The 72,089-nt window shown below is 40.4% G+C and overlaps 2 protein-coding genes across 2 annotated transcripts; both read right to left on the bottom strand.

Annotated features, from left to right (window-relative positions):
* Positions 1–13,866: 13,866 nt before the first annotated feature.
* Positions 13,867–50,080, bottom strand: EIF4E3 (eukaryotic translation initiation factor 4E family member 3; the record flags this gene model as incomplete). The annotated part of the gene is made up of 7 exons (XM_084247672.1): positions 13,867–14,054; positions 18,277–18,432; positions 21,598–21,664; positions 24,302–24,362; positions 26,141–26,235; positions 34,760–34,832; positions 49,911–50,080. 7 exons carry the CDS (start codon positions 50,078–50,080, stop codon positions 14,008–14,010), a joined length of 669 nt encoding a protein of 222 aa, XP_084103798.1. The 3' UTR covers positions 13,867–14,007.
* Positions 50,081–65,118: 15,038 nt separating this feature from the next.
* Positions 65,119–66,727, bottom strand: LOC311179614 (E3 ubiquitin-protein ligase makorin-1-like; the record flags this gene model as incomplete). Its single annotated transcript, XM_084246940.1, is given in 3 exon segments — positions 65,119–65,807; positions 65,810–65,962; positions 65,965–66,727. Coding segments are annotated over 3 exon segments (1,314 nt in total). The 5' UTR covers positions 66,437–66,727.
* Between the last annotated feature and the right edge of the window lie 5,362 nt (positions 66,728–72,089).

Genomic DNA, 72,089 nt, shown 5'->3' with positions numbered 1-72,089 from the left:
CACATGGCGCAGCAGACCTCTCTTGTCTCACCCGCCGCTCCCCTCAGCAGTGTATTTCAGTAAATCTGCCTATTTTGCTTCTCACTCTGTCTCTGGTGAATCCTCTCCCCATCCCCCACACCTCTGGCCTACGCCCCAGTTTGTCTACACAATAAATAAATAAATAAATAATAGAAAGTCAGGGTTTCTTGTGGGTTCTGCCTGCCTCAAATCTCATGCCCAGGTGCAGCGTTAAGAATGCCTGCAGGTGCTGAAACCACATACATGAGGCATAATGACTGTCCCTTTAAAGAAGTTCCTAAACCTGAGGAGGAGACAGATGTTGCTAGTAGGCACTTTCTTCAGTACCACCTGGGTAAGGCTGGTAGGTGCCTCTTCCAAGGTTTACCATATGTCTGTGATATCGCCTTTCTCCTATTTATGTTCCTTCCTTCCTCCTCTGCCATGCTTCCCTCACGCTGACCCTGTGTGATCCACCTGCCCAGCCCATCTACAGACATTTACAACCACTGCTACTTCCCACCACTGTCCTTTAGGAATTAAAAGAAGGTGTGGGGCAGGGGCAGCTAGCACTATTAATTGTTTGCATTTGTTAAAATGAGCATGTATTATTACTTTTATCCTAAAAGAGAATTTTCATCAAAATCAAAGGTTTCTGGATTTTACTTTAGAATGGGATTTTAAAGAGGCCTACTGTGACCAGAACAGTGTAGCAGCATGAAGCATTAACACCAAGATGTGCACAGGAATAGCACTTTGTACTCTGCAAAGGGACTTCACATGTACTTTCTCATTTACTCTTTTCACCGAGTAAAGGGGCTTCATTCTTCCGTTTGCCCGACGAGCAAACTGAGGCTCAGAAATTTCAGATTACTCCTGTCAGTCATAAAACCTCAGGGTGGGGCCTCAGGGGTCTCTTCCTCAAAGCAAAGACCTCTTTAGAACCACAAAACAACTTCCGAAGTAGAGGATGGGTTCCTTAAGATGCCACCTCTGATAGACCAGGGGCTACGCTGTCCTCGCTCAGCACCCACAGCACCCACCCCTTCTGTGGGAAGGGCACTGTGGAGGGCGTGTGAGAGGCCAGTGATTCTCAAGACAGTGCCCACCTTACAAAGGAACCACCAGAATGAGCCAGTAGTCACAGGCGGAAGCAGTTAAGAAAATTCCAGTGCCTCCTGGATGGCAAGAAAAGACTCCTCTCAATGAAGGCTCAGAATTCATGGAAGAGGGAGACTTCGCTCACCCTAAACACTCACTAGATAAGGAGGGGGCAGGAGGTTCAGCTGGTCTTTGCACAAGTCTCAGAGAGCTGGGGGGCATGCTGAAGCCAGTTCACAAGCAGAGGGGGGTAGAACCCTGGGTCTATTTTGCTCTTTGCAGAACCTAAACCACAGCTTTAAATTATTAAAGGCCCCAGAACACCACAAACATTTTGAAAACTGCCTGTCAGGATCAGAAAGATCCTTGGAGCAAGGATCTTCAAACCAAGTGTCAGAACTGAGAGATGGGTCCGCATGACCCCATTTCGCTCTGCACATGTTTATCAGCCATCAGCGCCAGTGGCAGCGGTGCAGCTGCGTGGAGGTAGACCCTATGAACTTATCAAATAGGAGCCCACGCTATGTAGATTTGCACATTTTGCCTACATATTAGAGGAAAAATACCATCTGGGACCTCTTTCCAATATTGTGCTATTAGAGCACGAACCCTTCGCTTTTTGAAGTCTTTTTGGGCAGGGCGGAAAGCATGCCCAGGAGAGCCAGGGGACCATATTTTGTGCTACAGCAATTCTTCTAAATATAGAACGCAGAGCAATCACAAGAAGGATGCGAGCGGTGTCCTTGGATGCTCCACAGAACAGGCGGATGACAAAGCTGCTAAGAGGGTTTTGCATCGAAATCCTGCGATCCCCGATTTAGCAGGAGACTGATTTCACTCTCTCATATGAGTGGGTTGCCGAGCAGAACCACAGGGTTGCATTTGGAAGCCCATTATTTCACCTTGTCCTAGGCCTGCCTTAACAGGTACATAAATCCCCCTGACTGGGGGAATTTCCTTTTTAACCAGGTAGAAGTAAATTTCCTGATTCAAGCTCAGGCTATCTCTAACGTTTGCCAGATATCATAGGCCAATTTCTTTTCTGTTCCTGAACCTCATCTTCACAGCAGAAACATAAAAGGGGGGATCTATAAACATTTCAGATCCATAATATACTACTTCCTCTAGGTTCTTCGAAACGGAAACTTTGCTCTGGAGAAAAGGTGAGCATCTACGAAAAAGTCATTTTCCCTGTCAGGGGGGCCTGCCCGCACTGGGTCGCAGCTGAAATGTGTTTTCCTAAGGCCTCTCTCCTTTATAAGCCAGGCTGGCTTTCAGCGCCATCCCACAGCAGAGCGGGTGGGGAGGAAGATGGCTCTCAGGTATCCTTTTGTTACCCTAATCAGAGCCAGAAGGGCCATATTGACTTTTGGGCCTCGGGGAGTTGTAGTTCTTTTGCATCCATCTCATCCAAGAAATCAAGTTTGATTAATTTGTCATCCAGGAAAATGTGTGATCCCCTCAGAGCCAAGCCTTTGAAGTGGAAGGCTCAACTTGGGATGCGAAAGCCCAGGTCAGCAGGCGAAACAGCAGTGGTGCCGAATTGAACAAGGTCCTCCCCACACAGCTGCCTGTTCTCATTTAAAACTTTTTTTTTTTTTTTAAACCTTCTCCACATCAGAGTTCAGAGTTGGGTTGCTCCCTGTCCAGGATCTCCTTTTGTTTAATTTTTAACAGAGTTATCAGGGCTACAAAGCATGTGAGCCCCAGAAACCATTTAGCCAGGCCACAAAGCTTGGGGGAGGAAGGCTCTGACCTCCTGCCAATCTTAAAAGACCACGGTGAGTGGGAGAGCGCAGGGGCTGAACCCAGTGTCAGCACGTGCTTCTGGAATGAATAATCGTGAGGGGTCTCCAGCTGGGTCATGGGACAGATGCTCATTTATGATGCTCTGGTCTTGTTAACCTGCACTTAGTGGAGTTCCCAAACTGCTGAAAATGCATAAGGTAGTGGCCCCAAGATAATATTTAATCCTAGACTTAGTGTCATATTTCTTGTTCAGATGCTATATATGCTTTATAAGGAATTACAGGGCTTTTAAAAATTACAGAGTAAGCAATCTTTAGACATTCCACAGTATAACAATCCCCATATTTAACATGTTGGTGCACAGGCCTTTTTATGATTGTTACCCCTCAGGTATATACATAAATACACTGAATTACTGGGCAAAAGTCAAGGGCTCGCTTGGCTTTTAAAGATGTTTGAAAAGCACCAACAAATTATAAATAGCCTTTGTGGTTACTGAATTCAATGTCAAAACTATTATTAAATAATTTTAAAACAATAATGAGATTAGTGAAAACACTCAGCTTTAGAAATCTAAGGATATTTTGACTTAAAAACTCTCTCCTTACAACATTCAAGCGTTGATTCATTGAAACCTGGCTTGGGTTTGTACTGTGTGCAGGTATGTGGAACTCAAATAGGCTTGAGATGTACTTCCTGCCTTTCTTACCATCTAGTAGTTCAAATGCAACAAAAGTTACCAATCCACTGAACTGTAAGCGCCATGAAGGCAGCACTTATTTTGTATCCCCACCTCCCAGCACATGGTGAATTAACATACCATGTGATCGACACCTCCGCCATATTAATGCCTATCAATTTCCCCTTAAAGCACCCAGGATTAAATTAATCGGCATGTCACCCAGGGGACTCGGGAGACTGGCAATCCTCCTCCAATGACAAGTCTGAGTGCCACAGTACACAGGAGACAATGCGGGACTGAGGATTCACAGGAATTTCTTCAGTCTGGAAAACACTGTCATCAACTGAACGTCTCATATTCCTGAGTAATGATGACAACTACATACGTGTTTAGAAAATACTGGGAAGATTCATTCGGTTTTAAATTGCTTTACTGCAAATGGACTCAAAGTCAGGTAGTGGATCTCAGGTGAAGAAGACAGATTTCTTTCCCCAAACATGGTGTGAAGAGGCAGAAAGGTCAATAAGCAAAGAAAGAGTTAGGAAACTGGTGGGTTGGCCAGTGTTGCCACCAAAAATTGCAAGACCTCAGACAATTTGAGCTGGACCAACCTCTCAAAGGAAAGTGTGCATTTCATTAGATCAGTTCATAGAAAAATGGAGTCAGTTAACTAATGGAAATGCCTTTGACAGCTGCACCTGCTCAAAGCACTGAGCTGGGTTAAGGATGTCACTTGCTTCAAGGAAGCTCTGCATTCCTCCCTTCGAAGGCGAGGAGACTGAGTCTCACAGAACATGAGTAACTTGCTGCAGGCACAAGCCAACAGGATTTCTACCCAATAAAGCAAATTGTGAACTAAGCTATTTGCATTATGCCAGTTTGCTTCACCTCTAATTGTTGACATCCTGGGTTAAATCAGGCATCCCTGAGGGATTCAACCCAGAAAGAATCCCAGTCTCCCACCAAAACCACCAAACCTTTTACCAGGACACCTAGTGTTCTGTCAGGAAGCTAAATTTCACCCTCTGTTCTTCTTTCCAATCTCTGGTAGAGAAGCATTTGCAAACACAAATAGTTGAAGGTCACCGGTAAGAAGTAGAAGAGGGATTTTGCATGATCCATCTGTGCTGGGATAATCCAGAATTGGCGGTGAATATGTTGAAGGGCCTACACTACATCAGTAATTCTTTTTCACCTGCCATCCACACCAGTCAAATGTGTTATTCTTGTACATACTTTGGAGAAGAGTGTCAGGCATGTGCATCCACAGATTGGGCACTCAATAAGTGAGATGGAAAAGCAAGCCTCAAATAAGACATTTTTAATCCCAGTTAGTTAAAACCTTGAGAAAATAAGCAAAAGTGAATAGCATGTCCTAAACTGGTGTAAACTGGTTTCAAGTCGAATTGATATAAAGATGTATATTGGAAAACCTGTAATTTTTTTCTACATAAGATACCGAATGAAGAAGATTGTTGATTTTTAAGTGACAGATTTGGGAATCTGGCTGTAACTTTGCCACGAACTACTTATAAGACCTCAAACTAATTCTTCATACCGTTTAGGTCATTTTTTCATCTGCAAACCTGCAATTTCTCAATCTTTTTAAAAAAGCTGTAGATCCTTTTCTTTAGAAACAAACTCATAAGGAATCTCAAAATTCTTATATATTAGAATCTTCAAATACCATACAGGCATTATTAGAAAAATAGGTTGTGCAGCGACAGCTTTGTATGTACCTCAGCTCTGCAACTGTGTGATCTTGGGCAGGTTATTTCACCTCTCTGAAACTTAGTTGCTACAAATAGAAAATAGGGACAAATAGACCCCTAGGGTCTTCATGAGAAGTAAATTAACTCACCTAGGTGTCTGATCGCATGTATGTTAGCTATTATTGACATTATAGCTATGAGTAGACAGGCTACAACAAAAGCATGTTACACTTTATAGGAGTAGCAATCACTATGGTGTCTTTGCAATTCAATAACTTTTGTGAACCCAACTTTCATAAGAAGAGGAATTTCTATGTATAAAATGATAAAAGTGATTCTTAGCATGCTAAAACCAGGAAGAAATTCAGGGACGTTCTTACCATACTTCTGAATAATGGTTATCTGAGAGAGGGAGAATGGGAGGGGATTTGAGAAGGGGGCTCCTGGAGTGGGGGGCTGCCAAAGTTCTACTGCTTGACCTGGGAGCTATTAGAAGTACTACCTTTATAAGTAACTTTATATAATGTTTTACAATTAACTAAGCTACACATTTGTTTTAGGGGTTTTCTGTATCTTTTATATTATTTTTAATTTTCTATATTTTTACATCATTTTTCATTTTTGCCCAATGTATGCATTTTCATCTTGGTTATAATCCCCATGCAATTCCCACCCCCACCCCTTTTTTTGATCCTACTCCCCCTTAGCCCCCCTGTAGTGTGTCTCTGGTTTACAGTTGCTTGTTGATTTTGATTTTTACTCTATTATGATTAGTCTTTTCCCTGGTTCCTTATTTATTTTACAAAAAGTTTTTAAAAACTGATGATGCTTCATGAAACAAAATTAATGAGTGCATATAGACTTATGCTTATTGGCTTCCACATGCTAACATTTTGCCATGTAATGTAAATCAGTACAGATGTGTTATTGTTTTATTATACCTTTAAAAATACTTCTAGAAACATATTTTGCAATAGAAACTTTGTGACATCCAAAAGAGTTCTGTAGAATCAACCACCTGGGCAATGTTCTTTGAAAGCCAGCGGACTGTCATTTTATTTATGATTTCATGATATTTCATTTTTTTAAAGCTACATTCTGAAAGTCAAAATCTTGCCCTTCATAATTTGATTATCTTCATGAAACAGCAATTGTTTTTACCTTAAATGGGGAACTTTACTATAATGTTTAACCTTCACTTCCATTCCCTAGTAAGAATCAAAAGTCCAAAACTTTCCTAAGAGGTGAAACTGTCTTCTGGGTCCATGCTTTCTATAGAATTCTCCATGTGCAAAAGGCAAATGATTTAGGTTTCCTGAGTGGGAGAGGAAATTGAGGAGAAAGAGCTTGTCCACATCTTTGAGCCTGGGAGGAGCACACACATTTAGCCATACCATCTGTATAAATGGTACCAGAGTTCAAGATGCTTATGATTAGGAGGGTTTATGATTTATGCTTGCTAGTTAAATATGCTTATGATTTAAACTTATTTTCTCTGGCAAGAAATAAGCCAGTCAGCACCACAGCCTGCCAGATGATGGGAAATAGATACATATTTCAATTATATACATTTTAACTTGCCAAGTCTTGTAAATGCTACTGTTTTCTTTTCTTCCTATAACAAAAGACCTAGCTTCCTATAGGATTCCAGAGATTTTTAATACATTCACTAGTGAAAAGCAGTTAAGAGTTCTTTAACAGCAGTTACAGAACGAAAACAATCAGTGGCGTAGATCTCTAAAAAACAGTATCTTGGAAGGGAGGGCAAAGCCTATATTAATAAAACAACCAATAACATGCTCTAAAAAGTACACAGATAACCATGTAAGTACACATGGAATACAGTGCAGCAGTAATCAAACTCAAATAGAAGGCAGAGTTATCAGGAAATTCTAAAGCTTTTAGAGTATTATTCCCTGCTCCTCAAAGATGTCATTAAATTTGCTGTGTTCAAAGTGACTGGTCATCACATACATCATCCTGACTTGCTTGCTTCTACAATTAAAGTACAGGCAAGTCTGCAGATGAATGGAAGAAGTGAAAGTTTGCTGGCATTTTGTTGTTGTTGATGTAATAGTCAGAGAGGAAGAGCCAATTCACTTTACTTGGCTAAATGAGGGCTAACTGAATTGTACGGGCAAACTGGAGGACAAAGAGAAACACAGAGTAATTGACTTATGGTAAAATGCAACTATATTTAGAAAAGGCTAAAAAAAGAATTAAAACAAGTGAAATGTGTTTTCTAAGAGGCCAAATGAGCCCGGTCACTGTGTTCAACAGGAGGGCGTTAGAGCGCCTGGACACCTACTAAGTGCTGGGCTCTGTATAGGAGCTTCACACACAGAAGAGCAGTTGGCCACCAAGTTTCATTATATGCTAGAGTAAGCAGGGTTATGACAATCACCACACGTATACTTGGAACTTACTAAGATAAGACAATGTGGTCAATAAAATTGCATGAAATTTAAATCTGAGGGCGGAGAAAGACATTTCTTTACTAATGAAAGCAAACACAGAGTGAGAATTAATGGCAGCAGATTAGAAAAGGATCTTACATAAAGTTCTATAACTAATGAATTTAAACAAACCCCTGAAATTAGATCTTGAAAAGGAAGGAGCACAAGTTCAAAGCCATTCAGACTCAAATCAGAAAAGTGCAAGAACTTTTGTAAAAATCGTCCAAACATTTGCACTAAACACGCAAATCACTACATTTTCAAGTAAGAAAAGTAGTCTAGTCTTACCTTATTGTTGCAAAAGGCTGAAATAAAAATTACTGACTTATAGAAGCAACTTTCACATGTATCTGAACATCAAACACAACACACAATATAAAATCAAAAATAACTAGAACAGAAAAGTTTTCAGTCTGACCTTAAAAATACTGAGCAAATCACTAGATGAAGCCAGATCAAAAGGAAGGGCATTACACCAGCTTGTAGCCATATGTGAAAGGGCCCCAACTGCACAGGGCACAGATGGTATACAAAGGAGAGGAGGGGTACACGCAGATCCAAAGCATAAGGCAAATAAACCTGGTTTAACTTATACAGGTAACAAAAAGAATGACTAATTTTGAATGCAACTGATAAGATTTAAAATTTGGGACAAATGGTGCTAGATTCTCCAAGCCAAAGAAGGCTCACTAGAATAAGCTCTGAAATCCTTTTGTGTAATCATTTAAATGCAACTAAAACCTCAGTGAGGATACATGCAATGGGATTGTGACTTGGTATTAAACAATAATTGAGAAGACAGTTAAAAACCTTTAAAAAATTATACAGTGATTGTAAGTCCTATTGGAAGAAGGTCTGAGAAATTTGGGGGAAATTTAATGTATGCTCACAAAATTAATAGCTCTAGTGACAATAAAAACTCAGTTTAAATGCTCAGTCTTTTAATATACTCCATTTGTTATAAAATGTAAAATGCTCTGATTAAAATTTTCACCCTCAAACCTTCATTCAAAGTTGTTTCTTTGTATGTAAAAAGATGAGAGATACAATTAATTTCCTGTCAAAAACTCAGTAATGCTCATATTTCATGCTCATTTCTCTAATGCAAAGTTAGTTTAATAAATCCCAAATAGACATCTGTTCCAAAATAAAATTTTAAGAAAAAAATCTGACTTTAACAATAGAAATTGAAATTTTCCTAAAGAAATCTTGCTTTTCATTCAATGAGCAGGTAATTTTTTTCAGGCAGCAACCGAAACAAAAACATTTAACACAGAATTCCTTCAACCTCATGATTTCGAAAGGACACAAGAGCATAGAATATCCAAAAGGTTATTTTATTGGATATTCTAATAAAGTACATTCAACACACACATAAACAATGGGATTCTAAATTTTAGCAGCAACGATGAACAAAAATATTGACTTCATGATGACTTGCTTACCATTTACATGGTTTAGGGAAAACTCATTTGTTTTGATACTGCTGTGTATTAAAGAATCCCTCCAGTTTAGTAACAACTTTTCTATGTTACACCTAGGAGTGACAATTAATTTTAGTGCATATTCATTCCAAGGCTACTTTGATAGTTATTTAAACACCTTTGCATTATTTTACATGCAATTTTATAGCTCTATAACACTCATTTAATCTTGTTCAATGATGCTGAAACCCAGGTGCCATGAGACAATACAGAAAAGTAGTTACTGCACATACAGAGTAACTACTTTTTCTGAACATTAATTTCTTTTGTCTTAACAGGTTGAAATAGTATTTAGAAGAGAAAAACCACCACTCTGTGTTAAAGGTTTTATCTTATGGACTTCCAGAGATGGGCTACTGCTGACTTTATGATGCTAGCCATAGAGTGCTCATATACCAGTATCATCTTTTCAAGTCTTAGCAACAGTGGTTTTCTCCAGCCTTCACAAGGCTGTTGGTATTATACATTCTCAGATCAGGTCACCTTCAAGAGCTTGGGGGATTCGAGGCTGTCCTCATTTGTTATGTGCATGTATTGGGGGGCGGTGGTCAAGTGAGGTGTAAAGATCATCCACATTAGAGTTATTGGGGTGGCTTCTATAAAAGCAGAGCCTACACCTTCCAGATCTTCTGAATCAGAACCTCTAGGGTCAGGGCATATTAGGTAAGCACCACAGTGATTCCGCTGTATGCTAAGGGGGTGAGAAGCACTGGTAGATGATCTCGAAGGTCCCTTCCACTTGAAAATTCTGAGACTGTGATTTATCTTTTAGAAACAGAGTTGTGTCAGCAAGACAAAAGTCTCTCTACAACACAAGATGGTGGCTTTTAGCCTGAATGAGTTAACCTAAATAAGTGTTCTTAGATTTTGATGCACATGTAAAAATAGAAAGCAAAAACAGAACCGTATAATCAAATGCATAAGGAATCTAAATGGACATTTTTCTTCATGGGAGGGAGATCCCACTCTAATAGCTACACAGAGGCATCAGTTCAACGGGGCTTCCCCTGGCCCTCCTTTCCTATCGTTTTCATTTTTCTTCTGACTCCTCTCAGCTATTAAGACAACTACCCAGGTTTTTACAATCCTGAGTCACCAGACTTTTAATTTTTTTTAACAGATCTGAACATATTCTTTTAGGAAATAAACTACCTACAGGCAGTCCTCTACTTTCATTATAATGAATGAAATCCTATAGAAAAATACAAAACAGGAAAAGTGAACAATACACTTACATGTTAAAGAGGAGTTCCATATTTGGAAAGCTAAAGGAAAAAACAAACCCTAATTTAACTTCTCCCTTTGGGCATGAAATTTGACAAAATATTTCTGATAGCTCCTATATGTTATTTACATTCTTTCTTTATCACTGCTGAAAGGCTCAATGAAAGCCTGAGATTTGAACATTTTAAAACATATCCAGAGAGTTGATAGATTTTTATTAGGTGTAGGAGAGCTAAACTCTTATCGGTAGTATCTAAGCAAATTTTTATAATATCATAAGAGCAAAATGCAGAAGAATTTTAAAATGATTACACAAACAGCTGGATAAATTATGTTGCTGAGCCAGCACGGTCAGCTGGAAGGCAGCGCCACCATGTGACGGCTCCAAACGCTGTCAGTTCCGTGTAAGCGCGAAAGTTGGGACCTCTCAAAGCTAGGCTTCTCATAAAAAAGGTCTACTTCCTCTCACAATGAGGTTATTTTCAAACACCAAACTCTCACACTGCCTCAGCCACTGAGCGGCAGAGGGAGGAAATGAGAGCCGTGTGTAAGGATGACATCTGATATATGTACAGTCATGTCAGAGAGCAGGCTGAATCAGACTTGGAGCTTGGCTTGGGGAGCAGCTGGGGGGTTAGGCTAACGGTTTACAGTGTTGTCAGTTTAAGGAAGCCTGGACTGGGTGTAGCCTGTAGACATCGAGGTTCAGTTGGTAGACTGTACATAGTGCCAGTGAACCCAATTATAAAGCTTCTTGGAATCACAGCGTCCTGTGACTGTATGGTGTAGAGATGAACTCTCTGAAGAGAGCTGAGAAAGTCAGTCATGTTAAACTCATTTAAAGTTTACTAGAGTTGTATTCTCCCCTTTTTGCTCACCCCCCCGTCAATTTTACCATGAATTTAATAGCTACATTATATTAAATGTACATATTTACTGTAAACTATACCCTCATTTTGGAAATGTGGAAAATTGCCGGGGGTGGGGGGTGGGAGGGGAATGGGAGAAATCTTAAAATTGAGTAAGCACTTCAGAAAGGGCTTACAAAAGAAAACTAAAATACAGACAAGTTCCTCAAAATGGATATTATTCATCCTTATTTAGTGAGTGTAATTTTCCCACCTACAATATGACAACCTTGGGCATAACAGAAGGAGAAAAAAAAGTATATTGACTTCACAGTCCCTAGCTCTGCATTACAGACCCTGAGGAATCGCAAAGGCAAAAAAGTGAGCTCTGGCTTCTGTGTGGCTCTGTGCAGAGAAGTCAGGCTGCACTTGCAAGGAGTTGGCTGCGAAAATGCAGATTCTGCTGTAGGTGCGCTAGTTCCCCAGTACTGGTCAAGATGGGTACACTTCCATCACACAAAGGTCACATGCCCCACAAAATATTTCCTGGTATCCCGAGCGAGAATTAGCTCCTTTAATCCAAGAAGGTAACGAGAGGCTTTAAAACTGATTAAATCAGCTTAGTTCATACAAAGTCCACTATGAACTATTCAATTAAAACAATGTCCTAAGCAAAATCTGACCAAAGCCTCTCTTAATTTAGATGATAGGTGCTTAACATTTGGCAAATTAAATCCTTTCACAATTGGTATTTGCTACAGGGTAAGAAATAGTTGTAGAATTTCTGTAGGACAAAAGTTCCATAATCATAAACAATAGAAACTGGAAAACATTAATGTGAGCCTAACATTCCTATTTATTTTTTTATTTCAAAGGCTACATACATGAAAAGTTGATCATATCACAATACTTTAAATAAAGTTCAAAATTAAAAATGACTCAGAATCTATTTACTTATGGAAATATATGACAATTATAATGAAGGTAAGTCAATCATATGCTTTTTCTAATCTATATGAAAAATACTTATATTATAAAAAGAATTTATGTCCAGAATAATTCTTTAAAAATCCTTAATAAACAATTTAAAATAAGTGGATGTTAGTACAATGTTTAGAGAAACAAGTTTCAGGATTTTGAAAAATGAATTTGATATTTTTATACCTCATTTTGAAATCACTGAAGAAACTCAAGTTTAGAAACAATTGCTTAAAAACTACTGTCACTGTTATGGTTGATATGGTTAGTATTGCACATGAAGAGCACAATTTTTATAAATAGATATTGCTGAAAGTCCTTTTAAAGGTCTGGAAGATTTTATTTACAAACACGTGTTGGGGACCGGAAGAAGCCCCCCATCTCTGCCTGTCAATGCTGAGAGAGGAATTAAAGATCCTGGTGCAAGTCCTGCAAAATGTATAAGCATGCATGTGTTCCCCCTTATTCCAAAAACAAGTCAGTAGGAGGAAGGGTCTCCTACCGGCCCTGCCCTTTTATCACGTAAAAGCAGGAGGCTTGGTAGAGTTAAGAGAAGAAATTGGCACATTTTGAGGAAGTTTCAGTGTTCCATTGAGTGGCCATTTCCTTCTACTAATACCAGTTTTTCTTTGGTAAATGACACTCTCTCTCTCGCGCTCTCTCTCTCTTGCGCGCGCTCTCTCTCTCTCTCTATATATATATATATATTTAAAATCAACAATTCTAATAATTATTATGAACAGAGTACACTCAAAGTTCAACTTTGTGAATGTTCACATTCCTCCTGGAAATGAAATTTAACTTCATAAATGAAAAAGGGAGCCCAGGGAGGACTACAGATGTCAGAAAGGACAGACACCATGAACAGGAAAAGGGGACCATATAACAAAATGTACTGCAATTGATTTGGAAAGGCCTAAGTATACATCCTCAAAATTTGGGAGAAATTTTTCAAACAATTAAAATATCACTTTCTCTTTAAATCAGAAATAGGTTTCCTACTGGGAGAGATCCCTTGCTACCACTCTAAGCCTTCCTTCGAAAAAGGCAAAACTGAAATTCTGCTTAGAAATCTTTCCATAGAGGGACCATAGGCCTAGAGTCTGATTTACAGCCTGATACTCAACTGTGATTATAGTTTACATGTTAGGCAACCCAACTATTATTTTCCTTTTATCTCTAAAAAATGCTTTAAAAAGGAAAAATAAAAGATGTGTGTGCTGTCAGTGCAAAATCAGATTAAGTATGTTTTTCTTTTCCTTGGGACAGAGAAAACAATGCCCAGTGCATAGTAGGTAAGAATGTGTCACAACAAATAATCAAAAGACAGGTTTCACCAAGCTAGTATTCCTCCAAGTACAGTGTGGTTTTCAAAAGCATTATTGTCACGATTATGCATATTCTCATTAACTAGGTACAGCAGAGCTACTGAAAGGGAAACCGATTTCTTGTGCCTCAATGAAAGGGGAGTGTAGAAAACAATAATTAGACTGAATAAGGAATTTAGAAGGGCAAAAAAAAAATCAGAGTGAAAAGAACAGAGAATTTAGAAAGCCAAAAATAAAAAAAGCAAGTAACGTGACCGCAGAAACCCACACAGTCTCCCCCCACCCCACCTGCCACTTTGCGTCCTAATTGCCCAATCTGCAAGGACAGAAACCCACTCTAAATTGACCAGCATCGGGCTTCGGCAAGTCTTCTCTTCACTCCCTCCTGTTAAGACCGTTTCCAAAACCAATCAGCAAAGGACAAAGAATTCTTTACAGAGTGCAATTAGTGTTTTCCACGTCCACCTTCAAAAGCATGATGCTCTTCATGGGCTAAAGGACAGAAAAAAACAAAAAAAGAAAAAAAGGAAAGAAAACTTTAAGCAAAGGATGGGGCAACCCTCTTCTAGGCATCTTATTCAGTTTCCCCAAATGTTGGCAAGAACTCAAATACCTTTTGTGCCAGTTAGCTAAGGTGTGCATTTCCTGAGAAACATAATAATGAAAATTAAAACAAGGAATAAACAAGCAATGGACATGCCGGCTTAATGCTTCTTGCTGTGCCGGAGAGGATGGGTAATCCCGGCAAGCTGATGGCGAGAACAGGTTTGGTACAATCAAGTGCTACAGGGGAAATGCACCCTACAGGATGCACAAATGGGTAGGGGAATGGCATTACCCAACAAAGGGCCATTAACAAGCCTAACTTTAGAAGTAAAATAAAACCAAAATAAAACAAAGGGCAACATAAGTTAGTTCTCCCTACTGCTGAACACCTTAATGTGGGAAATAAAGTTTCATAAAATTGATGATCCACCCCCCCCATAACGTTTTTTTTTTTTTTTTTCCCCTAGCCCTATTGTCTGGATTGCAAAATTACTAATTACAATTAGGAACTCCAGAGTAAAAAATTATGTGATCAAAAACAGCACTTTGAAAACTTAATGACTTTGTGAAGTGGATGTAGGAAATGGGAGACCTATGAAATACGTAACATTTCCTCCAGGCAAAAGGCCAAGTCTGAAAACCGCATTCCTGAATATGGCTAAACCATCACCACGATGCAAGGGCCGATCCTCTTAAGTGGAAATGTCACCATGGTCGGGATCTGATAGAGCAAAGGTAACTCAGGATCCCTTGGCCCTGTCTCCTCATCCTCTCCCTCCATCAGCAGTGAATGGGGTCCTAGAAAGGCCCAGAGGGGCTGTCTCATGTCACCTGTTCAGTTCTTCCCAACTCACGGTTTTTAATATGGAAGAAATTCATTAGACAGATGCTGGGGTGGGGCTCAGGGCAGGGCGTTCTGCCTTCAGCATCGTGCGCCTGCTTCTCTCTTGGATATAACAGTGGGCGAGTACTCTTGATGGCTCCCAGGGTTACCTTGGGCTGGTGAGACTTCTAGGGGTGCCTGTAACCCAAGCTGATTTAACTGAACATTTCTCACATGTATAACTTTACAAATATTTCACCTTTTTATGGTTTTTTTTTTTCTTTTTAAGGAGGATTTTTTAGGGTAGACACCAAAGCAAATATGGTCTGCTCTGCAACAAAATATACAGAGTTTGGGTCAAGTGAGGAGCCCCAGAGTCAGTGATGTTGGGCTCCAAACTATAAAGCAGGAAGTAGGGACTGCCCACAGACTTTTGTTACTTCGAGGTGTAAATGCCAATGTGGGCAGAGTTGAGACACAGGAAAACACACATTTGATGAGTTATGGAGGTAAAACAAAACACTCAGAACTGGGAGAGTTCTAGGAACACAGCTAGTTCTGCCAGTCTTAGGTCAGCCTCAGAAGAGAGGAAAATAGAAATGTTCTAAGCCAGGAGCCTGCAAACTTCTGGAGAGCGGCAAAGAAAAAATATTTTAGCTTTTGTGGGCCATAGGGTTTCTGTCCCAACTTTAACACTGTCATTGTAGCACTAAAGCAGCCATAGATGATATATACAAAATGAGCACTGCTAGATGCTAATACACTTAGGATATGGACTCGGAAATTTAAGTTTCATACAATTTTTACAAAATATAGCTCTCCTTGTGATTTTTTCTAACCACTTCAACATGTGAAAACAGGTCTTAGCCACAGCCCATACAAAAGCAGGCAGGGAGGGGAAGATTTGGCTTGAGACTTATGGTTTATCAACCTCTAAATGACTCTCACATCAGAAAAATAACATTTGTCATTCAATGTGCTGAAGAATGTAACAGGGTTTGAGGAAGAGGGGTCTCTGTACACTGTGAGTTCCTCAAAAAACCAATCTGCAGCCAAATCAAAGAACTTGTCAACAGCCAGATCATCACCCTCCCTGAGGGAGGCCTTGACCAAATATGCCTGGGGTCTTTCTACAGGGAAAATCTGCCATGACACCTGGCATGAATACTTAACACTCATGAATACTTAACACCAGGATCCTACCTCAAGACAGAGTAAATGCATGGAGTTGGCTATGCCTAACTTAGCTCCCCTATGTGCTCTTTATCATGCTGTAAGATTTCTGCCCAAACCTCATTTTCCCAAATTATTCTGCAGCAAATGGAGTATAACCCTACTGAGTAAAGGACTGCCTGCTTCATATAAAATAAAGAGAATTGCTTGTTTTTTCCAATTCAAATTTTTATTTGAATAATGTTTTAAATGTTAATTTATGCCATTAAAATATGGCTTTCTAGTGAGCCCTATAGCCAGTTGTGCGTTACTCACAAACTTCATAATGGCATCAATCCTTAGGATGTCTATTCAGCTTCATTTAACTGGCCTAGTTGCAATGGTCTCCCCTTACTTGGCTCTTGAATTCCTCCTGGCCCATTAGAACAGCTAAGCAATGACACATCCTTTTTCATCTTACCTGATTGTTGCCATTGCCCTAGCAACTAGCCTTACCACTCTGGCTAATCATCAACACTTATATCTTGTTTGATGCTAACCAAAATGTTACCTAGAAATTTAATCATAGAATTTTGAAGTAGAAGGAACCTTGGAGATCATTTTAAGACCAACCTCCTCAATATTTAGACGAGAAAGTGAAAGGATGAGTAGTTGTGACTTGCTCAAGGTCACACTGTTGAAGTGGGACAAAAATTCAGAGTACCCGATTTCATGATTCCAAACTGCTTTTCTCCTCTTTGGAGGCAAATGTGGAGCTGGTTCAAAGATGGAAAAGAATGGTGCGTCCTGTTTATAAATGGCAATGAAACACACTTCTTTCCAGAATTTCTGAGGAAGTTAAAGTCTTGTGGAAAGAGACAAGACCCTTGGTGACCTTTCAACTAATATCTGGGTTGAAAACACAATGTTTCCTAAGGAATGAAAAATTGTATCTACAAATGTGCAATTTCCACACTGCACCGCTAATAAGCAATTTCTGCAGTGCCACCTTTCTCTCTCTCTTTTTTAAGCATTTATTTAAAATTCAGATGCTAAACACCTTCTAATTCTCTGCAGCACCCGGCCAATCCCACTACTTAAAATCGAAAGCACCTGGCCTGTGAGTGTCAGATTCCTTAGAAAAGGCTTGGTTTTAATATTTTCTATCATATGAACACAATCATGGAGCAAAATGTGAGTTTCCTCCTTTCTGGCAAGGGACTTGGGAAAAGTGAAACAACAGTGAGAGGTATTTCAGTAACTCTAAGATGCATGTCCCCCCCCCCCACACACACACCAACTCCACATTTGAAGATCTCTGCAATCAACAATGTGTCACTGTTTAACTGGGAGTCTTTTATTTTCCTTTCTTAGAAATACTAAAATAATACTTAGCATCAAGGGCATCTCAGATTCAATGAAATACAATAGTTTAAAAACTGGGTTACTGACTCTTGAAACAGTCTGGGAAATGGAAACTCACCATATATGCAAAGGGATGTCAATCTTTTTCTCTAACTCATTAAAGCTGTAACCTGCAGATGGATCTACCAAACATTGGTTTAATAGCACTAAGCTGTTTTCGTTATGAAAAAGATGGCTTTTTCAAAAGAGCACACAAAAGCAATGAACATGAATCATGATGGAAACAATGGGTCCACACACCTATTCAAACTGTTAACATTTCACCACTATGCATGAATTCTCTTTTGGTTCTATGTCACAGTCATCGTAATGAGGAAGTATTAGCATTTCAGTAGAACATTCAATCATCCCTATGCTCAGAACGAGTTCCTACACAAATACAGATGTTATACATTATAAATTCCTGTTTATGAAGGGATGATTGAATATCTACCTGCCAGTTCATATAATAACATTTTTGTTATTGTTGCTTCAAATAGAATGTAATTTTTTCTGAGAATGACAAATTTAAATCAGGCTTAAATGTTTGAAATAACAAATACAGTATGTCTCTCCTTTTCTGATCCAAGCATTTAGGTGACAATAAAACCTCATTTTAATTTCTGAGACTAAACTTTTTCTTTTAAACAATGAAATGTATTTTATTGAATTATTTTCTGGATTATAGAATTTCAAATGATTCTGCCTTCACCTCATTTGCAGCAGTTTCTATCTTTAAAAGTATGACAGAATATGCTAGAAGGTAATAACTGAAAATGAAGCACTTACGTTTATAAAATACTGCTTTAAAAGATATGTGTGGCAGAAGTTCATAGATCTTTTCTAAAACGGTTGCTTCTCCCACTAAAGAGGCATTTACATTCCAGACTTGGACGACGTCTTCTCGGTCCCGAACACTGACACTAACTCCTATGACTTCGTCATCTGAGAAGAAGATGGGAAAAAAGAAGTAAGTGATAGTTTTGAGTCTGCCTGCAATGGCTTTTTAAGCACCCATCATTTTTAAGTTATGGATAAGGTGATAAAAAGATGGCACAAGAGAACCATAGTAAATACTTGTTTCTAAGGGGAATCACTGGGCAAAAGCAAGTTAGCAGACAAAGATGTTGCAGTCACATCACATTTATCCAGGGACATAGATAAACAAAGTGTTCCAGCCGGGTAAGTTCTCCAGATAAGTAATTCACCCTTTTTAACATGTCAACAAAGCTTTCTGACTATTTCTTACTCTGTTTTGATGAGACTTTTTCTAAAATGAGTTGCATAAGACTCTGCCTTCTGAAAGCCAAGTGAACTCACATGAACTTTTCCTTGATGCTTAACTGTTAAGTGCAGCAAGTATTTCCCCTGATTTCCTGCCCAGCTTTCAGAGATCGTGGGGTGGTTAGTGCTGTTTGCCCTAACACCAACTGGGCCCAGACTGTGTGTTCCCAGTTGCTCACACTGCTTTTGTGGTTCGTCTGTTCCTTTTTTTTTTTTTTTTTTTTTTTTTAAGTCTGGCTCTTTAGTGCATCCCTCCAGCCACCCCCTTCTGGTTTGGGGTTTTTAACTATGGGCTAGAGAATCTATGACCATCTGTTAGCACTGTGTACAAAGTAAGAGTAAATATCTTCGGAGTATGGCTCCGCTATTATAGTACTATGGTGACCGACATTTAAGCATTTATCTACTTTGACTAATGTAGGTCTTCTTTTATCAAAATTTTGGGTTTGGGACTGCCTTGTAGATATTTGAGAATGGTGGCTGGATAAGTCACGTTTTGTTTGCCTGTGTTATGTTCTCCTGGAGTCACTTTGCTTACATTCATTTGTAACAAAATGATAGCAGTAAGGACTTTTGATTCCTGGTTTACAGATTCATGATATATCAATGAAATAGGGTCAATTCTCTACTTGCATACTTCATATCAGTAAGTAAAAGGCAAAAGATAAAAATACAAAAATCAAGAAATTTTGCTTTAGTTAATATGCTTTGCTTAATTTTCCTACCTTGCTATAAATCTGTAAATCTAAATACTTGTGCCATCCTTTTTCCACTTGTCTTTCTGGAGAGTAAAACATTCTCGTATTTAGATATAATTTAAGGAAGAACACGTCCAATTTACTAATAGGATTCATCTTCAGTAAACTAATTCCTTTCTTCTCTCCTCCTTCTACCCCACTTCCTATCTTTCTTCTTTCCTTTAAAATTTGATCCTAAGGGTGTATGAGTTGACATTAAATTATTTTATTTATATAAATGTTCAAAAACAGGCAAAATTAGCCTACAGGAGTTACGCTGGTGGCCACTGTTGAATGGAGAGCAAAGAGAGATTCTGGGGAGCCAATAATGTTCTGCTCCTTGAGCTAAACATTAGTTACAAAGATCTGTCACTTTGTGAATATTTATGAAGTCATGTACATTATACTTTGTGAAAACTTCTGTATATAATGCCATATTTAAACAAAAATTTCCAAAAAATAAACAGTACCTGATCATGGCCATCCACAGGAACTTATTCCATCATGAAATTTATTTTATGTATTGTTTCTGATTTTTAAATTCATACCTTCAAAAGCATTCTCTGGTGCTTTCTTTTTGCTCATATTTATACTGTTGGTGAGAAGGTGCTACCATCAATGGAGCTGAATATGCTGAACTGTCAATATTTCAATCTGACTTGGCTTTTGGTAACTGGCATAGCCCATGAGCATAGCACATTACAAATGTCATGGTAAAAAGGCTGCAACTCTTGCACAAAGGCAGATCTGGTCACAAACAAGTCATGTAAATAAAATCAACTAGCAAAACCCTGATAATTTTAGGGTAATGGTAGCAAGACACTAGAGTTAGGAGGAGCCATTGTTCAAAGATGAGGGAAATGGGAACGAAGTTGCTTCAAGTGGTGGGTTCAGGTTAATGGAAGAGCTAATGGTTAATAGTTACTAGAGTACTCATTTCCTAAGTCAACCACAGAACAATAGGTCTTCTTTACTCAACACTGGCTATTAATTGTTACTTAAACTATTTTCCCTGGTTCTGAAAGCAGGAAGAGTTCATACAGAAAACTTCTTCTCCCAGAAAACAGGGATATATTTGTTTATAATTACACATAGGATGCATTTTTTTGCTACATATTGTGAATTTGCTAACTACTGCCTGTTAAAACAGAAGGAATTTATACTTCTGAGATCTTTTCATCTAAATCCATGTTTTATCTTAAGTGAATAAAAGGTGGTATAAGAAGCAAGCAAAAGAAAAAGAGAGTGATTGAAACTACTAGTGAGATGGAATTGAAATTTGCTAAAGCACTAGCTAGACCTATGGGGGATCCTAAAAATAGCACCATCTAAGAGAAATGTAAGGGCAAATCAGCTCATACCAATTAGTTAAAGAATAACCATAAAAAAATCACTCTAAATGTTACTACTGAAGAAGAAAACTAATCTTCAAGAAGAAAACTAATCTTCAAATAAGCAATCCACTTCTCCTCTCCGAGTGGTTTCATGATAAAAACAAAGCAAACTAAAAATGTCATGGGGACTCTCAGAAATTCACTCAGTATTTGAAAATGGTCTCCAACTAAAGTCTTAAAGATGTCGTATTTTGGCCTTAATTGGGGGCCCACCAGAAATAATGCTGAATATATCCCTACCTACCCTTCATAGGCTCTCTCTGAGGGGGGTAACAAGACAAGGACAGGAAGGAGAGGGAAGGGATCGGAAGCGGTGGAAAAGAATATACCAACTTCACCAGACCCTGTAGGAAGAACTGGAACAGATAGAGGAAACCTACCACAAATTGTATTAAGGGTCCAAACTTCTTTTTTTTCTGCTTATTTGTTTTGGATAGATGTACATGGGTACTAAGAAGATGAGCTATGGGAGGAAATAATATATGCATATACATATATGTATATACTAGGTGCGTGTGTATATATGTATATATATATATGTAAGTATACACACATACACATACTAAATGCCACAATCACATGAAAAAAATCTAAGCAACTTCATAGTTACAAAATAAACACACAAATACAAACTTCTGCAAGTCCCAAGCACAAGCCAAGCACACACGCCAGGGATGAGCTGTGAGCTTCTTTACCTGCAGCGGCACAGTCTGTGAATTGTTCCCCGATAGTCGCTAATAACAACTCTTTCCAAACTGTGGACTTGTATGGGGAAAAAATAAAAAACAAACAAACAAAACAGAAAAACAACACATATATTTTTAGACAATTATCTTCAGGAGCTAAACAAGTCACATCTGCTTCATCTTCACATGCACTTTCCATGCCCATGTCTGCTGGAGTCTGCAGACATCTCCAAATCACCATGGTGTCATATATTGTATTGTTTTACAAATAACTTCACACAGAGATACACTGATCCAAAAGTCACAAACTTTGTGTCCAGTCACAAAGTTAGTCTTTAATGAAACCTCTGATGAAGTTCAGAAGAATCAGGGAATATGCATTCAAATGATTTGTAACTGACCATTTCTTTACCGTGCACTGACCTAAAAATATATCAACTTGCTATATTCAAATGCTATTAGTAAAATCCTTTTCTTCAAAACCCTCTCTTCTGTTGTTCAGGGAATATGCATTCAAATGATTTGTAACTGACCATTTCTTTACCGTGCACTGACCTAAAAATATATCAACTTGCTATATTCAAATGCTATTAGTAAAATCCTTTTCTTCAAAACCCTCTCTTCTGTTGTTCCTGCAGTATACCAAGTATTTTAGATGTTACATAAATAAAGAATATTATGGAAATTTTTGGTTAACTGAATACTAGAGACTTGCAAATTTCCATCCACTCAATGCAGGCTGTCAATGCCAAGTGGCTGAATTGGATGTGTGGGTGGAGACATCCCCCCATAAGAATTAGCAAACTTCCTGGTCCACTGCCTCCCAGAGAGAAAACTGGAGTCCCTGCTAGTCACTATCTACTAATGCCAGGAGACAGCTAGAATCCACTCACAGGCTCCTAGAAGCCCATTTCACTTTCTTACATAATTTCCAGGCTCTGCACTTCCCCAGAACCTGATCTGAATCCTGAAAGGATACTTAGTATATGTGCCCAGGTAGGTTATTAACCTTTCTGAGCGTGGATTTCTTTAGGCAAATTTCTTTAGGCGAAGGGAATAATAACAGGACCAACCTCTTGTGGTTGTTGTGACCCGGATATTAGTTAACAAATGTATTCAAAAGGCTTAACACTGTGACTGCAACAGAAGGACTCAACATTTACGATGCATTCCAAAAACAACCACATGTTTGCTAGATGCCAGGTGCTCAACACAGATTAGTTGTAATAATAGTGTTTATTATTATACGCTAATGAGTAGAAAAGAGCCTAGTTGAATTTTTAACCAAGACAACAGCCATTAACCATGGGGACTCTCCCTCTCAAGGAGGATTTTCTTTGCTCTTTCCTAGCCTCTCCCATCTGGTCTATGGACAGATCGGTCCTTTCATTTTCCATCTGTCCCAAAGCTATCTCTTACAGTTAGTGACAACGCTGCAGACGTAGAGAAGAGAAAGCACATTCCCCCACTTTTAATTCAGGTAAGGTGGGCCACTAGAGTCCCACTTGTCAGCAGTTAAGAGCACGCTGCACTGTGGGGATGAGGACATCTGTCCAGACACAGCAGCACTATTGTGGCTGAACACGGCCAATGAGCTGACAAGAAGAGGAGAGCTGAGCCTGCCAGTGGCTTTTTGTTGAATGCTGACATCATGGTTGTTTTTTATGAGACATCAACATTCAGTGTGAACAAATAAAGAACCACGAAAACAGTCTTGCTGAAATGAAAAAAAATAAAACCCTTTACTTCTCTCATTCTCTTTTATTCTCTGCTCTTTCTCCTTTTTAGGGGAGCAGAGACACTTCATACATCTTGCCTGATTTGTTATTTGCTCCCCTGATTTTTTTATTATGTATGCCAAATAAGAGGCAAATCCTGGAGCTATATATCTTGACTAATCACTCGCATCTTTAACCAATAAGTCTGGTCCTATCTTCAGGTCTGTGTGTGGAGGGGAATACTCCAGCTTGAGCACATGGGTCCCTGGAGACATCTCAATTCTTTGAGCTTATCCACATGAAAGAAACTATGAAAAGGTAAAACTGGGTAGTATTTGCCTTTTCATCCATTTTCAAAGGAGTTTCTTGGTTTCTCAGGGATTAAGAACAGATTTGAAATGTTCATTTTTCAGTCAATACAATGAATTAGAACCCACTCTTGGGAAATCTAAGTTTCTGAGGTTTGGCTATTGCCAACTAGCATCCCAGAAGGCCAACTCCCCAGTCAGGTCCTCGTCCGCCCCAGGGGGAGGCTGGCATGAAAGCATCCCATAAAATCCCAAAGAATGGTGAGATGCAAGGTCATCTCAAACATCACACTCTCCATGTCACTTGTGTCCTCAGAACCATCTCTCCCACCAGTGGAGGAAGGATGAGCCCTTGGTAGGAAGGACCCTGATTCTTTGTGAGACCATCTTCTATATATATAGCTGCTGAGGGCATGATGACCAGGAAGATTGTCAGTTTTCCAGTTTGAAAAGTTTATAAGCATTCGGCTCTTAGGACGACAAGATACTATTATACCACTACCGCAGAGAAGAACAACAATACATCTTTGAGGTGACAGTGCTATGCAGAAAATCTACAAGGTCAGAGCAGAATTTCTCACCCATTTTGTTCTAAGACTAGTGGGGGTACTGTCCAAAATGCATACAAAATTCATCATTCTCAGCCACCAACCACCCCAAGCTTAGTCAGTTCTAGAAAAGACCTACCGTGCTATCCTTAGGAACTTTCATCTTCCATACACCACCCTTTGCATTACTCTCCTCTTCCCTGGATCAAAGACCAATATTTAAAGTTATACTCAAGAAAGAAGCCATTCACATACATTTAAGCTTAATAACAGATGACATTAAGAAACAAAAAACAATTGTGCATTTTTCAATAAATTCCCCCCTAGTCCTTTTATTGGAAACAGAAACAAAAGGAAAGAAAAAGGAAGGGAAAAAAGTTGAATTCAGTGACCGCTACAGCAGAGATAATGATGGGATACCAGGTTATAATCCTCAAGGAGGTAGGGACAATCTGGGGACAAACAAATGAATACAATTATTTCACATGTGTGAAGGTCTTTACATTTCAGTATCGTGTTTACATGACCACATCTGATTCTCAAATCAACCTGGTGTGGTTTTAACAGGAAATTCAGCACCCATAATGGATACCCGCTGTGTGTCCCTGTTTAATATCTGCTCCCAATTTCCCTTTTTTTAAAAAAAAGATTTACTTATTTTTATACAAGAGCTGGGGTACAGGACAGAGGCGCAGGAGGGTGAGAAGATTCACCAGAGACAGAGTGGGGAGCAGAACAGGCACATGACTGAAATACACTGCTGAGGGGAGCAGTGGGCATGACAGGAGAGGTCTGCCGCACCATGTGGGAATCTTCCTGGCCGGCCGGGAATTGAACCAGTGCTGCAAAGGCTGCAGACAGCTTCACAGCGCTGTGCTCAACCTGCTGTGCCTCTGGGGAGGCCCCCCAATTTCCCTTTAAGGAGCCAATGTCCCCTACTCTTATATGAGATCCATTCTTATAGGCTGATTCCACTTCCGAGCTTCCAAGGTGGACTGATGACCAGGTTTGCCTACAAGAATACTGTCTCTTCCTAGTCTGTGTAATTGCCAGCATTGGAAAGGTGGTAGGTGAGAGCCAGGCCTGGCATTTTATTGGGGCTGGTGAATGCAGATAGTGAGAAACATGTAGGTTGTAAGACTATAGTCTATGAAAACCACTTTTCTACCACACATGGGAAAGCATGCCTGAAAATTAAACCAATGAAGAGGAAAGCAAAGTAAATCTGATGGAGAGTGTCATATTCCTAGTCTGACAAATTTGATTACCCAGGCCTGGCAGAAACCAGCTCTGTCAGTGGATGTCTCATTACAGGGGTCAAAAATTTCATTTTTTTTCTCAAATAAGGTTTCTTTCATTTCTACCAAACAAAGCAAGGTAAGTCTCTGTTTTATTAGTGAGTAAATAACTTAAAACAGTTGAGGGACATGATACAGGGATTTATTACTGACTAGGACTCTAGCCTAAATTGGTTACCATCTACTACCGTAATCACTACACCCAATTTATTTAAAAAAAGGACCTAAGAACTTAGGTCATGGTCACGATCACAGATCACATGAGCGAGAGAAGTCTGGGGTGATAGGAGCTTTCTTCAACCATATAACAGACATAGATAGCACATCTGTTCCCCTCAACTCATCAGCCGAGCAGCTTGTTCATTCCACTGTCCAAGTCACTGTTAAACAAACAAAGGAGCAAAGCAAAAATATGTACTGCCCCCAAAGGACTGCATGGCCGCCCATGGTAAGATTGTAGTGAGGCACTCAGTGGAGGAGCACAGAGACCCCCCCACTCACTAGCCCCAAGGGGAGTTGGTGGTGGGCAGGGACTTATGTCATAGCTAAAATTACTCTGCAACATCACCAGCAGAAAACTACTTTGGCATTCCAATTCAGTATGAGGTAAATATTTTATGAGGTTCATAATCATTTCCCTCCCACCCACCTTAACCTCAAATTATACATTAGACACTTACCAAAGTGGTCGCCTCTCTCCTCTCATTAAATGATAACTACATCTCAAAGGCAGGCTAGTCACAGGAGGAATATTATTGTATACACTCCAGAATATCTTAAAAAAAAAAAAAAAACACTGTTTAATATACCTAGTATTGATTTACTATGCCACTAGATTATGAAATTAATGCATTAAAGAAAAAAAATCAGATTCTCATTAAGGCTTATCCATTCAAAATAGATTTTTCTGTGTTCTTTCTAATTTCCTGCTAGGAAGTGTAACATAACATTAAAGAATATTCCTTGCTGAAGTTGGGCCAAGTTCTTTGTTCAGGAAGCTATGGTGATTAAGAAAATATTCCTATACAAAGAATCTCCACATAAAATTGGGTAAGGATCATGCTAATGATTTTTTCTGACAGGTAGATGGCATCTAATAAGCTGCAGTGCTGAATATATGTACTGAATCAATTTCCTTATAACATCACCTGTGTCTTCTTTCAAAGCCTAGAACAGGCCTATTATACTTTGGACTGGGAAGAAGATATGAATGGAGAGGCAAAGAGGAATCAGCTTAGATGCTTCCTTCTCTTTCCTCTGCCTAGTAGAGCAACAAGTTGCTCAAACTAAAGGTTGCTATGGACTTGCATGTTCTTGTCCTCCAAAAATTCATGTATTGAAACCTAATTCCAATGGGATGGTAGTAGGAGGTGGGCCCTCTGGGCACTCCCACACTGGGATCAATGTCCAGATAAAAAAAAGGAAGAGCTAGCCATTTCTCTCTCCACCATGTGAGGACACAATGAAAACATGGCCGTCTGTCGGTCTGGAAACCAAGATGAACACCCTCACCTGAATCTGTCAAGTCTGGTACCCTGACCTTGGAATTCTAGCCTCCAGAATTGTGGGAAATCAACATTTGTTGTTTAAGCTATCCAGTGTGTAGTCTTCTGTAACAGCAACCAGAACACAAATTACAAAAAATAATCAAGTGATAGTAACAGCAACAATAACAGCAGTAACAGTAATAACATAGTAGTTCTCCCTTTTCTGTGGAAGATACTTTCCAAGATTTCAGTGGATGCCTGAAACCATGAACAAACCCTGTGTGTATCTTGTTTTTTTATAAATACATGAAAATATATATATATATACCTAAGATAAGCTTTCTAAGTTATGCTCAAAGAGATTAACAACAGTAACTAATAAGATAGAACAATTATAACAACATACTGTAAAAACAGTTATGCGAATATGATCTTTCTCTCTCAAAATATCTTAGTGCATATATTTTCAGACCATGGCTGACTGCAGGCGACTGAAATCACGGAAGCAAAACTTCAAATAAGGGTCGGGACTACTTTAATAGTAATAGTGCCAGGTTTTGGTATAGGAATCCTACATGTTTGTGTCATTTATCCAATGACAACTTCATTAAGAGTAGAATTACTACCCATTTTACAGGTAAGGGAACTGAGGCCCAGCTACTAACCTGTCCAAGTGTAAGATTAGGACAATGATTGAGATTGCAATGTTGCTTAGAATAGGTCACAGAATCACAGTTAGGATTATTCATATAATTACGACACAAATGAGAAATATTCCATGTAGGGAGGTAAGTTAAGGGGTGACTGAGTCTCCTAGTGGGTCTAACAAAAATAGCACAGGCAACAGACCAACTGGAAAAGTGAATCCAATGGCACCCTGAATGGAATTGCATTGGTGGAATGAAATTAACTCCCTTGGATGATAATCTCTACGTGTTGGTGAGGCTGTCTTGAGTGAAAATTAAACTCAAATTAGTTGTAAGGATAGCAACAGTGAACTTACATAAAACTGAAGGCAAAAAGACTACCTCATGGTCGATTTATTAACTAAGAATACCTAGGATAGTTTTTGATATCCTTGTACCAAAACAGAACTAATGAAGGGAGCAGCTGAAAACAGATTTTTAGTAACAGCAGGTCATCAAAGAGATAACTCATTACAGAGGTACCCATTCTATAATGTGCTGCTAGTGCCGATACTCACTATAATACTTCAATTTCTGTCTGTGGTGCGAGCATGAACAGGTGGAGCTACATAAACCCAGGCAGTTTAATTCCAATCAGCTTTCCTCATGAGCAACAGTACTGTTCATTTGGGCCCACCTTTCTCCAGTCCTGGAAGGCAGGGAACATACATAGGGTCCAGAATAGGGGACAACTGTGGAAGATGTTTTTCCACCTTCATTATGCTGGGGGTTGAACACCATTCTGCTACAATGTGGCAATGGGCTCTGAAGAATTTATGGACAAAATTATGCTAAAACAAAAATCCCTCCTTTAGGTAAAACCAAGAGGACTTTGGTGCTGGGAAATTCCAAGTCTCAGAAAACATATACAAACCAGAGAATCTACCCTCACACCCTTGCCAAAGTTCTCCAATCCTGTTTTGAAGAAACAACAAAATGCTGCCTTTGTTCCTGCCTTGAATGCAGGAAAAATACTCTAAGGATTATGCTAAGAATTGTAGCATTAGAACCCTCTGTTGAAAACAAAAACAGACAACAGAATTTGTCTTGGCAAACCTGACAAGAGATTATGGCCCAAGAAGATAAAGCAATGGACTTAACTCTAACTTAATGGGCTTATTAATGAACATACTTGCATGTTTGTGCATGAATACAAAACAGGAATGAAGTATCTGTTGACACTATTGAAAAATACCCCATTAAAAAAATTATGTGGCACTAATTCAGTTTGTTTCTTTGTTGCAAACCTCATCCAATATGTGGAATATGTGCTATGTTTGTATGATGGCAAAAAGTGGAAGGAAGAGTGTAGCATAACCAACTCTTTAGGCTTTCTTCAGCCACCCAGAAGTGAAAGACTGTTTCACTGGAAACTTGGTGAGTTCATGGTAATATTCTCTGTGATGCTTTTCTTTTAGTTGAATTTTTACTAAAGGCAGAACTTGCAAATGGATTTCAAAGGCCATTAAAAGCTTATAATTAATTCAATTTGGCTTGCAAACAGTAGATAGGTAATTATAGTAAAAATAAAACTCAATTTATTCATAATGATGAAGTACTTTTAAAAAGTCTCAATGATAATCCAAGAAAGAGGAGAAGTATAAAAGCTGAATATTGTTGATTCAGTCCACAGGGCCAGAGCTAAGTGCAGAGAGGGAGTCTTTTCCTGCCGGAGTGTAGAACTTAGCGGTGCATTCTCATGCACCTTTCTGGCACCTTTCCTTGAGGAACTGAGGCAGGGCACACAGTAGTCCAAAGAGGTCTTGAATCCAAGAAACTTAAAACTAAGGTTCCTGGACTTAAGACCAAGGTTCTAGGGATAATCTTCAGAGGCCACAGAGCCTTGAAGCCCATGTTTCCTCCTGTGTATATTGTGCCAGATACAACTATTTCATTGGCTAATGTAATGATCAAATGCAAAGGGAAGCCTATGATGGGCCTAGAGCAAGCAGTGTGGTGTGACTCTGGACGGTGGTGACATCCCATAGATCCCCAAACTACTAGCTCTGACTGGAGCAGCCAAGCCCTATCTGATAGCCCTCTGTCAAACTGATAATCATTTATTACCAGGGAAATGTGTAAATTTCCTACGGGAAAATTCTGAAGAAAAAAAGAGAATATTGTTGAAAATAATTGAGAAGAAAAGGTGCCACGTGGCTAGACATCATGGTGTAAGACAAAAGCACCCCAAATGTAGGATTTCGTCTGAGGATTGTAGCATATGAAACAGGAGAGTATTTTTCAAATATCAAGCAAACATTTTTATCCATTAGGTGTTTCTAACGGGCTTTCTTCCCACCAACTGAACCAGTGGTATTTACAACATGGGAAGAAAGAGTCCAGAATAAAGGTGGAGAGCTTAATTGGCATTTTAAAATCAACAGTTGCTAAAAGCAAAGTGCCTCTGATTTGTAAGAGCTAGGTGCCTGAGAGATAAGTGAGTTTGCTTTGAATTCCAAAGTGCTGGATTTAAAACCCAAGTTTGGAAGTCTGATCACTGAGAAGAGGAACCGAAGGCTAGGAAGTTAGTGTCCCACCACATAGGAAGTCAATAAAAAACCAAGTATGGGTTTGGGAGCTAAGTTCATACTTCAAAAGAATGTGAGAGAATCCCCCAGAAAACTGGGGAAACACAGCAGAGCAGCGTGTATCATGCTTCCTGGATACAACCCATTGATACATGTTTCTTCATTGATGTTAAATATTTTTAAATGCATAGGGTCACAGGGTCTGCGAAGATGTGGTTGGATTTAACAAAGGGTTATAAACTGTGCGGAAGTGACCAGGCAAAGGAAAAGGGGGGTAGGCTCCTGGAGGTGGTAAGTGTGGGAACTGACTAGAAACCATAGGGTAGATGAGGGTTGGTTAGTAAGTAATGCCTCTGATGCAGACTCAAGAGATAAGAAAGGGGGATGGCTTTACAAAGGAAAATGATGCCCTGTTTTTAGGCAGAGAGCGCGGAGTTACCTTCTCATTTATCTTTAGCTCCAAATAACTCTTATGTTAAAGTGGCATGTTTTGGATGGCATACTCTGACTCCCTTCAGAAGATACCAAGTTTTACACTTGACATGACTAAGTTATTTTGAATATTTAATCTCTCTTCTCAGTCTTTACTCCATCCACACAATGTTTTGGAGGCTTGGAGGATCATGGGCAACTGATCTATAGTTAATCTCTATTTATTGATCATGGATAATAGTTCCAGTCTGCACAGCTGGATTGTCACTCTAAGTGTTGATCCCGTTATATACAAACAACAGATGCAGAATCTTGTGTTGAATATTAGTTTACACAGACAAAACTATGAAGTAGACCTGCACAATAATTCCACAGCTTTCTGGTAGGAGTTGGCAGGTGCAGAAGGAACATTCCCTTGACTTGAAGAATTGCATATATTTTTAATCAAGACCTCCTGTCTGTGATAAATGGTGCTGGGCAGATACTCATTTACAAAAGAAATACGACGTTTCTGGAAAATACTGGATAGAACACTGTACAATGGGACATGGTGTGGCAAATCTTGAAGGTGAGAACACAGTTACTGAGGAGAGACAGAATGCTATTAGGAACACATTTTCAGGGTGGAATTTTAGTCTTCTGGTAGCAAGACTGAAAATACTAGCTACAAGGGGGCACCTTTCTTGCAAATCACATTTGGCAGGAGCTCTTTGTCCTCCCACAGTTAAGACAGGGCTTGTGTAAAGCCATGTTCTATTCTGCACTGCAACCACTTAGGAGTTAGGAACAAAGGAGAGATGTAGAAAAATCAGAAATGTTTACAAAAGAAGAAAAGGAATCAGTAAGCATCTGGAAAGTCCATAGATGAAAATGGAATTTTCCAAGAAAGGCAGGAAAGAAATAAATTTAACTCCAAGCGGAGAAAATTATTGTTGGCCCTGATGAGAGTGTCCTCAGCAGGGGTCACTGGGCCATCTGGAGGTGCACGCCACCCTTACTCTGCAACAGGGTGGAGGGAAATAAAGAACTGAACTGAAAGTGGAAGGAACTCTGGTCCCAGAGGCATGGCTTAGCTGGGGCTGCCCATCAGATGTTCCCAGTCTCCATTTCCTCATCTAATAAAGAGAACGAGTCCTGCCCCATATCTCAACACCTCAAATTTGCTAAAGGGTCACAAAGCATAAAAAGATATGTCTTTATGTAAAGTGACCATCAGTAGCACATGATTCCTAAATTTCACCTAAACACCTATAGGGGGATAAACATGAGTAGGAAGGTAGGTTTTTAGTGCTGACAGAATGAATCCAAGCGTCAACAAGTAATCCCAAATAAAAAGATCATGGGATTAAAGCATATCCTCAACTTTAAAATGAGCACCCAGGCTAGTTTTTAAATATAAAGAACTATTCACAGATATTAAGGATACACACAGGCTGAAGTCCCACAAGTTACCGATAAGTCAAATACATGTACATAAGTAGAGGTATGAGCAATCAGTTAGTAGTGAATCCAGGAAACAACTGCTTGAAATAAATTTTCTGATCTAAAATACAACCAAGGAAAATATGAAAAGATGGCACAAGGCAGGACAGGTGAATGATGCAGATGAGCCTTTCACCCAGTGCTTTTTACCTCCTTGTGCTGCTTTACCCCCAATCTCATTATGTACCTGGTGCCACAGTTATCCCCATCTTGCAGATGAGTCAGATACAGAGAAGTAAAGGTACTTGCTTCAGTAAGTGAGTGGCAGGGATGGGGCACAAACCCAGGCAGTGTGGCTACCCTACACCTGAGTGCACATCTCCTCACCTGGCAACTGATAAAGCTGAGGCACAGAATCCAACTATACTTTGATAAATGCTGCCAACAATTGAGGGTTTACTCACACCAAACATAGTACGAGCTGCATGTATTCTCACTTAGCCCTCACTCAACCTTAGGGGGTAGGGACTGTTATCTCAGTTTTACAGATGAGCACAGAGGGGGACAGAGACATCAGATATTCAAAACAGCTTCCTGAGCCCTCAGAGCACCACCCTCACCCTGAAGGAGACCTTTGCTGTTATCACCCCCCTTCAGGCAATTTTAATAAGACAGAGACTATATACCTGTTTATGTGCTGTATATCTGTGCTTAGTCATGGAAACAGATCTTTTTCTCTACAACAAGAATCAATTTTTTTCCCCATTGAGAAAGTGGAGTATACAATTTAACAAATCCTTACTCAAGCAGTCTGCTGGAGGCCAGGAAAGTGGTTTATTCACTAGTTTCTCTTTCATTCAATCCATCAATATTTATTAAGTGAAAGGAAATAGACATACTGAGTATAGTTCTATATCATTCCATTTATATGAGGTTCAATAATAGACCAAACTACTGTATGGTGACAAAAATGTGCGTAGTAGTTGCTTCTGGAAGGAAACCGGCTGGAAGAAACTTTCTGGCACGAAGGAACTTTTTTTTTAATCTTTATCTGGATGATGGTTACATGTTTGCATACCTTTGTCCAATTTATCAAACTGTATACTTAAGAAACCTGTATTTACTGAATGCAAATCTTATTCCAATGTATTTTTAAACAAATGTCTAATTTGTGCCAGCCCTGGTACTCAAATTGGTCCCTGAATACCCATTCTAACTTGCAGCTGGATGCTAATGCTAAGTCTCCACCAAATGCTCTGTGTCAATATGCTGGACCTGCAAAATAAACCCACCCCTTAATCTGACTTTACTGATGTCTGTCCTGGAATGCCAGGCTTAACTCTGATGATCGAATGTCATAATGGAGCAGCAAGTCTAATAAGTACTTTAAAAGGTCCAATGGGATCTAGAGCTTCTGCAGCTAAAGATGGGCTTTAAAATCAACTGTTCTGAAGTCTGTACAATGGCTGCTGGGAAGAGTTAACTAAAGTCCACAAAGTTGACACAGGGGCTGAGCAAGGGCAGCCTTTCCCAGACTGAGAGCATTATCCTTTTGGATGGTGGCCCACATGCTGCCTTGTGACACGGCTTGTACTTGGCACTGAACGATTATTTACAGCAGCACTGTGATTTTGCCTTCCACAAGTTTATGTCATTTTTCCAACTAGATCAGAACTGGTTGGTGGGCGGGACTGTCCTTACACCAGCTTACTGTCCTCAGAGGCCACCCATGGCATCTTACAATCAGATTCCTGGGACGGACGGCCTATCTACAAAAACCAATTTTCTGAACCAGATACTGGGCAGGATCTGAGAAAAGGATTATAAAAATTATATGCCACGTCTTCATGTACTAAGAGAGAAAATTGAGATGCCAATCTACAGGAATTTCTAAGACATTGAAAGACTTAGGGGCACAACAGGAAAACTGTTTCAATCTGCTCCTTTTGGAAAATTCAGGACATATGGTCAATGCAACAATGAAGCAGCGTTAAAAGCCTTTTCTGTATTAAAGTAGAAAAGGGGAGAAATTTGATAGAATTTATTTTTGAAGAAAATAGATATGTGATCAATTACATACCTTTTTTAAAAAAGAAACTTTCTTTTTAATTAATCCAAAGAGTTGGATAAAGAAAGAACTAACAGAAAAGAGCTTGCATTTGTTGATTTGTTTGAATCATGTTTTCTATCAGCGAAGTATAAATATTCTTATTCAATCCTCACAACAATCTACCAGAATGTGCTATCATTTATGCCAATTTCATAGAAATTTAAAGGGTTAATTACTTGCATCTTCCCAATTTAGGATGATAGAATTCGAATGTGAAATAGGAAGGAGACCTCCGACTTTCATGCCCAACACTGTCCTGCTCTCCATGGGTGACCATAACCTTCAGTAACCCTGCAGGCGGGTGCCACTGTCCCTCACAGATGGAAACAGGGCTGGGAGGGAGGGGCACAGCTGGTGTTTGAATGCAGACACACTCGAGTCTGCTGCTTGAGGGTGCGGGGTGAGGGAGTCTGTGGAAGGTTTAGATGCTAATAATAATTAGGTTGCTAAGAGAAGAATAAGCCACTTGGGCATATACTCAGCTGGCATTTCCTAGGACAGTTCCACCAAAATGAACCTGTGAGCAGAGCAGAGTCCATGTCGGGGCAGCCAGCACGGGAGCAATTTTCAGGTTGAATGATTGTGTTTTCAACATACGCCACGTTCATCTGGTACTTCCCCTTCTGGATCTTACCTGTACTGTTTGTACTGTGTAAATTTTCTTCAGATTGGATGCACACTCGGCTGCGGTGGCACCAGGGAGGGATCTAAGCAAACACAGGAAAAGAGCAAAGGAACAAACAAAAGAAATAGTCAGTATTTAGGAAACAGGCCCAAATCAAAGCCTACAGAGCGTCACATAAATCAAGTCAAAAAACCTGGACCTCTTGGGGATGTTATTAGGAATTTTAATGTGAAGATGTCTTTGCTTCTCCAAAAACTGTATATGTTCTGTTGGTAGTTAATAGAAAAAAAGAAAATACAAATAAGGAAGATTTTGAAAGTCTTAAAATCATATTAAAAATACTAAGATTACCTTGTAATAACCTAGCATTTTGCTCAGGAATTTAAACAAGAAACTGTGCTTATTATAGAGATTACAATGAACATGCCCCACCTGGACCTGGGTATAGGTTTGAAAAATGCGTCAATTCCCGGGGGGGCAAATATTCATGAACTCTTGAGAAACAGAGTGACCTTTTGCCAACTTCAAGAAAACATGATTACTAAGAGTCAACTTTAGTTTCACCTAAATTTGCATGTGTTTCCAAAACACTCTTCTTTAGAAAATACTTTCAGTATTTAATTGGCTCTGGTGAACTTTGTGGTCAGAATACATTAATCTTTAGTTTGCCATATGTTCCACTAGATGGCAACATACCACAGCTTTAGTCAGCAAAACCCCCACTAGAACTGGCTTCACCCAGCCCCATTTCCTAGGAATGGGGGTAACATGACATGGTCTCATCAACCCTTACAAGTGAACTCTGAAATTCCCACCACTTTTTCTTTCTCCCTATACTGAACTGGCAGTTATCATTCAACAGTATTGGGACTCAGTGGCATCCGGCTTAAGATGGCAATTCATAAAATCATGCTTGAAAGCCCTGTCTGGCTGTTAGGTGACATGGAAGAGGCCTGCAGAAGCAGAACATGTGGGCTCATAACTGACCTGTTAGGATATGGGATCTATAAAAGGAATGCCTTTCCCAGCCACTCACTTCCACAAGCCCCCAGGAACCTTAATAGGACACTGAACTTTCTGAATAGTATTTGAACCATTGCACACTAGAGATGTGCATAAAACTCACATGGCTTGGAGGTGAGAGGCTGTCAAAACAAAAGGCCATGCCCAGAAGGAGGGCGAACATGGAAGTAAACCACAGGGCTCTGCAGCTACATTTTTGACCTATGGACCAATGAAAGTTACCTTTCAGGTATCAAAAATGCATTTTCTGATTCTAGCTCCCTTGCCTGGAGGTCACAAAGGAAGCACCATCCATGAGGACTAGTTTAGGTACAAACACCACCTTGAGTGGGTGGTGTTGGATAAATCTACCCTAAAGCTTTGGGTTTTAGGACTCTTTTCTAGTTGCTCACAAACTATATGCTGGATTTTTTAGAACTTTCTTATGTTTTATTGAAGTATAACTGAAATATAACATTATATTGGTTTAAAAAATGTAATATGGGGCCTCCCCGGTGGCGCAGCGGTTGAGCGCTGGGTTGCGAAGCTGCCCGCGGCCTCTGTGGCGCCGGTTCGATCACCGGCTGCTCCCCGGCCACCGGAGGAGGATCCCACATGGTGCGCAGACCTCTCCTGCCACCTGCTGCTCCCCTCAGCAGTGTACTTCAGTCCTTCTGCCTGCTCTGCTCCCCGCTCTGGCTCTGGTGAATTCTCTCACCCTCCCGCGCTTCTGACTGTACCCAGTGCATGTATAAACAAAACAAACAAATAAAATAAATAAATAAATAAAAACATGCCTCTATAAAAAAAAAAATGTAATATGACTTGACATTTGTACCGTGCAATGTCTCTTTACCATCTTTTCTTAGCAATTTTCAAATTTGCAATACATTATTACTGATTGTAGCCCCCAAACTGTATGAGATATCCCAGGGCTTATTTATTGTATAACTGGAAGTATATACCACTTGGTCCCCTTCATCCAATTCATCCTCATATGCCCTCCCCCAACCTGCTCACCTTTGGAAAACAACCAATCTCTTCTGTGTACTCTGAGTTTGGTTTTTGTTATGTTTGCTTTATTTTGGGGGTTCCATATATAAGTGAAATCAGACAATATTTGTCTTTCTGTGTCTGGTATATTTCATGTAGCGTATTACTCTAAAGGTCCACCCATACTGTCACAAGATTTCATTCTTTTTATGACTAAATGTTACTCCCTACATTATCTAAAATCACATCCATTACATACCCAAACATAGCCACATCTATCCAACACATATTGGATGTTTTTTTCAAAAGCAAATCCATAAAAACCACCATGACTGCATTTTGTTACCAGATTAGAAGCCTATACGATGGTGAGTATGAGGAAGAATGAGGTACTCAGCCAGAATCGTCCTAGGATAGCACATGGGCCTGAGGTGTATGACCTGGATTTGGGGACCTGAAGTACTGACCTGAATAAAATGTTGCTATTTAAAGCAGTTTTTTATGCTGTTTGGAGCTTAGATTATAAAAGGTTTTGGGGAACCCCCTAAAAAAACTCCTTGAAGTTTTCCTTAATTTTTCACCTGAAAATGTTTTGCCTTTATATGAAAATCTACTGGCATTTGTTCCTATATTAATTTTTCTTCCTTAGACAATTTTTGCTCACCACTAAATATGCCCAGCAAACATATTCCTGGATTGCCCAAAGCACAGCAGAGAGAGATATAGGGTGGGCTGGGTTTAGGGTCTAAAGAAAGGAAATGTACTTTATATATTTTCATTAAAAATTGTATATTTCAAAATTTTTACTACTTTTTAAAGTTACATTTTATGGTTTAAAATGGGTACATTTGAATGTTCACTTCATACAGCATTATGTCAACTTAAGCAAATACAATGACCATAATAACATTTGACCAAGAAAAACAACATTGATAAAGATTTGCTTCCTCGGGCCTCCCTGGTGGTGCTGGGGTTAAGACGCAACCTATGAAGCAATCTGCAGCCACTCCCCAGCCAGCCAGGGAGGTGACCCACATGGCGGGACAGACCTCTCCTGTCTCTCTCACTGTTCCCCTCAGCAGTGTACTTCGGTCTGTCTGCCTGTTCTGTTCCCCGCTCTGTCTCTGGTGAATTCTCTCACCTCCCGTGCATCTCTGGCCTGTACCCCAATTCTTGTATAAAAATAAATATATCTTTTTTTTTTTTAAAGATTGATTGATTGATTGATTGATTTAAGCACTGGGTACAGTCAGAAGCACGGGAGGGTGAGAGAATTCACCAGAGCCAGAGCGGGGAGCAGTGCAGTCAGAAGGACCGAAGTACACTGCTGAGGGGAGCAGCGGGCGGCAGGAGAGGTCTGCGCGCCATGTGGGACCCTCCTCCAGTGGCCGGGGAGCAGCCGGGGATCGAACTGTTGCCGTAGAGGCTGCGGGCAGCTTCGCAACCCAGCGCTCAACCCATGCGCCACCGGGGAGGCCCAAAATAAATATATCTTAAAAAAAAAAAATTTGCTTCCTATGCTTCTTTTGAGATGTCTCTATACTCACATTGCCTTTGATTCAGATTCTACTGCAGGAGACAAGTGCACAACGTCACTTAGGTTGTCTCATTTTCACTATCCAAGTTTTCTGAAGAAATCTAGGTTCCAGAGTCCAACAGAGGACTCCAGAGTGAAATGACTTAGTGCACTGACTTTTTAGTGTAGGCCAATGATATCAACAACTACTGTAGATAGACTGATTTCTTGCTAGTGTGCTAAGTATTTCACCTTCATAACAGCACTAAATCCTTGCCTATTTAAGCAGCTGTCTATATTATTTCTCACCAGTTTATAAGTGAGCAAGCTCGGGCTTAGAGAGGTTTGGTAACTTGCCGGAAACAACGAAAAGCTGATTTTAGTAAGTTTACTATGTGACCTGTCTGAAATTTCCTGCTCTTTACTCCTCACTGTGAAGTGGCTTGTCAGGCTGAAAACACAGTTAGATCCTTCAGTGGGGCTTTGCAATTAGTTCTTGGCATATTCTTGTCCAGGCCATCATTTTTGCCAAATCCTCACTTTAGTACAATATTGTGTCTAAGTGATGGAGCCGGGTAAGGTGGGTCCTAATGAAAATCAATAGGGTCACACTTAACAATAGCTCTAGTCTCATTTACACATCATGATGCTGATGTATTTGAAATGAAATGTCAGATTCTATGGAAACTCATTTTCCGAATTTTTCAATGAAACAGGTTGGATTCCGGGATCTTAAAGTCCCTCCCAGCTGTTGGACAGCAATAATCAGGTTTCAAAGTAACAAAACAATCACTGTTGTCAGGACTGATGGTGGTAAATGGTTGATTTAAGCAGTTCAAGGCAAATCAAATCTGATACTGACAGTCACTGAAGATTATCAATGCTTAAACCTCAGCTTGGACCTTTGACATCTTTAACATAAAAATTGGGTCAGTTTCATGAATCAATTTTAAAAGGGCAGAGGAGCTGAGATTTTTTTCAGCACAGCATTACTTTAATAAATATAGCATGTAGTTTAGTTTTCCCAGTAGGACGCTAACATTACATGAAAATGACAGAGATTTTTAAATGTTGCGCCTTATGAACAGGTCAGTCTGGACTGGACTTGCTGATTAGATTTGAACCAGAAGCTGCACTGTTAGTTACTGCTCCTTAGAGTATCAGAGCAGTCTGTTCTTAGCAAAGCTGCAGCCCTGCCGGCTGCCAGGCCACCCCTCACCTCCCTGTTACTTTAAAAGACAGTTGTAGCAATTGGGAGGTAAACATTTGTAGTGAACTTCAATGAAAAGAAACAAATTTACTGGTATCACATATACAGTACAGTCTCATATCTTAAAAAAAAAAAATCTTTTTACTTTATTCATTACAAACCTAAATGTCCCAATAGAACACGAACCAAAATCCTTTTTTGTAGACCAGTATGTTCATCAGGGGTGATAATGCCCCAAGAGGCATTTGGGAATAACTGCAGACCTCGTGGGTTATCAGGGCTGAAGGGGAGGCTATGACATCTAGTGGGTAGAAGCCAGAGCTGCTGTTGTGTCTCCTAGGGTGCACAGGACAGGCCCATAACAGAGAACTGTCTTAGTCTGAAAAGCTGTGAAACCCTGGTATAAACAAGTAACACAGTATCTGAGGACTGTCCTCATGGAGTTTACTTTCTAGAACTGTCACTCCTGCTCACTGAATTGCCAGATTCCTGAAGGCAAAGAAACAATGTCTAGAAGCTTTTTCATCTGCCTGGGAAAGAAGAATTGGGAAAGACAGCTGAAATACTGTGATTACTCCTAGAAGGAGCTCTAGCCAGAGCTGTGCAGAATCACAAAACCAAGGAATCAGGAATAATTTTCAGTCTTTGAATTCAAGGCCACCCTCCTACAGTGTACATTAGCCGGAGCTGAGAATACAGCAATGAAACAATCAGTGTCCCCTAGATGGATCAGGTTAAGGAGTTTGAGTTGTTCTGCTAGGATTTCCCCTCTGATTAAGGATTTTAAGGTAATAATGGCTTTCTTTTCATGAGCATGTTTTATATGAGAGAGTTTTGCACATGTTATCTCTAACCCTTACAGCCATCCTGTCCAATTGATGTCATTACCCACACTTTACAGATGTGGAAATTGAGGCTTAGTGAGTCTGTTTTTAAGTTACAGAACTAGGTTCTCTCCCAGGTTCCTGGGGCACTCTTCTGGGGTTCATCAGCCCTGTCTGGGTTTGATGGCCATTTTCTTCCATTTGAATGAGGCTGCCTCTTGGTAAAAACCAAGCAGTCATTATCAGCATGGGTGGCCACATATAGCCCAACTAAATCAAATCTCTCTCTAGCCCTCTGAGGCTCCCTTCTTGGGCTCACCCACTGGTCTGGCCTATCATTCTCTCCTCCATCACTGTCCATCTAGACACAGGGTTGAGGAGGGGCAGAAGCAGAGATGCAGTTAAAGGTTAGAGGTCATCAGAAATGCTGACAGTAATGACCCCCAAAATGGGATACGTAACATGATTCAGGAAGAATATATCTACAGGCCATCATTTTCCAGGGCTGAACAAATCAGGAAGCTATTTTACCAAATAAATGCCAGAGCAGGAGAGCAGAGGCGTGAAAAAGATGGTCTATGGCACCAACAGATGTGAGTTCAAATTTTAGTTTGTCACCTAGCAGCTTGTAACAAGCCTAACCTTTCTGACTCCCACTTCACCTCTCTGAAAATATGGCCTCTACCCCATACTTTGCTACTCAGACTACATGAGCTAGTAGTGCAGGCAGCATTTACACAATGCCTGGTAACCAATAAGCTATCATTGCTAATGTCGTCATCATCATCATTACCATCATCATTGGCAGAATGGGAACATCTGAGAAAGCAATAAGAACTCAGTGTCACCAAGCACATTTTCTAATCTGTGGGGCAAAAAGTAAGAACCCCAAAGGAGTCTGTGAGTAACACAGAGAGCTAAGAAAGAAAGCCCACCAGACACCAGTCTCTCTGGGCATCAGGTCACAGCTACAGTGGGGGCTGCTCCCACTTGGACTTTGCTAATTCCATAACTGTGATGGTTAAAGCAGAAGAAGAAAAGGATCCTTGAGTTCTGTCAAGCAGGTGATAAATATAAAGATGCCAGGGGAGCTATTTATGTTACTTAAGAACAAAACTCACAACTCCAGCTTTACATTACTACTGTCTATCTTCAACTTAGTAACAGAGTAATAAGAAAAGCATCTTAAGATTCCCTACATAAAATTGCCGAAAATTCTTTTTCAGTTGGGGAGTTAGGAGAAGGGAGGAAGTACATAAGGTTAAATCTATTTAAATGGTTTCCAGGTACCTGAGCAACATTTACATGAAAACATTTAATGTGCTACTCACAAATCTTTATCTACTCATTAAAACAAGTCCCTGATTATCTCCACAAGACAAAAGTGTTTAAGCTCAATTAAAATCTAACATACCCCAAAGCATTCCGTCCTCTCATTCCAGAAATACTTACTGTGTGCACAAGAGTTGAAAGACTAACTATCAGGTAGTGTATGCGCAATTATCTTATTTCATCCCACCGCAAGGTAAACTGAGATAATAAACTAAGTCTAGGAAGTGAGGTGACTTGCCCAAAAATACAATTGGTAGGGCTGGGTCCTGAACCAAGGTTTGAATTTTGTTCTTAGTCACTAACCAAAACTGATCACGTATGTGTGCTTCATTCTGTGCTTGGTACCACGGACACAATTCTCCATACACAATCCTCAATTCCCTCCTTCCAGCAGTACAAAGGTGTCTTCTCCAATAAACTTCACATTTAAAGAGATGTTTGATACAGGCTGAGTTCATGAATAAAGTTCCAATGGACAAGAGGCTTTTGAAAATACCCATGTAAATTATCTTAACCAATACTATTTCTTAGCGGCCACAGAATCACTTAATAGCCCCTGGATATCTGGAAATACTTCTCACTAAGAAAAAACAGCTGAAAAGGCTTCCTCACATCCTCCCTGCACCCTCACTGCTCATGGAATGGTTCAGCACCAGGCAGCACCACTTGGGAGCTTGTTAGAGATGCAGGGTCTCTGACCCAACACCCGCTGAATCCTAAGAGACTCAGATGTAAAAGTTTGAGACATTCTGGTTTACATCATCTAAATCAAGACACTGTAAGAAATACTAATAACCCAGGAAGTAAAAGCTAATGAGCAAAATAGATAGCATCACAAGAAAATCATAGAAATCAATAGTCTCATGGATGCATTTTTTTCCATCATCCAAAGAAATGATCATGACAGGGTTGTCATTAAATGTGAAGTACAGTCCTATAAAGGCACTATAAAGGTACGAAATTTTAGGCAGGACTCCCTCCAGATTTTGAAGGAGGGAGTCCTGGCTTAATTACTTCCTATGAAATTGACCTTTGGTTCCTTATTTGTGGGATCAAGTGATAAGGCCCGTTTACCTCTCAAGTCCTGCTCAGCTCACGTTTAGAAGATATGAAATATGGGAGAAAATGGGCCTCCCCGCTGGCACAGCGGTTGAGTGCTGGGTTGCAAAGCTGCCCACAGCCTCTGCAGTGCCTGTTTGATTCCCGGCTGCCGGGCAATGCCCAGCCGCCAGGCGAGGGTCCCACATGGTGCGCAGACCTCTCCTGCTGCCCACTGCTCCCCACAGCAGTGTATTTTGTCAGTCTGCCTGTTCTGTTCCCCGCTCTGACTCTGGTGAATTCTCTCACCCTCCTGTGGACTTCTAGTGAGTCCGACCCTGACCCGCGACGGCGAAGGAAATCAGACATGGGGGACTGTCATGTCCAGCATGCAGCAAATCTTTATTTTCTTAGTGCTCATTATATACTATTTTAATTGCAGCAGGTGTAACATCAAAGCATACCACATAATGGCAACATGCATGAATGATTAGTCTATTTTCTTACTATTATCTATTACTTCAGACAGTAGGGTACCGGGCGGTTAGTTCTCACACACATAATCTTATCGCCTCCTAGCCTGAGCCTGGGAAGTTCGCTCATTATTTTGTTGTTGTCAATCTGTGGAGATGTACGCAGTTCACTTCCAGGCTCTCAACACCAAGTCCTGTCACCCAGAGGTTTTCCTCTGAGACACATGTGTTTTCACATGCCTTAGGGACTCAGGTCAAGGCCCTTCTGCTTACTGTGCAGGATCTCTCCATTTTGTTATTCTCAGACTGTGGAGATGTAGAAGCCCGACTCCACGCAGGTCACTTTCCAGGCTCTCAACACCAAGTCCTGTCACTCAGAGGTTTTCCTCCGAGACACATGTGTTTTCACATGCCTTAGAGACTCGGGTCAAGGCCCTTTTGCTCACTGTGCAAGGTGGCCACCTCCAACACCCTCCCATGCTTCTGACTGTACCCAGTGCTTGTATAAATAAATAAATCTTTAAAAAAAAAAAAAAGAAAAGAAATATGGGAGAATTGTGTCCCACTCATTCATTGTTCATTTTCACCGGGAAGAAGTGTTCAGAGGTGTGAGAGAAGGACACCAGTGCGTGGAGTCAGTCTTTAACTCAAACCCTGTTTCTGTTCTAGATTAGCTGTGTGATTGCAGGCAAGTTACTCTGCTAAGCCTCAATCTTCTCATCTCTCATAAGTTGCCAATGCAGCCTACTTCAATACTGTGAGGATTTTATGGATAATTATGTGCAGCATCCAGTACATTGCCTCGTCCACTGACATAAACGGTAGTTAGTAATAACAGGTTCAAGTGGGAAAAGATGTTTAAAACTTTAAATGGATACACGTATGTGTGTGTGTACACACACACATAATGCAAGGCTGGCGAAAACATGAATGATGACAACATTCCACCTTATATGAGAGAGAATTTCATTTCAGCCAGAATATTAACTTTAAGTGGGGAGACTTCAAAGCCAGGGCTATGTCTCTCAAATGCTAAAATACTTGTTGAATTTACTAACATCCAACTCAGTCATCAGAGGGAGACTGGCACAGGCCCAGTTACAGGATGAAGGATGCCTCTTGATTATCACTCACTCCGTCAACGATGTTTTCATTTTAATCACTTGTAGATAAAGATCTGTGGCTTGCAGCTACACCCCCTGTTTCAGAAAAGTCATGTACAAAAATGGCCCAAGGTCTATTATTAACATTTAATAATGTATCTGCTGAAACAATCTACATAACCTAAACATTTTTTATGTATTTGATTGTGATTTCTCCATGCTTCCTTCCCAGCCTGTTAGTTCCATAACAGTAGCAACTGAGACTCTTTTCATCTTGATATATAATTAATCCTTCAACTCATGGAGGTTGAGTAGAAGAGTTTAATAGTGTTAGAGTTGATGACAGCACTAAGACCATGTTTTGAATTGTCACCATGCCAGATCACTAAAATCTTGTCAGTTCTCTTAGGTTTGGAAAAAAGACAATGGCACCTGTAGCATTAAAAGCAGCAAGATGTTTTTTGGGCAGTTAGTACAAGGTAATGACTCTTCTGAGTAATGGTGCTCAGGGCCCTAGGCCTGTCTACATGTAGGATACAACCAATTAACACACAGATGCACAGATGGACAGGCTGGGAACCCCGATGTCAGGGTCTTCCTCCACCTAATCTACCCAGAGACCCTGAGAGTAAATGAAATCCTGGGCTAGTCAGAGAAACGGGGGGTTCAGAAGAACAAGAATGAGAAAACAGTAGGAAAAGTCGAGATGTCAGCAACTCTCTCCATGCAAACTATGACCTTTCATGCAACCTCTCCAGCTCACCCAAGGCCCAGGAGGTCACTCTACGAACAAGGAAGCAGCCCTGGGTGGCGGGACACAGTAACTCTGATGCTGTGGCCCTGCAGAGAGACAGGGGAGTTCTATAAATGATAAGTTAAGGTATAGTCAGAAGGCAACTCTTGCCATTCCGGGGCAATGTTTGGTACAGGTAGGTTAGTGTGCAAGCTGGGCTGGAAAGGACCAAGACTGCAGAGGAAAGGCCAAAGAGCAAAGGGAATGGCTTAGGCTGGGGCCATGTCTTCACAATATGGTGAACTCACAAGGTAAAGTATGGCACTGGATGGAGTAGGGTACATGACAAAAGAGGATTCAAGGAACAAATGGAACTTTCAATTTCGAAAAACTGGTAGGAGACGGATGTTGTAAAACAGCACATGACAGGTAGTTAAGAAAGAGTGGGGACAGAGAGTAACTCAGCTATTGAATAATCAGCACTGCACTGAAAATGCCTGTGGAACTCCCAGACTCTTAGAAGTGTGTGTCAGAACAGAAGAAGTCATGGCTAAAGATGCAGATCTGCACATGATAATCAGATTGACATGAAGACCACAGGAGAAGGTGGGGGTCACTGTGGGTAGAGTCAATAACCCCCAAAGGATTTACTGAGGCCTAACAAGTGCTAGGCTCTGACCTGGGATCTGAGGACAGAGCAGTGGCCGACAGAGCCCTCCCTCGCAGAGCTTGCATTTCAGCGATGAAAGGGCGGCAAGTGGTACTAATCCCATGGGGAAGATAAAGCATGAGCAGGGTCATAAGGGGCATGTGTCTGACATTCCTGTTAGTGGTCAGGAAGCCCTACTTGAGCAGGTGCTGGATGGAGAGGAAAGCGCAGACCTGGCAGGTGCTTGCAGGAAGAGCAGGAGTGACCACTGGTGGCAAAGACCCAGGCTGGGATGACAGAGTGAGCAATGGTGTCTGAGAGCAGAAGGGCCTGGGCAGGAGGGAGAGTGACAAAGAGAAAGAGACAATGTTCTGGCCAGGGCAGGATAAACCATAGTCTTCCGGGCTACTGCAAGCAGATTGGCTTTTGTTCACAGTGAAATGGAAGCAGATAAGTAGCATGCTCTAATTTAGGTACTAGAGAGACCACGCTGGCTGCTGTGATAGGAAAGAACTGTAGTAGGTGAGGGCAGAAGCATGGAGATCAATAAGATGAGAGAGGTGGTGTGGCCCAAGCTTTAGGAGTAGGTGGGAGAATGAACTTGATTCTGGATGCATACATTTTGATGATGAAATCAACAGAATTTTTTGGTAATTGATGTAGAGGTGGGAGAAGGAAACAGGACAAGAGATGAAAAGGGAGGAAGAAAGAAAATAAGAGAGGAAGAGGGGAGTGAGGAAGAAGAAAGGGAGGTAATAGGAGGAGGGGGTATAAGATGCAGAACGGGGAGGTGGGGACAGAAGAGGGCAGGAAGGAAGAAGAAGCAGGAGGAGGAGCGAGGAGGCTCACATGTAATCACAAGACTTTTTGGGCTGAGCAACTAGAAAGATGAAGTTGCTAAATGCTCTTAGCTGAGATGGAACAGGCAGAAAGAGGTACATTTAAGCAGGAAGTTCAGGAGATTGGCATCATTTAGCTTAGATGTGTATTAGACATCCATGTGGAGACAGAAGAGGAGGTGGATAAGCAAGTGTAAAGTTTTGGGAATTACCAGCATATATGGTACTGAAAGCCTGTGATGAGATGAGACCACCGGTGTGGATGGGGACAAAAGAAGGCCTAAAGGTAAAACACAGAGGAAAAGGGGTTAGATGAAAAGAAAGTAGAGACACACAGTCAAGAGTGGCCTCCAAGAATCAAGAATTAAGGACAAGAATTAAGGACATGGTGGCGCGAGGGGTTAAGCACCGCACTATGAAGCAATCGCAGTTTCTGCAGCACAAGTTCGATCCCCGGCCGGCCAGGGAGCAACCCACATGGTGCAGCAGACCTCTCCTGTCTTGCCGGCTGCTCCCCTCAGCAGTGTACTTTGGTCAGTCTGCCTGTTCTGTTCCCCACTCTGTCTCTGGTGAATCCTCTCACCCCCTGCATCTCTGGCCTGTACCTCTGCTCTTGCATGCATAAATAAGTAAATCTTTAAAAAAAAAAAAAAGAATTAAGGGCAAGATTTAAATTTAAGAAAAAGATGTGACTTCAGGCTCTCTTGCTCTCTCTTGGTGCACTCTGTCATTCTTAAGGGCAAGATTTTTTAATTGTCTAGAAAAGAGGAAGAAAATCTTCATCCTATACCCCCAGCCAAAATTAGCCCCTCACACTTAAATGCTTAGCCACACCATCTAATTAAAAAAAAAAAAGTAAATAAGAATCTATTGGGGTTTACTATTGAAGATGCAAATAACTTCACTGAAAGGTTCTCCATTCACCTAGGTGTGTGGAGGGAGATGAACTCAGGATGTTGGCTTCCTGACACTGAATTCAGAAAAGCTGTTCCAGGAATTCGTTATGGGATATGTGTGAGGGGAGAGGGGCTGTAGGCTAGGATCATCGGATAGCCGTATCTAAAGTTAACATTTCTTAGGCACTGACTCCATGCCAGGCACCATCCTCAGAACCCTGAAATAAATCCTATGGTAATCTCCATCTTATGCACAATGAAAGGAAGGCTGAGGGGGGCTAGATCACTTCTCCATCATCACACAGTAGGCTGGAAAGGTAAGACAGGACAGGAGGTAGGTGAGAAAGGAGATCTTTAAGTAGAGGAAACCTAAGGATGTTGTGGAACTCCAAGCTGCTTTCTCAGATGCTGGTTCTGCTTGGGGTGAAGGTTGCCTTGGAAGCTCTTCTGAAAACCCTACCACTGTCTCTAGAATCTTGTTTCTGGGGAGGAAGGAGTTACAAATGAACCTCTAGAATACAATGTGCTCATAACACTCATAGGTGAGAGAGAGCCTACATAAATGCAATGCACTCCCAGAAAAGTGGAGAAAGTTTAGTAAAAGCTATGAGATGAATGATCAGGCAAAATGAATTCATATGTGCAATATGTAACTGATTATAATTTCTAAGTTAGTATAGCTATGTCTATTAAAGATTTACAAAGGGGGGATAATAATGGGTCATGTGATTACTAACTTTCAGAAAATGAAAATGAGCAAACATTTAGTAGAAAAAACACCATTTGTGTCTTCAGTAAAGTTGTTACATTCTAATCTGAAGAGGTAGTAAATTTTTTTTCAAAGTACTGTTGTTATGTAGCACTAGTATCTTAAAGCATTCTTAAAATGTGCTAGCACCTAGATTAATTTTGTACTTGCTTAATAAGAAACTTTTTGGATACAATTTCTGCCACTCAACAGTACCAAAACTACAATTTAGACCACAGGTCCAAATTTAATACCTTAAAAACAGATACAGGTAGCCACAACACACCTTTGAAAACAGAGACACTCTGATTTCACTTTGGAGAAGTATGCCAAAACTTCTCATTATGACAGTAAAAATGTTCTCTTCTCATAACGAAAGTGAAAATGTTTCAAAAAAGGAGATTCGCTCTATCTTTCCCACCCCCAACTTCTTTGGGCCCCCAGAAAAAAACAATGGCTCCAAATGTGAATTCTTATGGATGGGTGCTAATTCCAAAAGAAGGAAAGCAATGAGGGCTCCTTCTTTAAAAAACAAACAAACAAACAAAAAAAAAAAACCTATAGTTTCAAAAACTTTGAAACTATCTTGCAGGCACTTTATACAGGCTCTTTTATAAGCAGATTTATGTTTACTAACTAAATTTTACAAAAATCTGTCACCTGCGTTTCTTCCTAAGCGTTAATCATCGTAGATACAGGTTCATCTAACTTTCCCAAAGTTGTTGGGCCTATTTGATCTGTCACTGTTGGGAAGCCACTGCATGGCAGATACTAAAAAAGGCTTTGCTTTCCCTCACGTAATCATTTGTCACAATTTTCCTCTGCTCCTACCATGTCCCGGGCACAGTGAGAGATACTGGAGAGATAGAATGTCAAACAGCCTGTGCTCTTTTGTGCTTACCAGAGGGGAAATGTTGAGGGGCTGAGCATCAGAGTGAAAATAAACATTTACACATACTAAAAAGCGATAGCATGAAGCGTTAGGAAGAAAACAAGGGCGGCCAGGTGAACACAGATGGGAGGGCGAGAGGTGCTAATCTAGACGAAGTAGTCAGGAAGGCCTTTCCGAGCTGATGCACTGAGCTGTGGGCGGTGAGCCCCATGAAGTCGCCACTCCACTGACAAGGTGAGTCTTGCTACCGGTGACCCCCCCGGCGCGGGACAGGCACGTGACTCCACTCTAAGTGTTCAAGAACTACCTGCTCAGAGGAGACAGATTTCGAGGCATCCCAGGCACCTTAGGCCACGGCCTGGGGTGGAGGCGTCGCTGTGCACCACCACCACCACCACTGCCCTGGGGGCTGGCCCCACTTTCCCGAGCGCTGTGAGGGCGAAGGTCGCGTCCAGAGCGCCTCGGGAGTTCTTCGGGGTAACCGGGCCGGCATCACTCCCCACGCAACAGCGAGGACCCGGCTTCCCCGACTCCCGCCACCTCCCACCGCCCAAGCTGGACGCCCGCCGCAGGCAAGCTCCCTCGGAAGGGTAAAAAGGGGAAAGCGCTGTCGAAACTTCTGGGGCAGCGTCTCTCCTCTCCCGGCCTGAGAGGCCACGCGACCGAACACCCGCGCGCCCCGGCCCAAACCTCGGCTTCCGACCCGCCTCTCCGCGAGCGCCAGGGCGCGCGGCCGCCACTGCAGGCGGCGGGGCCGGGGGCTGAGCACCGGCGCGGCCGGGTCGGGGCGCCGCGCGCGAGCGTGGGGGGCCGGCAAGCCGGGGCCCCGACCCGGGGTCGCGCCAAGACAAAGCGGCGGCGCCAGCGGGGCCCGGGCTGGAGTCGGACGCGGCGGGCCCCGCGCCCCCTCACCTGTCGAGCCAGAAGGTCCAGGGCGAGTGCAGCGGGACCCCGCCCGGTTCGGGCCGCAGCGCCGACAGCTGCTGCAGGCCGAGAGGCGGCTCGGCGCCCGCGGCGTCCGCGCGGGGCCCCGGCGGCTCCCGGGGCCCGGCGGGGGGCGCGGTGGCCGGGGGCATCGCCATTTTCTCCGCCCCGCCTGCGAGGCCGGCGGACGCGCGGACCGCGGGGCGAGCGGCGGCTGAGTCACCCGGGCCCCCAGCGCCCCGCCCCGCGCGCCCGCCGCCCCGCCCCGCCCCGCCCCGCCCCGGGCCTCTGCCCCCCGCCGGCCCCCGCCGTCCCCAACCCACCGGGCCTGGGAGCCCCGCCGCCCGGCTGCCGAACAAAAGCAGGCCAGCTCTCGGCGGGCGGCGGGCGGATTCCACCCGGGCACAGGCAGGGCCCAGAGGCCGGGCAAAGGCTGCGGGGCCGGCCGAAGGGAGGGCAGTGCCGCGGCCAGGGACAGATTAGCGGGCTAAGGGCGTGGTGGGGGGTTGGGGAGTGGGAGGCGGGCATCAGGGAGTTGGTTCTGCAGCCAGAAGATCTCTTGGAGAAGGTTGGGCTATTACAGAAAGATGGAGGGTGGAAGGATGGACCAGTGGATGGAGTCACTTGGTGGAGAGGAACGGTGGATGGAGATAGCCTAACAGCAGTCTTAAGGATGGGTGGGCAACGAGGCGTGGAAGGGCAGATGGACACAGTTGGATGTGACCGATAGATGGCACGTGGAACCGCTGGACAAATGGATAAACTGACTGGAATGCCCATGAGTGCACTAAGAAATGGCCAGACAACCACAGGAACCATGAATTTGGGCATGCAGTTGTAGCAAGGCAGCTTTGCATTTTTCATGGTGACAGCATTTTTCCTGACTCAGATTATTTGAGGGACCAGAAACCCCCATCCCCACCTTCTCGAGGGCCACCATGTGCCCAGAGCGAGGAGTTTATTAAGCCTAGTCCAAAGTATGGCCAATTCAAAGTAGTGTTCCCAAAGCTCTCTAGGCTTGTAGGGTAGGGTGGGTAGGAGGAAACTGGCAGTCTGGAACACAGAGCCCCTGCCTCCTGCACTTCTGAATGTAGTATGTCCAGTGGCCATAAAAATCCTGAGCCCAGAGCTAGAAGGCTCCTGCTTACACAGCCTGAGGGCGTGTGACCACATTTTATACCTGGCATGGGCATGGGCACCCTCCTTAGAGGCCTAATGTCTGCAAAGTTCCTCTCTGCCCTTTTACAGTTGTGGAGGTAGAATTCCATCTTCTCACAGATTTGCTACCTGGTCTAGCACAGGTTCTGCTCTTCGTTTGAGCATTCCCTGAAATGGACTAGGAGCTGCAAAACCAGATGGGTTCAGGGGCTTTTATAGGCATTGTAGGCACCTACCATGAGTCCTGTGTTAGGTGGCTTCCCTAAAAGGTATTCAATAAAATGAAAAATACCAGATAAAACAACAATGAAAACAAGACCACTGCTTTGTAATCCTTCCTTCAAACATAATTGCTATATAATATGATGGTAGAGCAGTGACATATTTATCAAGACCTTACAACTCTGCTACAGATACTTTTCATTAGAGACTTTTTTTTGTTTAATTTCTCATTTTTTAGAACACAAATATGCCATTGTATAGGCTTTTCTGAGCATTTTGTGCTTATTAACTCACTTAAACCTCATAATAATCCAGTAAGGAAGGTACTACTATTTTACAGATGAGGAACAGAAAAGTTTAATTAATTCTAAGGTCACACAGCTAATAAGTGATAGAGTCAGATTTTGAACACAGATATTCAGAGTCCAGAATCTAGGCTTTTCACTTCTAGACTCTACTGCCTCTCTAACTGGAAAACTAATAGGTTACATAGTAAAAATGAGGCAATGAATAGTAAGTCTCTCTCCCTCCAAAGGCTGTAAATCTTCCTGCCCAGAGGAAACAACTGTTAGCAGTTTCCTTCTGGAAAAATGCAAGTATATACATAAAAGCATATATCTAAATATATAAATTATATACCTCGCCCTAGCTTTTATAACAGAATAGAAGCATTTTATATCACTGCTACAACTCCTTGTCTTAGCAGATACTTGAAGTTTTTTCCATATCAAAACATATAAATCTACTTAATTTTGAGGGTTGCTAAGTAATCCCTTCTGAAGTAATATAATTCACTAGCCCTTAAGATTTAGTTTACTATTATTTTCTTTTATAAATAATGCTACTACAAGCATTTATATATTTACTGTCTTTCCTCACGTGCACAAGTTTATTTCAGAATGATAAGTATAAGGTAGAATTTTTGCTTGCATAAAAAAATTTAATATACATTGCTAAATTATAAAGTGGTTACATGAATTTATAATTGATTGATTCTGAAATTTCATACTTACTAAATGCCATTTATTATAAAATTCTATAGCATTGGCAGAGTTTTTGCTTTCTAATTACAACTAGTCAGTGTCACGTTTAGCTCCTTCTTATGTCCTTTAACAATACCCTCCGATAGAAAAGGGTTATTTTAAAATTCTTCTCACAGTTTCTAGAAAGTATGTATCATATAATAAAGTACATTCAGAATTTAGAACTAGAAAGTCTGGCAATGCTTTTTATTGAATAACAATTATGTACTTCCCTCTCTCTCTTGTTGCTTTGGCTTCCAGGATGCTCAAAATTATATTTGATGCTTAATCACATCAATATTAGCCAATGAAAAAGCATCCCTATTTCATATTAATTTAGTCCTATTTCTATTTTAAAAGCCTAATTGCATCTTAGACTGTGAACCTCTCAAATCTATTTTGGAAGTAGGTGGTATACAAATGAATAAAATGTAAGTGATCTTAAGATAAATGAAAAAAAAAAAGGTCAGGTAACATAGGCAAGGTGAGAGGCAAGGAGGAAAAAATGGGCATAACTTTCATTCTCCTCCTGTTGAAGTGTGTATGACACTTAACTATTATTGTTCTTCAGAATCCTCCTTAGACTATAACAAAATAGGAAAATCCCCCATCATCTTCCCTACTTTGCGAATGAACAACAAGAATTTGAATTTCAGGACAGAAAGGGACCTGGAAGATTATCTAAGCTAACCCAACATTTATAAATGAGGAAACTGAGGCTCAGAGAGATGAGATGACTTACCTGAGGCCACAGCTCTAGGAAAAGACAGAGGCAGGACTAGAACGTGGGTAGCTGGAGATCCAGGTCAAGGTGCTCTCTCACTGTATGACACGCAACTCAGACGACTTGGGGTGGCAGAAAGGAGGAAGAGAAGGTGACCCCACAGCCCCTAGCAACAACAAAAAAAAGGACTTGAGGCACTCATAAATAATTAAGCAATTAGCTGCTGCAGCTACTCTCCTCCTCTCCCCTCTAGCATCCAGTCACCAAGGCAACTTGGGCAGGGTGCCTGCTGGTTGCCTAGTAACAGTGTGGTCTGCTCCCCTGACATGCTCCCTAGGCATCAAAGGATTTGAGAGCTGGGAAGAGCCTGAGACAGGGATCACTATTCCAACACCTTCGTTTTCTAAATAGGGAAATAGAGGCCCAGAGAAGCCGAGTAATCTGCCCAAGGTCACACAGCTACTCAGAGGCACAATCATTTCCAGTTGCTTTCCATTGCACTAGGGCTGCCTTGGGAATGCTGCACATGGAGGAGAGGAGAGCTCTCCACAGATCCTAGAAGAATAAGAGTGAGCAAGAAAGAAAGAAAGAAAGAGACAGAGACCTTGAGCTCTCATATGCAATTAGCAGGAGCTGGTAATCCCATCAGCCCAACTTTCACCATCACCATGGCAACATGGGTGAGGTGAGTGCTTGTTGCCTAGTAACAAGTGGTCCTCTCTCTTCCACTCACATCCAGTTCCCTGGGAGTCACAGGAACAGTAGAATGTTGTAGCTGGAAGGGAAGGCAAAGGTTTCTAACTCAGGCTCTTCTTAGACCACTGAGGAAACTGAGTTTCTGGCACTCTACAGAAAATTACACGGACCAACTACTGGTAGAGGCTCATTGTTGCCCAGCCAGACTCTTCTGAATTCCCTCCATTTATTGCCTCCATCCCAGCTTTGTGGGAAGGAAAACAACTCAATAAAGTCAAGATGGGGGTTGGGAGAGGAGAAGGGAAATGGCTGATCCTGGAGGTCCTTCTCCCTTGTCTAGATGGTGGCAATGTTACACACAAGGACTGCACACAGTAGGTGTACACAGGAGGCAAAACACATGGTAATTAGACACGGGGCCTCTAACGTCAGAAAACCTGAGTCAACGACCAGCTCGCCCCAAACCTAGCAAGCTGCTTATTTATGCTTCAGTTTCCACATCTGAGAAATGGGCAACATAGTCCCTAACTCTTGAGTTTTAATTAGCATTAAATAAAGCACGAGTCAGTGCCTGGGACGTGTGTTAGGCATTCATTTATTGTACATTCAGTAAATATTTGTTCCATGTCTGCTATGCAAATACCACTGTTGCTAGTTCTTAGGATTCATCAGTGAGCAGCACAGACAAAGGAAATCCCTGTCTCAGGGAGCTTCCTCTCCAGTGGAGTGATATATAAAATATATCATTTAAATGTTTGTTGAATGGGTGGGAGAACTCACTGGCAATGTGCTGTGTTTATGTTATTGGACTCCTTCTCTAAGACTGAGAAGTTTCCTGTTTACAGGATGTGATGCTATAAATACGCAAGCCTTCTTGTATGTGGGAACTCTGTTTTCCTTTCTTTTAAAAGCTCAGAAGAAAAAGGCAGGCAGTGGCCATGAGATGGCAGACCTCAGTTTCCCCAGGTACAGGGCACAGACCCTGACTGAAGTTTCCAGCAAAGACAAGTGCTTCAGCTGGTCAGTCCGAGGGGGATGGCATGGAGTGGTGGGGGGGGGGAGACTTGGAACTCCTCTAGGACACTGGAGGTACTGGGTGGGGGAGGTGCTGGAGTGTGATTTAAAAGTGTGTGGGTAAGCTGTGTGACCTTGGGAAGCTATTAAACTTGCTGATTCCATATTCCTCATCTGGAACATGGAAATGGTGACAAGAGCTCCCTCAAAGGCCTGCGTTGAGGCATGAGTGAGAAAATAAGTCTAAAGCACCTTGCAAGCTGCATATAGTAAAGCTCAACTAATGTTACTTAACTAGGCTCTGAGAGACCTCTGAAGGTCTGATTCAGAGTTGCAAATGGAAGGGAAAAGGGTAAAGGAAATAGCATTTGTTAATCTTTTATAATGCGAAGACTCAGGACTCCCAGTCCTGGGCTTAGAAAATATAACATGAAGATTCATTTGCCACACACTCCACACCCATAACTAGCAATCAGTCACAGAGCCCTATGCTCTTCTTTCTGTACCCCTGGTTGGTCTTTCTTCTTTATTTCCACTGGTATCACCCACTCCACGTCCCTGTCTCCTGAGTTCCAGTCAAGCACAACCCTCTATGAATTCATTTCCCAGATTCTAGTCTTTATTCTCTGCCACTTTATCCTTTCAAATGATGATATTTTACTCTTTCTAAAAAGCTCTTTTTTTTTTTTTTTTTGCTACTTTTTTGTTCAAAAGTCCTAAATGGCTGCCTGTCCCTCATAGGATCTAAATGGCTGCCTGTCCCTCATGAGATCTGAAATCTCCAGTGTAGCATTTGGAATGTTCCTCACCCAAATGCTTTTGCAAATATATGTTCAAATACATTTGGTAGATATATGTATATACACCTATATTTGAATATACTTAGAAATAGATATATGTATATATTTAGAAATACTAATCTTCCAAACAGATTTGTTCCTATTCCTCTTGGTGTGTCTTCAGCTCTCTCACAACAAGAGCAGTGAAGAGCAGGCCCGTGACCCTCTTGGCCCCTGCTGCGTCCCTGTTCCTAGGGTAGTGTCCAGCACATGGGAGGTTCAACTTCACTGACTCCATGAATTGTTTATCCCCACTTGGTAAACATGCTGTGTACGCTCACAATGTCACACTTTGGCCCGAAGCCTTTCTTTTTTTCCTGCCCATTCAAACTCTCTAACCATCCTGCGCAAATGCCATTGCAGGAGATCAGTCACCAAGTACATGCTTGAAAGTGCAGGAGATGGAAAGGGCTGCAGAGCCACACCTGGGCAGACACCCAAGCTACTTTCCCTGGGAACCCCCTTGCCCTGGCAAAGGAACCCTGGAAAGTAACTGATTTTACCTGGTTGAGAAAAATGTCACAAGTCTTTGGCTCTGTGGCCAGTTTAAGAATTCAGATGAAAGGACAGGATTTCACTGGTTGGAGGAACAATGATTCATAGAGTTGACTCTCACTATTGAACATTTACTTTTGTACCAAAGCTTTTCTCCATCATGTGCAACCTGAAGTAAAAATACTCTCCAAATCACTGGGTCCTTATCAAACAGTTGTTATTAATGGTCCCCCAGGCCAATGCATAAACCAGGGATGTGAGGACTGCATAGACGACATACCTGACCTGAAGTGGAAGGCTGGCAAGTCTTAATAAGCTAATCTTTGCAGTTTGTAGAGAGAGTGAGATGGGCAACAGAGAGGTAACATAACCAAAGGAATGTCCAAAATGTGTGTTTGCACCCACTCTTAACTGCTGTTTGATGTGTCCTCACAATGTTGGTGGTTGTGTCTTTGTGACAGTTCTTGGTGGAGAGAGTCCAACATCTTCTAGGCTGTTTGAACACAGGTGTGTTCTCCTTTGAACTCTTTGGACGTTTAAAGAAAGAAGAAAGGGGACCAACTATCCAAGTGTGCTTGAGATCGTTGGGATTTGAGCACAGTCAGTTCCAGAAAATCCATCCTGGCACTGGGCAAACCCTAGTGGTGGGTGATTCCTGTAGCACTGGCTCTCCACTTGGCCTCCTGCTTCCCTCAGAGGCACCCGAGGTCAGTCTGCAACTGCTTGCTCAGCGGGAAAAGTCAGTACTGAGCTGGTTACTTCATTGTAGCTAAGAAGCTACTTTAAGGATAAGATTTTGATTTTTGCTGTCAGTTATAACTCAGACATCATTTGGGGGAATATCCTGCCAGACAATCTGAGGAGAACACTGTGATTTCAACTACTTTGAAGCTTAAATAATCACTTCTTATGGCATAAAAAATCCTAATACAGAAAATAGAAACTTGCTCAGCAAAATATTAGGGTTGAATGAATCCTGTTGCAAAAGGACCACCTGCACCTTATTTCCCACATTAACCTATGCTTTTTGAGGTGGGAAGCTTGCTTCTGTTGGTCCTCACAGGTTATTATAAAGACTGTTTATGTAGTGAATATTCAATAAGTATCTGAATAAGGAGTCCCTCTATGTTTAAAACATTCATTAAAGTGTTATTGCAATATTTTATAAGTCATTTATTCTTAAGAACTGAGTGTTCTAAAATTTGAGAAGACATTATCACTTGATGGTTAATTAGAAAAGGAAAATAAAGCAATTTTTAAAATGAAGCCATGTTATTTGTTCTCCAAAAAAAAATGTAATTGCATAAAATTTTCAGAATTAGAGCTACTGCGCAAATCGTACATTAGGAATCATGAAGATATTTTTCAGCAACATTTTAGGCCAAAAAAACCTCCACAGTTACTTAATCTTTCTTCTACTATCAGCCAGAATAAAGAATTATACTGTCAATATTTTCACTCCTTTCCTGATGATTTTCATTTGGTACTTATTATGCATATAATGTTAAGTTGCATATTATAGTATTTCTTTAAATATTTCTTAGTTTTGAGGCTACCAGAAGGCAGGGAAAAGAAAAAGGAGAGGGGGTTCCCAATGGATTATGGTGGAGGATTATTGGGGTTTTGGCTGTGGGCATGGTGGGAAAACACACCTTTACAGAGGTGTGAATCTATACCTCTAAAATACATACAGTGTTGTAAACCAACATTACTTCAATAAACATAATTAAAAGCAAAAGAAAATACAATCAGAAAAAAGATTCTTAGTTTTTAGAAAATGATACCTTTTTCTAAGAAGTAAACTCTATGCATATATTGATCATACTAGGTTCATGACAAAATGTCATCTCTAATGGGGTTTATGACAAACATGGTGCCCCCAGATCACTTTCCTTTTGCTTGGTGTGTCACAAACATTTACTGTCATTGACAATGATCTTAGAGATCGCCAAAAAATATTTATGTCCTTTAAAAACCTTCCCGATCCCTCAGAACTATACTCTGAAATATCCTAATTTTGAGTCAATTGTCTATCATTTCTAATATGCCAAAGGGCCATGTATTCTGGTCATATTACACTACAATATTTTACATTATTTTGTCAATAAAATACAACACCATCTTTTTCATATTTTGCAAATGCATAGTTAATGATGCAAATAATTTCCTATCTTTCATTCTGAGGGGAAAATCATTAATAAAACCATATTCCTCACAAGAATCAAAATTCAGCAATAAGAAGGGACAAATCATCCATAAAAGCAATATATAAATTACCAGTGAAGAAACAAGCCTAATGATTATAATGTCCAGATGGTAATGAGTAACTGAATCATTCTTTGTCAAATCAAATAGCCTCTTAATAAGTTGTTGCATCATCTCTGTTGATTTAATTTAACTGCAAGATATCAGAAAATGATTATGACCTGCCAAAAAAAATCTCCATTTCCTATGCTTATTAGCATTTGATCTGTGAATCCTCTTTTTTTCAAGGTGAAGTTACCCCCCAAATGTCCTTTGTTTCTTTTCCACAAAAGCAGCCCATGGTAAAAATTTAAATAGCCCAAACTGGAATAAAATTATTGTAATTAAAAAATGGAAATCCCAATGTTTGGTCAAATCTTTAATCAAAGAAAAAGTTCAGATACTTGTTTTACCAGACAAGCTGGTAAATACAAGTTGTCATGGAAACGGAACACATTCAAATTATGCAAGGAATGAAGTTTTTCATCTAACTAGGTGTTATCTCCTCTAAATGGGGAGAAATTGTTGTAGCTGAAATCCATTATATTTCTTTCAAATTGCATTAAAAACAATCATTTCCTCTATTTTATATAGTAATACACAGAAATAAGAGATTCACTCTCATAAAAGGGAGAATTAAAATTACTTGCAAAAGAATTGGTGCGTAAATAAAAAGACATAAAATGAAAATGAATCCTGTGATATAAATCTATTGATGCATAGTGAAGGTGTGGGAGAATGGAAATCAGATAATATAATACCTCCTTCATCTACAATGAGACACATTTCTCTTCAGTAGCATTAGTGACTATTTTTTACAGAATGATATAGGCCAGAAGAGTTCTCTCTAGAACTTGGGGTGACTTGTTAATGTGTAGTGTCACCACCACTGAATACAGCAGAGGCCCTCGTTATTCCACAGACTCCAAGGATGACACAAATGAAAAATGATGCTGTATTGAGCAGGCATTAAAGCAACTATTAGGAAACAGAGCATAAGCCAGTTTTGAGGGGAAGGATTTATAGAAGAGAAGGCCCATGAAGTCACAGTTATACCTGAGAGACATCCTGAAACCTTTTTTGGATTAAGGCAATCCTATGGGATTACCATTCTTCTCAAAAAAAGATCTTTCATGTTTCTCAGCCTAGATTGGGTCTCAATGAATTTCTTGTCCAAGCACTTATGATGAGAATAATTCAAATGAAAATGCCAACAGCTCCAAAACATGAAAAGAACACTTAAAACTCAATAATAAGGAAATGAAGGATCTTCTTTTAAAATGGGCAAAAACCTGAACAAGCATCTCACTCAAGAAAATATACAGATGGGGCCTCCCCTGGTGGTGCAGCGATTGAGCGCTGGGTTGCAAAGCTGCCCGCAGCCTCTGTAGCACCAATTCAATCCCGGCCGCAGGACGAGAGTCCCATAGACCTCTCCTGCCACACCCGCTGCTCCCCCTCAGCAGTGTACTTTGTCAGTTTTCCTGCTCTGCTCTCCCCTCTGGCTCTGGTGGATTCTCTCACCCTCCTGCGTTTCTGACTGTACTCAGTGCTTGTATAAATAAATAAATACTTTAAAAAAAACAACAAAAAAAGAAAATATACAGATGGCAAATAAGCATGTGAAAAGATGCTTAATATCACATATCACATTAAATGCAAATTAAAATAATGAGTTACCACTATACACATATTAGAATGGATAAAATCCAAAACACTGACAACACCAAATGGTGACAATGCTGTAGAGAAGATGAACTTTGATTCACTGCTGGTGGGTATGCAAAATGGTAGACACTTTAGGAGACAATTTGGCAATTTCTCACAAAACCAAATATACTCTTACCATACTATACAGAAATCATACTCCTTGGTATTTATGCAAAGGAGTCAAAAACATATTCACACAAAAATCTGCACACAAATTTTTATAGCAACTTTCTTTATAACTGCCAACATTTGAAAACAACGAAGATAAAACATGGGACATTCATTAATGGAATATTATTCAGTGATAAAAAGAAATGAAAAAGAAATGAGGACCCTTAATTATAATTGTAATTGAAAAAAATCAAGCTATAAAAGCTACATGTCTTATGACCACAAGTATATGACATTGGGAAAATCAAAACTTTAAAAATAGTAAAAGGATAAGTGGTTGCCAGAGGTTAGGTAGGTTAAGGGGAGATGAATAAAGCAAGAAAAGTTTTAGGGCCATAAACTATTCTGTATGCTATCTTAATGGTAGATATATGCCATTATACATTTATCAAGATCCATACAATGTACACCAAAAATAAAGGCTAATGTAAACTACAGACTTTGGGTGGAAATGATGTGCCAATGTAGTTTCATCACTTTGGTGGTGGAATTTTGATAATAAGGGAAGCTGTGCCTCTGTCGTGTCAGTGAGCATATTGTACCTGCTGCTCTTTAGATTGCTATGAATCTAAAAGTGTCCTTAAAATGTTACTTTTCAAAAGCCAACAACAGCTACCATTTTTTGTGTATTTAATTATATTCCACATTTACTTATGTATTCCACATATCAATGTTATGAGGTAGGCGTGGTTATAATGCCCATCTTATATGTTAGCGGCTCAAAATGGCTAAATAACATTTCCACAATTACACAGAGTTCAACCCAAGTCTGCCTGGTTCAAAGCCTTGCTCCCAATGTTTGCAAATTCTCCTCCTGAAGACAAGTTTCCCTTGCCTGAAGGCATCTCTATCATCTGAAAAAGAAGTGGTCCATTGATGTCAGCAGTAATCAAATGATACCCCCACTAATTACAAAAGAACACTGTGGAGAAAAGTGTTTGTGTATCTGATGAACAAATCATATATGATGCCTTCTAAATAAAGAATATGAGGCCTGGTAAACATCAGAGTTAAAAGACAAGTTAAAAACAGCAGTCATAGAGTCCTTGTATTCTCGGTGGTTATGGAATCCAAGGAGGTTGTGCTCACTTCTTTTTCTCCATGGCAGGTAGGAGTACAGATATGGAAGTGTGAGATGAGTGCCATGTTCATGGACACAGTACAGTACAAGAGACAGAAAATGGAAGCGGAAAAACACAGTACAAAATTGGGAAAGAAGAGGGAAATAACAACATAGTCAGTTGGATGACAACAAAAATGAAGAGGCAAGAAAAGAAACTAAAGAATAACAGAACTATCAATGTTTGAATAAAAGCCATATTTGCAATAGGTTTCTGTTTTACTGGCTTAATGGGAGTGTTAAATTCCAAATTTGATGGTAGAATGGTGACAAAGCTCCAATTCACCCCCTTTCCTACATTCAAGGAATGTCTCATTGAAATCTACATGGGGATGACACCAGACACTGCTCCTTCAACTTCCTGTATAGTCTCTGTACCATGTCGATTTGATGGGACAGCCAGAAAATTCTTAGCCCTGCCCCTTTACAAGTTGTCACTAAGTAGGTAGATGGATTTCTTGGCCCTCTACTCCCATTTGGGGGTATTTCTTGTCAGAAGTAATCAAATGATGCCCCCACTAATTACAAAAGAACACTGTGGGGAAAAGTGTTTGTGTATCTGATGAACAAATCATAAGGGATGCCTACTAAATAATCAAGAAAAACCCTATAATTCCTATCATTCTTTTTTAGATATTCATATCAGACTGGCAACTCTTACATAGCAAGAGCAATAGACAGACTTAGCACTCAGTCCACTTTCTAATTTTGAATTATTGCTATATATTTTGCTTATGATCAAATGAGACTGGTACCCAACAAATACAATAGTACTTTCATACATAGGTTAATTTAAAAATAAGTGCGTTGATTAGATAAGTTCAGGGAATGTTTATGTAATGAGAAGCAAATACCTTTCTTGTGTTGTTACACAAGTATTTTCTGTGAGACTAACTACATTGTGCTGTGTGCCACATACTATGGAAGCTGGCCGCCCATGAGCATTTAGAGATCAGGAAGAAATTTAGTTTGTGTAACTCTTTATTGGTAATATTGTATGTGTGTCTGTGTGTATGTGTTTTTAAGCAAAATATATGGCCTAAGAGCAATAAAGAGGCCAAAGTTTTAGCTATCTCATGTAAAAACAGAAACAAAACAGCCATTAGGAGTCTAAAATTTGCCTTCCATATGGTTGAATCATCTTTGTAAGTGAAACTGTTTAAAGATATGAATCCACAGGTCCAAGAATCTCAATGAACTTCAAACACACTCAAAAAAAATAAAAATAAAGAAAATCACACCAGAGCAGAGCAAAATGAGGAAAAAGACACATTCTAAACAGAGAAACAAAAAATAAGAATATAATGGAGCTGTCTTTAAAGTACTTAAAAGTAGGGAAAAATCGTCAACCTAGAATTCTATATCCAGTAAACTATCTTCTCAGAAATAATGAAGAAGAATTTTGCTGTGGTAAAGATGAAGTAGAAATGTTTTTCTCAACTCTTCCCACTAAGTACATTAAAAACATGAAACATAATATATAAAACAAACAGACAATTCTGAAAGGTTACACATTAGCTAGGGACTCTGGGTGGTGAATTTTCTATTTTCCCAATAAATCCTAGACTTGTTGCAGGAGAAACTGGCAATCCGGAAATGCCAATGAATAAGAGGCAAACAAACAACCAAACGAAAACGCAAAGAAAAGTCTTCCTGTTCTAACCAAAGGAAAAAATGAGCAGCCTAACAAGACAGAAAATTTTTAGACAATAACTGTTCTACACTAATCAAATACCCTAGAAAAAACTACTGTCTCGCCACTACCTAAATTAGAAAGGCAAGCCAATAACTTAGACTTCTACCTTTACCAGTTACAATGGATTAGACAAACAAACAAAAACACAACAACAACAAAATAACCCAACAACATACTAAGTAAGACAAAAATTTCATTTAAAGCACAACAATATGGTTAGGTTAAAAGGAAGTATGGGAAAAGATATATCATGTTAACACTAATCTGAAGAACAAAAACAGTAGTGGCAATATCAATCTCAGATAAAGTAGTAGACTTCAGAGGAAAGGTTATCAGAGACAGAGCAATATAGGACATAATGAAGAAAAGATCAACCTACCAAGAAGAACCAAAGACCCCAAATATGTGTGCACTATACAACAGAGCATCAGAATACACCAAAGCAAACTCTTATGGAGTGGAAAGATAATAGTCAATCCACAATATAGTTGAGAACTTTAACACCTATTCTCAGCAATTGATAAAACTATTAGAGAGCAAATCAACAAGTTGGAAGAAACAAATAATAAAATCAGCCAACAAGATCTAATGGACTAAATATGTATAGCACTTTAGCATAATATATATATATATAGTTTTTATTGTTTTATTTAGGAAAAGTGCTTCTTACAAAAGGGCAGGTGCAAAATACAGAGACCTCTGCAACAATGACTTTTTTCTCCAAGTGGAAGAATGGGTGGGATCCAAGGGAGCAAAGCAGTAGGTGGACAAATCAGGAGCATCTCCAAGTTATTTTCAGGAGGAAACAGCAATAAAACGTAAAGCTAAACTTACCCCATCAAGGGATCTAACGACTGAAATTTAGCTTGTCTCGTGGATTACCAAACCCCTGCCCACGTCAGTGGGAAAGTGTGACTCATTACTGCAAACCAATTACTCCACTACAAGGAACACCTGAGAACCTAGTTTTGCTTCACACCTGTCTACCTGCAACGCTCAGGGATGGAATGAGGCAAATAGCCACAAAAACAAACACACAAAAACCCAGCAACAAAATCCTTCAAATAAGGACAAAAGGCTTCTCAAAAAGTGCCTGGGCTGGAAAGGCTGGGGGATCATGAGACAAACAACTATATCCACAACCCAGTTTGTGTCAATATATGGGATAACCAGAATCCACCGCTATGGCTAAGCCCATTTATGTATAGGCAGACCGAGCTAGCACTGCTCTATAAACTACCAATGTACTGCTTTGTCCTTTAAGATCTATTGGCCACACTAGGCTGAAACCACTAAACCGAGTTTTACCACTAAGGCTAAGAACACTGCATCTAGGGAGGGGCAAGAGTCTCACCACACTCTCACTCGCTCACCACGCCTGCCAGTCCGTAGGAGCGGACTTCCAGCTCTGCGCCGCCTTCAGGCCACCAGCTCATGCTGTCTTTCACAACTTTTCCTATCATTTAACCTGGTAAAAATCTCTCAACACATTCGCACCTGGTTCTGGTTACCCAGTAGTATTACTTGTGTGCAATTAAACAAGAGACCAAAACCACAGAACAAGTGCACAGGGTGGGTGTTACAGGGAGAGGAGCAGATATAAAAACACAGATGTGCAGATTTCACCAGAGACCTCCAGTAGCCACCTCTTCTGCCTGCAGCTGAAGGGGACTTGCCAGTCCAGAGCCATGACCCATCACCCTACTACCCCAGAGCAGGGTCCACGCTGCTCCTTTTGAACCTGGGGTCCAACGTGAGTGTGGGAGTCCAGAAGCACTACCCTCCTGTGTGAATCTGGTGGCAAAAAGATGACGTGACAAACCTACACTTACTGTCTGACAGTTAAATTTGTGTTACAAAAACACTAACTTCAAGATTTATTTTTGTAACTTTTTTAAACAGAGAAAACAACACACTCCTTGGGGAAAGGTGAGGAATTGAGGAGACAGGCCCTGGGTAAAAATTATTACGACAGCACCTGGAGTTGATAGGCCTGCCTAGGAGAGAGCCATGGGCACTGCCACACCAGCACAGGGGACAGCCACTGTCGGGCTTGCGGCCCAGCTCGCACGCCACACGAAGCTGCTATAGATCCAAGTCATAGAAATCTTCCAGCTCGTCGTGAAACAAGTCCCACTCGTCTTCAGAGTCTGTCAGGTCGTCGTCCCCACCTGCAGCCAAAAGCATAAGCAACATCTCGCCCAGCTCAAAGGTCACGACCTCTTCTTCATAGTTGTCAAAGGGGTTGCTGTTCTCTCTTTCCTCAATGAGCTCCCAGAAGTGGTTCCTTCGTTGGGCCTGGTATCTGCTTGATGTTCCCACTTTCTGTCTCTGTGGCTCCCCTCTATGGCCATCAGGGTACGCATGCTTGTAAAAACAGTTCCCTCCAAATGGGCAGCTCCCACATCCTTCATCAAAATACCTGCACACCTTGTTGCTCATTGCCTCCTTGTATTTCTGAATGAGTTTCTGCTTCTCTTCTTTCTCCTCCACCCAGTACTCACTTGGAATGACAAAGGTAGATGTGATCCGGCATTCTGGGCAGGACTTTATGATCTTGCTCTCAAATTGCTTAGCACTCCTCCACTTGCAAATACACTTCAGACAGTAGGTGTGGCTGCAGTTGTTGGAAAGAATCCTAAAGCGGCGCTCACTGGGTTTGGCCTTCTCATAGACCACCTCCATGCAGATCCCACACACCATGTCCTTACTGCGCTGCACGGTGAACGAGAGCTCCATGTCCTTCTCATGGGCCTCGATGCAAGATTTTATGATCTCTGAGCAGCATCCATTGGATAGAGGACCTGCAGCCCACACATGTCACAGGAGTCTCCGTGGAAATACACACAGTTTTCCCCATACCGGCATTCTCCCACTGCAGCATAGGGGCAAAGTTGCTTCTTTGTTTCCCCTACTGGTTGCTCTTTCCATGTTCCTCCTTGGTCACTGAGCCCTGCAGGGGCGATTCAGTGCAGGAAAGGGCTGTAAGGCCACAGTAGGGCTGCCCAGGAACAAACTCAATGGCATTCACCCAGTCTTCTGAGCCTGCTCCTACAGTTGCAAAGTTTGAATTTCTTGACTCAGCCTTGCCCATATTTATTTCAGCAACTGGTCCAACTACTGATGAGAGACTTGAAGCAGCAACAGATGATTCTGCACTTAGATCTGCAGCAGTCGCTTCTTCCTGTTTTGATGGCTTGCTGTGTTCATATCTGCAGCGGTCTCTGTAAATACAGTATCCTCGCTGAAAATACTTGCACACTATACCATACGGGCTGTCAGAAAGGTCGTGCAAGTAGCGACAGTTATCTCCTTCCTTACAAACCCCATGCATGAAGTACTCTATCGTGTTAACAACAGGCCCAAAAAAAAGAGCAGAATATATATTTTTAAAAATTCTCATGGGACACTCACCAGTATAGATTACATATTAAACCATAAAACAAACCTTAAATAATTAAAAAAGAAAAACAGTAACAGATACCATCAGGAAAATTTCCAAATACTTGAAAATTAAAAAGTACACACATAAATAATCCATAGGTTAAAGAGGACTCACAAAGACAATTCAAATATACATAGAACTGAAAATAAAAAACAAAATATCAAAATATGTCAGATACAGCTAAAGCACTGGTGAGAAGAAAATTTACAGCACCAAATGCTTATATTAGAAGATTGATCTCAAATCAGTAGTCTAAATTCCTACATTAACACACTAGAAAAATAAAACCAAGGTAAAGCCAAAGCAAGAAGGAAAAGGAAAAATAAAGGTAAGAGCAGAAGTCAATGACAATGAAACAAATCAATAAAACAAAAAAAAAGAATAAAGATACCTTCTAAAATGTAAACACTGAAGGTATCCATCACCAGGCAACCCATGCACCAAAAAAGTCACATGAAGTTCTTCAAAAAGAGGGAAAATGAGACCAGAAGTGATTTAGATCTACTGAAAGGAGTGATCTGAACTGAAAATGGTAATCACATGGGTAAATATATGAGAATTTTTCTTATATTTAAAATCTTTTAAAAGACAATGGACTTTTAAACAAATAAAATAACAATATAAAGTGGGGATTACAATACAAATAAAATAAATCTATGTGACAACATATAGTACAAAGTTTGGGAGAGAGAAATGGAAAGTACACTTGTGAGTTTTTATACTCTATAAAAAGGCATATCATCATTTTAAGGTAGATTGGTCACTTAAAGATTACACCATAAATCTTAAATAAAGCACTGAAATAATAAAAAAAGAATTATAGCTAATTATAAAATAAAGGAGATAAAAAATAAACAAGATTTAATTAATCCAAAAAGGCATAAGAACAGGAAAAAGGCTGCAAAGAGCAGGGGGAATAATTCTACCCAGCAACCAAACTTTGCATAAGATGACAGAATCAAGTCTTACCATATTAATGTCCACATTAAATGTAAAAAAATCTGAATACCTTAATTGAAAGTTAGTAATTATTAAACACCAAAACCCAACAATAATGCAACCTATAAGAAATAAACTTTAAATACAAAGAGAAAATGAAAGAATAGAGTGTCAATTTTTCTTTCTGTGGATAGTATACAGAAACTTTCAAGCCAACAAATATTTAATGAGCACCTACTATGAACCAGGAATACATGAGACATATTAAGACAAAAAAAATTTAAGAATTCACTCATAACCACATACTGATGTACATATACAAAAGCATGCACATACACACCCTTAAATACTAGGCTTATATTATAATCAAAATTAGAAGTTACACTCACCCTCAGGTTGATTTGAGGAGAATGCCCTACCATAAAATATTTTTTTAAATAAGAAAGAGTAGAAAAAGTTACTGTGCTACTTCTAATCAAGAGAAAGCTCAACTGGCTATTTTAATGATCAAATAAGTAAATTTCAAAGCAACAATATTATCAAGAATGAAGAATTTCAATTAATACGGAGTCAGTTCACTAAGAGGCTATAACAATTCTAAATATTTTTGCTTCTGATGACATATCTCCAAAATACATGAAGCACAAATTGTAAGAAGCGCAAAGAGAAATCTACAAATCCATAATTATAGTCAGAGATTTCAACACTCCTCTGCTAATAAAAAAGTAGACAGAAAATCAGTAACAATGTAAAATATCTTAACACTATCAAATTGACCTGATTCACATTTGTAAAACATTCTACCCAACAATCAAACTTTGAAAGAGGAATGTTTAGCAAGATAGTCCATAATATGGATCATAAACGAGTCTCAGTAATTTTAATAGAATTCAACTCATACAATTATGTCCTCTGACATAATAGAAATTAATAACAGCAAGATCTCCGAGAATCCCCAAATATTTATAAGCTAAGTAACACATTTCCATATAATCTATGGATAAAAAATGAATCAAAATGAAATTAAAAATATTTTTAAATAAGTGAACAAATATAAAATATACACATCAAATTTGTGGGATATTGTTATAATACTGAGGGGCAAGTTTATAATCCAGATGCTTTAATAACAGTCTCAAATCAATGAACTCAGCTTCCATCTTGAGAAACTAGAAGCCAAACACAACTGGGCTCAAATTAAGTGAAAGAAAGTAAGTTATAAAAATCAGAGCTGCAACCAATTAAACAGAAAACTAGAGAAAATCAATGATACCTTAATACAGTTCTCTGGATAAAAACATTGATAAAACTCTAGTCAGTAGGTTGAGGGGGAAAAAAATCTAAGAAGACACAAGTTATCAAAATCAGGAATGAGATATGTGATGTCTATACAGATTCTATAGCTATATAAAAGGTAACATCCAAATGTTATTAACAATTTTATGACCATGAATTAATTACTTAGATGAGATGAAAAAATTCTTTGAAAGCACAAACTATCTAACTTAAGAAATACTTCGAATAGTCCTCTATCAAGAAAAGAAATTGAATACATAGTTGAAAACCTTTGCATACAGAAAACCCTAGGCTCAAATGGTTTTACTGATGAAAAGTCAAAAGATTTTAGAGAAAAATAATACCAGCGTATACAAATGCTTCAAAAACTAATTGAAAGGAGAAAATATTGTGTAACTCATTCTATTAGGACAGCCTCACCCAGAAACAAAAACTAGACAAAACCAGTAGAAGAGAAGAAAGCTAAAGATCAATAACCCTCATGAAGTTATAGATGCAGAAATTTCAAGCAAGATTTTAGCAAGTAAAATACAAATATATATATTTTAATATATATAATATATAATATATAATATAAATATTTAACATATATAGTCATATATATATATGTATAAAGGACAATATAACATGACCAAGTGGGGCTTACCTCAGGAATGCAAAGTTGGTTTAACATTTGAAAATCAATCACTATAATTCATTTAACAAACTAAAAAAGTAAATCCATGTTATCATCTCAATAGATGGAGAAAAGCACTTTTCAAAAATGAACATTCATTCCTGATTTTAAAAACAACTCAACCAAGCAGGGGTAGAAAGCAATTTTAATTTCCTCATTTACATGCAGCTACAAAACCTACAGCTAATATCACACTTACAGTGAAACACTGAATGCTTTCCTTTTATGCACTCTCATCACTCCTATTCAATATTGTACTAGAGGTTCTACCCAGTGCAACAGGGAAGAAAAGGCACCAGAAAACATTTCAATTGGAAAAAAAGTAAAAGTATCTTTATTAACAGACAACATGATCACCTATGTAGAAAACCTGATAACTTACCCAAAAAAAGCTACCAGAACCAAAAACTGAGTTTAGCAAAATTTCAGATATAAGGCCAATATAAAAAAAAAAAACAAAACAATTTTATTTTTACAAACTGAGAAGAATAATTGGAAACTGAAGATTTTTGAATGCATTGATGATAGAGTCATGGGTCATTTAGACCCAGGAATGAGATATGTGATGTCCATATAGATTCTGTAACTATATAAAACGTAACATCCAAATGTTATTAACAATTTTATGACCATTAATTAATAACTTAGATGAGATGGAAAAATTATTTGAAAGCGCAAACTATCTAACTTAAATATTTTGAGGGCCTTCCTGGTGGTGCAGGCGGTTGAGCACCACGCTGTGAAGCCGTCCACAGCCTCTGCTGTGCCGGTTCAATCCCCGCCAGCCTCGGAGCTAACCACATGGCAAGAGGTCTTCTCCTGTCTTGCCTGCTGCTCCCCTCAGCAGTGTATTTTTTCAGTCTGCCTGTTCTGTTCCCCACTCTGTCTCTGGTGAATCCTCTCACCTTCCCGTGCATCTGGCCTGTACCCCAGTTCTTGTATAAATAAATCTTTAAAAAAAAAAAGAAATATTTTGAATAGTCATCTTTCAATAAAAGAAATTGAATAATGATGAGGATATGTTCTAAGAAATACATCATTAGGTAATTTTGTCACTATGTGAACATCAAACAGTGTAATTACACAAATCTAGGTTGTATAGGCTACCGCACAGCCAGGCGACATGGTACAACCTACCGGGACCATCACTGACCAAAATATTGTTAAATGACACATATCCATAGCAACAAAAATATGAAAAGCTTGTAGATAAATCTAACAAAGTACATACAAGAACTCTACACTGATAACTATAAAAGAGTGCTGAGGCAACTTTAAAAAGACACAAAGGGCCTCCCCAGATGGCACTGCGGTTGAGCACTGGGTTGCGAGGCTGCCCGCAGCCTCTGTAGCACCGGTTCTATCCCCGGCCACCAGTGAGGGTCCCACATGGCGCACAGACCCCTCCTGCCATGCCCGCTGCTCCTTTCAGCAGTGTATTTCGTCGATCTGCCTGTTCTGCTCCCGCTTTGGCTCTGGTGAATTCTCTCGCCCTCCCGTGCTTCTGACTGTACTCAGTGCTTGTATAAATAAATAAATCAATCTTAAAAAAAAAATAAAAAGACACAAATCAATGGAGAGGATATTTGTTCTTGTGTAGGTAGATGACCGGAGGGTCAGCATTCTTACAAGGAAGAGATAGGGTGTACTTTTGTTTGGAATGTGACCGGATCACTGCAACCCAAGAGCTGACCCAAGAAAGGGAGAGAGCTGTAATACAGAGCCATTTTATTATTATATTTTGGTGACTGAAGAGCTCATGCCTGTACTGGGGACCCAATACCCACAGACTACACTGGAGGGAGGAGTGCAGACAACCAGGTCTTTTCTCTAGAGAACAACAGGATATTGGGGACCTAAGAGGACAGCAGGGCGCTATGGGAGCAGACAGGTGCTTGCAAGATTGTAAGTTGCTAAAAATTAGCCAAGGATGAAAATTAAAGCAAAATTTAATAACTGGATTACATCAAATTAAAAGGCTCCTTTACAGAGAAAGAAGATTATCAGCAGAACCAAAAACCAGCCTACTGAATAGGAGAAAATATTTGCATGTCATACATCTGATGAGGGGTTAGTAGTCAAGGGAGCTAAAGAACTTAAGCAACTCAACAACAAGAGACCCCAAAGAACCCAATCCAATGGGCCGAAGATCTGAACAGACACTGCTCCAATGAAGACATGCAGATGGCCAACAGACAGGTGTAAAGGGGTCATTATCACTTAATATTAGGGAAATGCAAATCAAATCCCATTGAACTATCCTCTTACACCTGTAAGAGTGGCTTACATCAAAAGGACTAGTGACAACAAGTGTTGGCAAGGGTATGGAGAAAAAGGAACCCTCACACACATTGGTGGGACTGTAACTGTACAAATATTTTAGAAAAACAGTATGGCGCTTCCTCATAAAACTAAACATAGAACTACCATATGATCCAGCAATCCCACTTCTGGGTATCTATCTGAAGAATATGGAGTCATTCACGTGAAGAGTTACATGCAGCAAAATGTGCAGTATTACTTATCTATTTATTATTTATTTATTTAGATTTTGTTTATTTATTTATACAAGCACTGGGTACATTCAGAAGCGTGGGAGGGTGAGAGGATTCACCAGAGCCAAAGCAGGGAGCAGAGCAGGCAGACTGATGAAGTACACTGCTGAGGGGCGCAGCGGGCAAGGCAGGAGAGGTCTGTGCG

Source organism: Talpa europaea (genome assembly GCF_964194135.1).
Source record: "Talpa europaea genome assembly, chromosome: 11".
Lineage (NCBI taxonomy): Eukaryota > Metazoa > Chordata > Mammalia > Eulipotyphla > Talpidae > Talpa > Talpa europaea.
Note: the sequence above shows the minus strand (reverse complement) of the source record. Positions and strands in the feature narration are given on the sequence as shown.